Source organism: Miniopterus natalensis, chromosome 4 (genome assembly GCF_054644295.1).
Source record: "Miniopterus natalensis isolate mMinNat1 chromosome 4, mMinNat1.hap1, whole genome shotgun sequence".
Lineage (NCBI taxonomy): Eukaryota > Metazoa > Chordata > Mammalia > Chiroptera > Miniopteridae > Miniopterus > Miniopterus natalensis.
Window position 1 is genome coordinate 93,930,119 of NC_142084.1, and position 69,734 is coordinate 93,999,852.

A 69,734-nucleotide genomic window follows, 5' to 3' on the forward strand; every position below is an offset into this window, starting at 1 on the left:
GTAAGTCCTGCCAGCGGCTCCATCCTTTCTCAACAGAGGCCTCCCGGTCCTGTCTCCGGCCCCTGGAGCTTTAACTTTGGGAGAACAATGAACTGCGAGCCCAGGCCTTTAAGCAAGTCACAAATCCTGAAGTGGTTACGCCGGTTTGGACGCCCGCGAGGCACGAGGGGCGGGAGAGGTGAACGGCACCGCTGTCCCCCGGGCAGCCGGCGAGCCCTGCATTCCTCACGCGCGCGGAGGGCGGCTGTCGCCATCTTGCAGGGTGGGCTGCGCAGACTTCCGGCGCCAGGCCCGCGCGCCCGGGCCCGGCGCGTAGAGCTGGGGAGGGGAGGGGGCGCGCTACCCCGGGAAGCACGCGTGCGCACCAGCGGCGGCGGCGGCGGAGGGGTGGGGCCCGCGTGCGAGTGCGCGCGCTCGCTGGGAGCCAGGGAAGTACCTGGAGGAGGTGGGTGGCGAGGAAGGAAGGAGCGGGACTGAAGGGCGCTTGCGCGGGAGGGCTACTGTGCGGGAAGAGGGGCTCCCGAGCACGCGCGCGGCAACGGGACTTCGGGAACTCTCGCGAGATCTTCAGGTGCTATATATGTACGCAGGGAGCCCGCGTCCTTTCCCTGGTGCGATTCCGTCCTGCGCGTCAGCTCTGCGGAACAGAAGTCGTTTGTCTCCGTCCGCCTTCTCGCTCACCTAAGTGCGTGCTCCCACCCCATGGAAGATTCTATGGACATGGACATGAGCCCCCTGAGGCCCCAGAACTATCTTTTCGGTAACTGCTGGGGGTTTGGAGCGAGGCCGCGCAGGGCCTGGTGGCTTTGAGGTGGGGGGGCGGCGGGAATGCGCCTGAGGCCTGGGTTGTGGAAGAAAGCGAGGCAGGCTGGAGGCCTGAGGCAGCGGGACGCGAGCTGCCGCCGCAGTCTACGGATGGAGAGCCGGGAGGGGAGAGCCGGCGGCACTAAGGGATGGGGAAGGAGGGGCGGCCTGATGCGTGGGGCGTGAGCGGTCGGAGACCCAGAGGCTGAGGTTCCTTGGAACCGACTGGGCTGAGGGTTCGGCGTTGTCTGGGGCACACGCTAGAGCTTCGGGCATTATTTTTTTACGAGGGGGTGTGTGAGTTCGTAGTCATCTGATTATCGGCCAGCGTCTCTGGTACTGGGTCCCGGGTTGGTCTGTGGGCTCGTGGTGTGAGGCATAGGCCTTCTGGAGGAGATGGTGGGTACAGCCTGGCGTTGTACTCCAGGCCTCCGGAGTTACAGGGCCCACACAGCCCCAGTGCCTCGGCGGCTTACAGGGGGAGGGGAGGCGCAGCCGGGCGTGAGGAGGCCGCAAGCGCTGGGAGCACGTGGTTGCCACGTGGTTGGGGGAAGGAGGGGGTGTGGGCGCCACATCCGGGGCTCACTGGTGTCTTGTCACCCCCGAGCCTGGGATTCTGGGGCTTCATTGGGGCTGTTGGGCGGGAAATGTTAGGTGAAGTGGCTGATAGCACCAGGATTGTGGAGGTCTTTGTTTAGGATAACGTCTCTGAAGGCAGTTCTCATTTATGGAGCCCCTTTTCTAGTCTTCACCGAAGGAGGTGGGAATAGCCCACTAGGCACGTGACGATGGTGATGCTTTGAGAACTAAAGTGACCTAACGAATGTTGAGCTGGTAGGTAAATACGGATCAAATCTAAATCATGATCCTTGCCTCCAGAGTTGGTGCATTCTAAATTATTTTTTTGGAGGGAGGGCTCCTTATGCACGGCATCGCACAAACAGCTTTTTATTCTTAAAGATGAGAAGTGTGCTAAGTAAGGTTCTATTTGGGTCAGTAAGACCTGGTACTGTTGTAATACTATACCAAGGTTTTGGGATCCCTACCCACAGGACATACCATACTAAGGAGAGAGCAGATTTGGTTTTTCAGTAAACTTAATTTTGGAAGCCATTTCTTTGTGTCAGTCAGGCTTTAAGTAACTGCATATTCTGCCCAGAATTTATTTTGTTTCTTTATATACAATGCTGAAGTTTGTTAATTGAGCAGTAACATTTAAGCATCTATGTACCAGTAACTATTAGATTGAAATTAAATGGAATCATTTAAATTAATTAAAATTTTACTTTGACATTACTAAACGCAATTTGCTTATTAGTGCAATAGGTAATATGCACAGTACATTAAGGCTTTTCTAGCCATTTTGAATAGCTGGGGTTTCTGATCAATTTATATCAAGATATTTTTGTTAGCCTTTTTTATTGGAAATATTCTTTATGATATGTCTATTCTTGCCTTAAACATAATTTCTGGACATAATTTAATGTACATCATTTCTGTTACTTCAACAACGAAATGTTGACCAGTCACAAGTTTTATTTATTTTACATTTGTAGTTTTTCTTTTGTAAATACAAACTGTTCATGTGGGTGTTTGTGTAATCAATCTCATTTCTAAATTAGTTGCTTTTCTTGGGAGGTTAGGTAGGTAATTCAGCTTTTTTAAATAGTGGGGTTTTATCAACATCGTACATTAGATTTGGTTTAAGATACTAGCTTTGGTTCGTTTATTAAATCTTTGAGTCTGTTCCTGAGAATGGTAATAGTGGTGTAGTTGAGAATGAAGTGGTGTAATGGAAAAGTGGAATTTAAGGCTTGTGTAAAAGTGGAATTTAAGGCTTGCGTGGATGTTATTTGATTGTAGACGTTTGTGTTCAAGAAATCTAGGAAGAGAGGCCTTCTGGTAAAATAGTGAAAAATTAGTTCACAAGTTAATTATCTTTTTGGTTGCCCGTACTGAAGTTTCAGTATTTTTTTTTTTCCCCTGTTACAGTTGCTTTTTTCTTCATTTACAGGTTGTGAACTAAAGGCCGACAAAGATTATCACTTTAAGGTGGATAATGATGAAAATGAGCACCAATTATCTTTACGAACGGTACTTAAACTTTTCAAAATAAACTACTTAACCTTTCTCGATTTCAGCCTTAGTTCCTATTTATGTGGCTTAATACTTAATTTCTATGTGCCTATTTTTAAAACTGAGTATTATATAGATCCGATTTTCTGTACACCTGTGATACAAAACTTGGCATCTTTGCCACTCTTTTGGTAATCATGTAAAAGTCCAGTTACACTACTGTTCAGTGTTTCATATTTATATACTTAAGTTGCTTTATAAAGGGTTAGTGATAAATCTTTTTTGTCCCCTGCAGAGATTGGCCCATCCACTGCTCAACTTGTAGGCAGTCAATAAATGTTAGGTGATCCATCCTGTGGATAGGTGATGACATGTACAACTATAGGGTGTCTCAAAAAATGTATGCACTCTCTTTGAATAATTATAAATGTGGTGTTTATTAAAATACATTTCATTTTCAAAATTGAGCTATCAGCTGTTAAAGTATGTATACATTTTTGAGGGGCACCGTGTGTGCCATCAGATGCATTTGTTCAAATTTACTGAATGTGAGAAATTGATTGTCAAGGTCCCTTAAAACTTGAAGACAACATTTTGCACAAATTAGTTTTCCATCAGTGCTAATAGTGAAGAGTTTATTTTTTAACATAAGAACTTTTGAAGGGATTGTAAAATAGCAGAAACTTAAGTTGTACTATTTTTCGGTTCACAGGTCAGTTTAGGAGCTGGTGCAAAGGATGAACTGCACATTGTTGAAGCAGAGGCAATGAATTATGAAGGCAGTCCAATTAAAGTAACACTGGCCACTTTGAAAATGTCTGTACAGCCAACGGTAAGGGCGCTTACAGTTTGGTTTTTATGTCAAGGTCTAATTATAATGCGGTAAGCTAGGTGTCATTTGGGCCACACCAAGGATTTAGGGGAGTTTGGTTTGGTTCTTGTAGTCACAGATGCATCACCTGTTGCTGCATGGTCGAATGATGAACTCTTGAACATGGTGGTTGCGCTTGTGTATCGGGTGGGAAAACACGTTCATTGGTTCATTTTGTTTATGGATTTGCCTGTCATGCCTGTTAACACAAACATTTTTAAGTTATGACCAGGTTTTATACAATTTAACCTTTTATTTTCTTTACAATATTTAGTGATCTCAAATCTCCTTTTTAGGTTTCCCTGGGTGGCTTTGAAATAACACCACCTGTTGTCTTACGGTTGAAGTGTGGTTCAGGGCCCGTGCATATTAGTGGACAGCACTTAGTAGGTACGTTATTTTTGTTATGCTGTTTGTTGTCTTTTTATGCAGTTGCGTTGTTCCTACTGGACTAGTGGTAATTTGTATTAGTAATTTATAATTGGAGACACCTGGTATTTTGCATTTAAAACCTAGTAGTGAGTGTTAGGCCCTACAGTTCCTTTTTAAAAAAATTTGTTTGCTTTGGGCCTTTTTTTTTTTTTTAACTAGTAGAATCTGTTTTTAAACACTCGTTATTGTGTATTAACTCCCTCCTTCCTGAGTTCTTGCTCCTCAGTGGAGTGTTGCTGTGGCTAATAATGAATTGTGTTGTAGCTGTGGAGGAAGATGCAGAGTCGGAAGACGAGGAGGAGGAGGATGTGAAGCTCCTGAGCATGTCCGGAAAGCGGTCTGCCCCGGGCGGGGGCAGCAAGGTTCCGCAGGTACGGCTGTAACTCGCCACGGTTACCTTGTCTGTCCTCTGGCTTGGGCGCTTGCTCATGAGTCTTTTTGTTCTGTTTTTCTTTTTAAAGAAAAAAGTAAAACTTGCGGATGAAGATGATGAAGATGATGATGAGGATGAGGATGATGATGAAGAGTAAGTATGGACTTAGAAACTTGACATGGTTGTATGGGGGAGTTTTAAGAAAATATTTTCCAAAATCTTCCTGTGGAACTGAGTGATAGCTTTAATTAAATAAAGGGTAAATGGTCAGCGGTTGTCAGTTTGGGTTAAAAGAGCCTGAGTTAAAGAATACTATTGGAACTACGGGCCATTAAAGTGCTGCAGTGCATTGCACATTTTCAGAAGGATTTCCCCAATGTGTTAACTAGGTACCTTTTTTCTGAGGAAGATTGCAGTGGACACATTACCGTACACTAACAAGCCTGGTGTATTGAAGGTGTCTTTAAGTTAGTGAGGTAGGAATGAAAAGTATAGATGTTATTAAGGTTCAGATCAGCAAGTTTTCATGTAAGAAGAAAGGGTAGTCAGATATATGCTTAGGGAGGGGAACAGTTAATCTATACCTTGAGGATAACAAGTCTTAGAAAATTTCACTGGTTAGCGGGCAATGAAAATGTAGAGATATCTCAAGTTCGTTGAAATTGTAAACCATAGTCCCAGAGACTTGGAACCCAAAAAGTGAAAGGGAAATTGATGGGTTCTGTTTTGGGGATGGAAAGGTATAGTGTGGGGTTAGTTGGCTGCTAATAAATAAAACTGCTTATGATAGTGGTTTTAGACAAATCATTATCTTGTTTCTAGTATTGGGAGGCATGGCACATGCAGAGATTGGGTTCTGAAGGTTAAAATTGACAAAATTACTGTTGAAGATTACTTAAAGGACTGAATTTATATGTGGCTTTATGTATACTTGCTCTGTAGTTTACACAGCAAATTGTACTCTTAGAAAAGATGGGTGTTTCTTTGGTTGCACATCAGTGAAATTGCTCCTGTTTTATATTTAGCAACTGTAGTGTGGAAAAGAAACATGTTGGCCAGTATATAATCGGTTTGTGAAGTAATTTAAGCGTGAACCAATTTCACTATTTGCTAATACAGACTTATATGGACTTCTCCAGTGATTGGCATTTTACAGATTTGCCTATTTTGGATATTTCATATAAGTGGAATCCTATAATATGTTCTCTTTTGTAACTAGTTTCTTTCACTTACCATGTTTTTAAGATTCATCAGTGTTGTTGTAGCTTATTAGATAAGAATTGTATGTATTTTCTCCCATTCTGTGGGTTGTCTTTTCCATTCTTGATGGTGTGTCCTGTATTGTTGGTGTCATACCTAAGAAACCATTGCAAATCTAAAAGTTTTATAGGTTTAGCTCTTACATTTAGATCTTTCATCCTACTTCATTCTGTGCACGTGGATATCAAGTTGTCCCAACACCATTTTAGACTTCTTTCCCCTTTGAATGGTCTTGGCACTCTTTTTGAAAATAATTACCATAAATACAGAATGGGGCAAAAGTAGGTTTATAGTTGTGAGTACACAAAACACAGTTTATTCTTGTATTATTACTAATTATTGTGTTATTTTCCATACAAACAACTGTAAACCTGCTTTTTTTTGCCCCACCCTGTGTATGAGTGTATTTCTGGACTCTTCAGTTCCATTCTGTTGATAATGTGTTTATCCTTATGCCAGGAAAACACTGTTGATTTCTGTTGCTTTGTAGTTTAAGTATGAACCTTCCAAATTTGTTCTTTTTCAATATCATTTTTTGGCTGCTTTGGGTTCCTTGAATTTTGATAATGAAATTGAGGAATGATTACAGAGAAGCCAGCTGGCATTCTTTAAGGGATTGCGTTGAATAAGAGTTGCCACCTTAACAATATTGTATCTATGAACGTCTATGGGATGTTTTCTGTTTAAATTTTTTTCAGCTATCTTGTCCCCAAATTATTTTATTCTTATTTTTTTAGTTGTAAAGTATATAACATTTACCATCGTAACCATTTTTTAAGTGCACAATTCAGTACTGTTAACTGTATTCACATTGTTTAACAGATCTCAAACGCTTTCATCTAGTAATACTGAAAATATGCCTATTGAACAAAAACTCCATTTCCACCTCTCCCCAGCCCCTGACAACCCACCAACCTACTTTGGTTTTCCATAAAGAATTTGATTAATTTAGGTAACACCTATAAGTTGAATGGCACAGTATTTGTCTTTTTTTGACTGTCTTGTTTCACTTAGTGTGATGTCCTCAAGTTTCATCCATGTGCAGCATGTGACAGGATTTCCTTTAAAACTGAATATTCCATTATACGTACATGTGACATTTTCTTTATCTAGTTAACCACTGAGGGACATTTGGGTGGTTTTCACCTCTTGGCAGTTGTGAATAGTGGTGCAGTGAACATGAATGTGCATATATCTCTTCAGGATCTGCTTTTGACTCTTGTCAACCCCTCAAGGTCTTAAGCATGATTGACTTAACATAGATTCATCCAATTTCTAGTTAGGTGTTTGTTCTTTTAATGTATGTGAGTGCACAAGTAATAGTTATTTCATTTGTAGTGATGATGATGATGATTTTGATGATGAGGAAGCTGAAGAGAAAGCTCCAGTAAAGAAAGTAAGTAGGATTTACAATGCTATAAGATTGTCAAAAATGGCTAATAGAAAATGATGGAAAATTTTTAGTACTATTCATTGGTTTTGTAGTGCATGAAAGCTAGCTTTAGGAGGAAATGATGATCTCATACTTTAAATTGGTCCTGAGTAGAGCTGTGTTGATGAAAACTTCTCTAATGGTGGGAAATAACTTATTTTCTTTTATTCATGTGGCTTTCTCCCCTCTTAGCCCTTTTGTAACTTTTTGTCAAAATGATTGTTTCATCTTAGCCTGATTGCTACTTTTCTTACATGGTTTGGGGCAATTTTATGCACACTGGTATGTCTTTGATTATGATTACTTTTAATTACAGTCTATACGAGATACTCCAGCCAAAAATGCACAGAAATCAAACCAGAATGGAAAAGACTCAAAACCATCAACACCAAGATCGAAAGTAAGTGGCAACATACAAATACAGGCTTCACTGAACTAGTTAGAAAAGTTGTAAGGGTTCTACTGTGGAAGAATGTAGTCTGTCTGAAAATTGATAGGCCTTTGGAGGACAACTGTAATTGGTGTCTTTAAAGAGCCAAGTGTGTTTGTTGATAATCGTGTGTGTGTGTGTGTGTGTGTGTGTGAGTGAGAAAGAGAGAGAGAGAGAATATGAACCTGCTCGCTTTCTAGTCTGGGAGAAAGCCAATAGGAGTAATTTTATTATTATGATACAAAGTTATCTCCTGTAAGGGATCTTGCTTGTTGAAAGGTAAATTTATTGCATAGTGCAGAGTTTCTTAACCCTGGTTGCATATTAGAATCAAGTAAGGTGCTTAAAAGAACCCCAATACCTGGGTTGAGAGGTTATTTAAATGCTCTGGGATGGGCTCCAGGCATCAAGCTGCATTGACTTTCTTCCTTCATTCTTAGGGGTCTTCTAGTTTCATTTTTGATGGTATCCTTTAAGTGTAGAACTAACCTGGTGTTGAATATAAATGTGGGCTCCGACTATCTGTATTCCTTTTTTTTTTTTTAAGGAATGACTTCAAAATTGTTCAGACATGCATTCATTTGTAATAGCAGTTGTTTACTAGTTTTTACAAGGAAGAATTGTAAGAATGACTTCACTGAGAACATCTAGGTAGGCTGTGTCTTAAGAGCTGTTATCTTAAAACCTTCTTGGAATTTAACTTATTTTCAGGGTCAAGAATCCTTTAAAAAACAGGAAAAAACTCCTAAAACACCGAAAGGACCTAGTTCTGTAGAAGACATTAAAGCAAAAATGCAAGCAAGTATAGAAAAGGTGAGTAAAATTATCTTTAAGAAACTAGATAGGTTTATTTACCACTACCTCAAATTATAGCTTTCTTGGGGGTTTGGAACAGCACTGTTCCTCATTTTTTAATCCTTAAATATACCTGCTCCTTTTGTGGTGTGAAGTTTTTTCAGAAATGGATTACTAGTTACATTCTTTTATAATCTTTGGTGATTTTTTTTTTTGCATGTTTGAGGTTACATGTGCTTTGTTTTTTATTGTAAAAGAAATATACATAGTTGGTTGTAAAATGCATTCTGACCTTAGGTGTTAAAGTAAGATCACTGAGAACACTTCCCTTTGCCTCATCTTCTGGTTGTAAGATGCTACAGAACCAGCAGAGGGCGTGTGAGTCTTATAAAATTGAAACAGCTGGAAAAGTAGAGACAGTCTTTGGCTGCTTGGTGAAAAAAATTCTCATGATTACGTTCCAACAAATTGAGTCATTCTTATTTACCTTTTACACCAAGGTATCACCAGTCAATACATCTGGTTATATCTTGAAGTTTTTAGTGACTATAATAGGATTTTATTTAGTCTCCTTTTGTTTTAAATAGTGGGAACGTGAGAAGAGGATTAGCCCTCATTCTGCTACTTGCTTGACCAGGGGACTAAACTAAACATCCGTGAACTCTGGACTTGGAGTGTATGGAATAATTGATTTAAATACCTTGAAACACCTTTGAGAGAAGCCTTAATTCTATAAATAATATTATTTAGACCCCAATTATTGAGAGTAAATTGGGGTGGTGAGGAAAAGTTGCTGACTCCTTTCCCGTGTTTCCCTGTGCTCCCTAGGTTCTCTGTGGCTTCAGTAAATTTCCTTGTGCAGTGATGAGTCAATTGGGAAAATAACACTTGCAAACGAGAATGTATTTAATTTTGCTTTTGTACGACTGTAAACCTTTTTGCCTTCCTCGTATCGCCGCTTTATTTTTATCCCTTGCATACAGTGCTAAAATGACCTTTTAGATACCCCTCCCCCTCATTTTAATATGGTCCTATCTCCTTGGTTTAATTGCAGGCGCATTGAACAATCCTGGGCACTACTGGTAAATTAAGCCCAAAGATGGGGAAAGAGGAAAAGGAGAGACAAATATAGTCCATACTGAGTATCATCAACAATCCGGCCTGAAGTCTGCTATTTTAATCTCAATGCCCTTTTCTGGTTTACCACTCGCCCATGCCCCCTTCCAGGCTGGAAGCAATCTCTTAGTCTCCTAAAGCACTTTTCTTTTGACTGCTGTGATTCAGTGAACTTTTCTTTCTACTTGTTCATTTATCTTTGACCATGTTTTAAACACTTTTGTATCTCCCTAGCTGCTCAATAAATATCTGAATGAACCAAATAAGAATGTATGTGACAATAATTTAAAAATGGAAATTATAGTGAGGTTTATTTTCTACATGGTAGAGGCAATTAAGTATCATATACTGTACCTGATTTCTAACCTGTTTCATGCTGTGGTCCCTTTGGCATTCCTGAAGCTTTGACCTTTTTGAAATGCATAAAAAGATTCAAGTTACAGGGAAAATAAAAAAATTTAGTTATCAAAATAGGAAATAAAAGTGATATACTAACTAGCACATTAAATAATTCCAAAGTAGTGATAAAAACATTTCATAATCGTAATACTTTGAAAATAATTTGGTGCTAACACAGTTTCTTCCTTATGCGCATAATTTAAGGAAGTGCCAAACTTTAGAGATAAGTGAAATGTAGTAACATTAATTTTTTCCCCTCGTTCATATACTCCCTGAATTGACTCTCAGGTTAGTATTGTACTGGACCTAGGTTCTTGGTACGTATTAAAGTGATCTTTTAACAGTTGTGGTTACTTGTGTATATGGTACTCAAAAGGGGTGTGCGTTTGTTTTGTATTTGCTTCTGGGTGGATGAAGGTGGTGGTAAAACTGACTTGTTAGATAATATAGCAAGCAGTCAAGTTGACACACTAGAGTGCTGAAGAATCTCAAGCATGGCTTATACTTTGTATTTATAAAAAAGGCTGGGGAGAATTTGAATCAGTATGGGAGTGCTGTGAAAGACCTAGGTCCTAATGGTTGCTCAGTTGGTCTTTCTGGGCCTGCAAAAGATGTATTCAGTATTTTTAAAGAACTAGACAAGGAATGAATTGATGACCCATGTAATAATAGCATGCAAATGTGAGGAATTTCATACTAACTCAAAAATAGTGTTCAAATACTTACCCGTAATAATGCTTTTGTCTCAATAGGGTGGTTCTCTTCCCAAAGTGGAGGCCAAGTTCATCAATTATGTGAAGAATTGCTTCCGGATGACTGACCTGGAGGTAACTGAGTTTTCTCAAGACATGACCTAATCCAAACTTTTTTATTGTGATTTATTATGATTCTTTTAGTCTCTTTAAGTGTTGGCTTCTTTTAAAAGGTTCCTAACCACAGACAATACTTCAGGTTAAATACATGGAAACACTTAAGAATTTAGTTGGCAGAGACTGAGAAGATCACTTTTTTAGTATATTTTCCCCAGCTTTTATATAGTTGCTAAATTATCTCTTGGTTACTGGACTCAGTTTTACTTTTGGTACTATGTTGGCTAAGGAAATGAGCTGTGGTTTTCCTTGCTGCTCCATTTGGCTGCTTGGGCAGTCTGGTCTTTTGCTTTCCTGTGAGTTGGCAGAGGAAGACCATATTCTCCATAGATCTTATGGGAAGCACATTTTGCTGAAATGAACCTAAAGTGTAAAATCTGGAAGCAAGAAACCAAATTGTAGTTAATGCTCAGTATTTTAGCTTAAGTCAACATAGATTTTTCTGTTTCTTACATGTAAAGGTATTTTGTTAATGGAAAATTATGCCTTAATTTTTTTTGTCTTATTTACAGTTATTGACTCACAAGTTGTAAAGGAAACCGGAAAAGGAGTTACATAGGGTCACTAGGCATCATGTATATACCAGATATATCCTATGGTTTGTTTCTGTCCCTTAAAAGCCTCTTCGGCCTTTTCCAATAAAGAATTTGTCAGAGCTATTTTTTGCCACAGTATTTAGTTTTTAAATTACATAAATGGCAACACTTTTTCTCAGATTGAAACCCTTTCAGTGGTTCAGCACATTACATTTGATTGTGAGTTCAGCTTTGATTGACTTGGTGGCTATGAGGTAGTCAGGTTCAGTCATTTTTATTCTTTTGGTTGGTGTTCTGTTTTTTTGTGTGTGCGTGTGTATATTTGAACTCCAAAATGCAATTTTAAATTCTGTGAATTTTCCAAATAGTTGACATTTATTAAACATTTTGAAATCGCGTTATGCCGTTGTTAATTCAATGTTGAAAATGGTGGAAAGTCAGATATAAACCAGTATGTAGTAACAGGTAAACGTAAGGGATACGATTTCTTCAACTTGTACCAAGGAAAGTGGCAAACTGAAATTTTTGATTAAGAAAAATTCAGGTGAAGACAAAAGTACTAGACAAGGATGCAAGGGTCTTCCACACAGTGTGACATCAGTGTTCTTGCAGCTGAAATGACTGAACTCACTGCTAAGTCGTATTCTCTGACTCCAACACTGAAAGTATATTTTTAAGGGCCAGGATGAAATTTCTGCAATAGTAAAAAAAAGTAATAGCTTAGTTTACGGCTACAGATATTATCAAAACTAAATGTCTCACGTTTTTATAGCATAGCTACAGATGCAAGTAATCACTATAAAAATTTTCCCATTGCTTATGCAGTTTTTCTTGTGAAAAAGTGTTGCTTATGAGGATTTGGCTAGTAAAATCCCTTCCAGATGGACTTGAGAAATAGCAAGTTTCTGCAGAAACTCTTGAATTAAGAATTGAAAAAAAGTATACTTTTTGTGGAGAGCCTACAGATACAAGTTTTGGTGAATGCGGAGGTGCAAACTTAATTCAAAAACTGAAGCAAAGCATGAAATTATTCTGTAGAACATGTTTGCTGTCCTCATATCCTGCATAAGACTAATCAAGCAGCAGCTGACGTTTCTTCTCACTTTGGAGTGTCGTGAAATGCTGCACACAGCATTTTTAAGATGAGCACACTCATTGAAGGCACTCCATTGCTTTAAAGGACTTACCATGATGCATTTGAGATTGGTTTTTATCACCCGAAGAATTTGATATTTTACATGGATGTTGTGAATACTAGCATGAGAAATAAGTACAGGGTGGGGCAAAAGTAGGTTTATAGTAATTACTAATAATACAAGAATAAATTCTGTGTTTTGTATACTCACAACTGTAAGCCTACGTTTGCCCCGCCCTATAAAATCATCTGTATGTTGAAGGATGTAGAAATTGACTGCGGTACCTTTTTTTTTTTGGTCAGTAATTAGGAGACTTCAAGAATGGAAAAGTAAGTTAGGTCATGGAAGATGTTTAGAGCTTTAACCAGATAAGAGCAAGTTTTGAGTTACGGCAGAACATGCTCAGTATACCAGCTTATAATGCTACTAATGCTGAGCAAGTTCTCATTAATGAATGTTCATTGGACAAAATGAAATGATTTGGATGCGTCCACTGTAAGGCTATGTCACAATGTAAAGAACACAGTAAGGAATTTTATAAGCAAATTCTATTAAAAAAAAAAAAAAGGGGGAACTGTTGAGATCCCACATCCTCAGGGAAATATAAAGAAAAAGATGTAATTTCAGATAAACATTTTTTAGTATTTGTCCCATGTACATATGCATAAACTTAGAAATAAGTTTAACTGTGTGTTCTGTATTTTTATTTGCTAAGTCTGGCAATCCTAAAGTATGTGACATTGAGGCAACATTGGCCCAGCTGGTCTCTTACTCTTGATTTCCTTAACTAAAGATGTCTAAGCTGCTAAATGCATATTGTAACTGACCTTGTTTGCTAAGAATCATGTGAATTTATATCTGAATTGAAATATTTGAAATTACGTCTGTATATAAATTTTTTCAAAATTCTTAATTAGCGTGGACCTTTTTTGGTGGTAGAATGAAAAATAGATATGTTGAACAGTACAAAGAGGACGTGGTTTAATTTATTGGTTGTCTGTGAAGTGCTGTGGTTTTTTTTTTTTAACCACATTTCTTTCTTTTTTTTTCCAGGCTATTCAAGATCTCTGGCAGTGGAGGAAGTCTCTTTAAGAAAATAGTTTAAACAGTTTGTTAAAATTTTCCGTCTTATTTCATTTCTGTAACCGTTGATATCTGGCTGTCCTTTTTATAATGCAGAGTGAGAACTTTCCCTACCGTGTCTGATAAATGTTGTCCAGGTTCCATTGCCAAGAATGTGTTGTCCAAAATGCCTGTTTAGTTTTTAAAAATGGAACTCCACCCTTTGCTTGGTTTTAAGTATGTATGGAATGTTATGATAGGACATAGTAGTAGTAGTGGTCAGACAAATGGGAATGGTGGGGAGACAAAAATATACATGTGAAATAAAACTCAGTATTTTAATAAAGTAGCACTGTTTCTATTATTCTCTTTATACTTTGTCAAAAATAAATGTACATAGTTAAGTGTCAAATAGTATCCTAAAATCTCATGAGAAATAGTCCCTGCTCTACCCATCCAAATAATTATGCTTTTCACAGGTAACTAATCTGTTTCTCATTGTGAGGATTTAGTGCTTATACCTTCTTATCTCCTGATAATAGTTAATTGTAGCCATGTTTCCAAATGTGCCATCAGACCTCCTATCCATTCATTTATCCTAGCCGGTTCACTCCCAAGAGAAAAGCTGGCGTGTTAGAACAGCCTGTAGCTCCCCTTCTCAACCAGAACAGAAAAGGGTTTCTGGAACTGCTTCCTCAGTGCGCTGGCCCCCGCTGCCTCCCCCATCCCTGTGGGAAAGTTGAAGACATTCAGGGCTAACCCTTACCTGTATTTCCATGATTCAGCTCCAGGATGCTTGGGACTTAGGTGCCTGATTGCTCTTGCTTTGCTGCTGTATATTCTCCAGTAGTTTTCTAATAACGGGCGAAGTATTTTCTGAGTCTGCATATCTGAAAAATGCCTTGATTTTTGACATGAAATTCAATGCTCTCGTAGGTTGAATCTTTTTCTCAGAAATTTTCAGCTGTGTGCCGCCTTTTTTGGCGCCTAGTCTTTTGCTATTTTCATATATTTTGTAGATCAGGTTTCTTGTCGGGGTACTTTTTTGTGTGGGGGTGGGTTTTTTGGTGAGCTAATTTAGATTGTTTTGTTGCAAGTTTTGAAATTTTATGTCTTAGAATCTTTTTCTGGCCGTGGCTAGACTGTGGGTCTGTTCTCCAGAGACTGTCTTCCAATCCGGGCCATTTTCTTGGGAGGTTTGAGTCTCCCACTTAACTCCCATTCATTTGTAGGCCTTCTCTTGGATGTTTTTCCTCATTACTTTTTGTTAAAATTCTAGGAGAGAGACTTTATTTTGTCTTCAAATTTGTGTTGCTTTATTTGGTTTTTTAACTTCCAAATGCTCTTTCTTGGTTCTTTGGGGGGATGTCGAACCTAAAGTCTGAAGAAACTCCCCCATCCCATGCACTGGTTGCTCATTTTTCTTTTTCCTCCCTCTCAGCCTGTTTATTTTTTTATATTGATTAGGAGGGTAGCACCTGCTGACCAGGCTATATAATTCCAGGTAAACTTAGATATGGTCTGCGGACATTAGCTTTTTCATCTCTGGGGTGGTTTTCCAGAGTAGCCTTGGTTTAGAGGGTAGGGAAAAGGTTGGTGCTGTATTTTGTCTGATCCCAGTTTCCAGGTGTCAGGTGCCTCTTGTAGTCATTTACCTTAGGTTGTGCTCTTCATTGATTATTCCGTTTCCCCCAGGACAGTATTCTTACAACTTCTCTCTACCATTTATTTTAATGGAGTTTCAGTAGGAGAATGTAAACTGTTTCACTGGAAAATACCTGTATATTTAAAGATGTTTTACGTACTTCAAGTTTAAAAGATCATCTACTTGAAATTGATAGGGCAATCCAAAGTAAAACACTAAACCAACCTGCACATTAATTTAAAAGGTTACTGTGTGAAAGCTGAGTCGTGTCTCACGGTGTGTGATATCAGAGTATGGTAAGTAATTGTATCAGTTACTTAACATTTTCAGTGGAAGTACACTTGACACTTGCAGTATAATGTGTTAACCAAAGTGGAGGTCTGGAATTTTTAGCATTTTAGTTGCTTTGTGTAGAAGGTAAACCTTACCTTTGGTTTAGCTGATGGACATTTTTAAATAGCAGGAAACCCAAAAGGGCTTCACCATTTTGAGGGAAAGCAATAATAAGACCCTCAGTGGATGCCTGAAACCATGGATAGAACCAAACTATATACACTATGTTTTTTCCTGTACGTACATGCCCTTGCCGAAGTCTTTATATACGGTAGTCCCCCCTTAACCTGCGGTTTTGCTTTCTGTGGTCAACTGCAGTCTGAAAATATTAAATGGAAAATTAGGTTGTCCTGTTCATGCTCATTAAAAACTAATCCGATCCATCTTTGAAAAAAGTTCCAGGTAGGGAACTTTGTGTTTTTGGAAAGGCAGAAAACGATTTGCTTGTACCTCAGCAGTCACTGATAGTGCTAGTAAGTATGATGGTGATCTGAAAACTGAACTACTAGGCTTGTGACTTAGAAAATACCTTCTTTAAAAACCGAGTTTCCTTTGCACAGTGCAGTGCAAACTTAACATGACACTGGCCATACTTAGGTCAATATGTGTTTAATTGCTCAAAGCAAATATTAAGGTACCTATTATGGAAAACCCTAAACATTTTGTTTTTAATCAGCATTTTTGAAGTTTTCTGAGACCAATAAGGAAAAAGCCAATTTCCTTTGTTCCTCGTATTAATCTTGATTAATAGTGGAGGAAGCTATAAGAGAAGATGGGTTATTTTCAGATTTGGGAGTTTATAGTACATTCACCAGGAATACTATTTGGTTTAGGTGGGTCTGCAGTTTGCCTTTTTTTAGTACTCGCTGATTGAATCAACTACATTTCTCTTAAGAATGGTATTTAGACACTACAGTCTGGGTGAGAGTGGTGCTTGATATTGTTTAGCTAACTTTATGGGTAATCAGATGAGACCCTTCGGGGGAAAGCAAGGGGAAAAGTGTAAGCACTTGGGCACAGGGGTGTACTCGGCTGGCTGCGGGAAGCTTCATTTGATGTCAATCATGTCAGGTTAGTTCACGGGTGAGAACTCTACAGAGCTGTTGCCTTCAGCCTCAACCAGAGAACAAAATAGGTTAATAAGGCCATTTGGGGAGAGTAGATGGGGCATCTGTTGAAACTGGATCATGCAAATGAAGACTAGTGATGGAATGAGGTTTATAGTGGTGTCACAGCTTGCAGAAGCTATACACATTCTCCAGGGTGTGGGGTTTTAGTTCAAGAAAAGTCTGAGGGTCACAAGTACATACTGAGCCTACTAGTCAAAGAAAGTGTTCTGGGCTGTGGAGATAATAGGGTTAAAGTTATTTCAGAAAATTAAGGCTACCCTCCAGCCAGTTCTCACCAAAGAGCCAGTTACTCCCTGACTCATAAACTTGGCAGTAGAGGTCCTGTTTTAATGCTGTGAAAGTTTCAAGAGCTGGTTTTGAGAAAATTTTAGAGCCTCATCTGCTAAGAGTGTACTTTTCTTATTAAACTGCTTGATCCTGTTAAGACTTGAAGGCTGTGTTTGTCTTATGTTCTTAGGCTGGTGTGGCTAAGTGGTTGAGTGTTGACCCATGAACCTGGAGGCTGCGGTTGGATTACTGGTCAGGGCATGTGCCTGGGTTGTGGGCTCGATCCCTGGTGGGTGGCATGCAGGGGACAGCTGATCGATGATTCTCATCATTGACGTTTCGATCTCCCTCGCTCTGAAATCAATAAAAATATATTAAAATAAAAAAGTTTGTATTCTGCAGATGACTTGACACTTAGACAAGAGTGGAGAGAGGTGGAAAATGAGTCCGATTGAGGTGCTGTTTCCTTTCACTTGAAAACAAGATAGGAAGAACCTAACCATTTGGGCATATACTGTATTCTAAGTGCTTAGGATTAGTCAGTAAGCAAAACACGTAACTGCCCCGCGGTGCTGACATTCACTGGGGCAGCGGTCAACATACCTTCCCAATTCCCCTTGAGGCCCAGGGCTTCACAGATGGGAATCTCCTCAGAAACAGTTCACTAGCCTGGAGCTGGGGGTGAAGTGCAGGCCTGACAGGCTCCAGCACGAACTAGCGCGGCCGCCTAGTCCCAACTGTTGACCTCCCACTCACCTTGCTGCACTGTCCAGTTCACCTGCAGTTTTTTAAAAACTGGGTTTTGACCTTCAGTTTCAAAGCCTTAGATAGGTAAATTGCCAAACAAATTGGTATAGCCACACTGTTCAGTTCTGCTTGGCAATAAAAAGCAGCAGCTATGGACAAAAGCAACAGACGATGAAGCTCAGAAACATGCTGAGCAAAAGGAGCTGGACACAGGAGCACATACTGTATGGTTCCATATATGTGAATTTAGAGTCTAGAGCCAATAGATCAATGGTAATGTGACCAGCAATGGGTGTGGGGAGGTTGCTCGAGAAAGGTGTTTGCATAGCTACACATTTGTCAAACTCCAAGAACACTTAAAACCTGCATTTAAAAACTATAAGTAGTACCTTTTAGAAAAAAGGCCTTTGCCAGCTACCTGTTGGTCTGTGAGGGTCTACCAAGGATGATGAAGCATGCCTGTTCTCACCCTCATCTGCCACTTTTCCCCCTGGCCAACCTGCCTGCCACCCAGCCTTTTTCTACTTGCAGGCACGTGACATCTTTTGCCTGGAATATTTCTTTGCATGGTCAGCTCTCTGCTTATTGGCCATCTTTCCTGGAAGAAGTGAAGTGTATTTTAGAGCCGTCTTCACCCAGGGCCTGCCACACAGGATCTCAATAAACAGTGATTGAATTGATGAGAAATGACAAAGAGTGGCGCATGTTAGGTGCTATACGGACATGTCAAATTCAGATGGAAACAACATTTAAGATTCATGTGTATGTTAAATAGTTATGTGAAAACTAGGTTTGGGGGTGTGAATGATGGGAAAAAATATAAAATGACTGGATTTGGAGTCAAGACAATTCTGGTTAAACACCAACTAAATCGAGAATGACCTCACCTCCCTACTTCATGAAATGAAGACAATAATGTGAAAATAACCTGAAAACTATAATAAGCATTATTAATAATAGCTAAAAACCTTTGGAACCTTCACTGTGTGCCTAACCCCGCTCTCAGTAAACTCTCAAGTGAGTTGTTACTGTTCTTGGCCATGGTTTGTAGATGGGAAGCACAGCCTCAGACTTGCTGGAGTGTTAGAGGCAACACTCAAATCTAGGACCTCTGCCGAGCTTACACCCTTATTCAGAACTGTTCTCTCGACTGGACTTCTTGGTCAGTCACAGTTGAGTGATAGTCTTATTTGTGAGATGGACAAATGCGCTTTATCGGAGCAATGAAAAAAATTGCAAGCATTTTAGATAGAACATAGTTATATACCTACTCCATCCAAAAGTAATGGAGAACAGGAGAGAAAACGAAGTAAGATTCTTAGCAAGGAGATACTTCAAACGCCCCACTTGGCCAAAACCACCTCCTGACTGGTCTGTCAGAGTTCTTCATATAAAAGCAAGACCAGGGATGGTGGTGATGACTCAGGACCCAGCAGGGCATTTCTGTCCCTCTGTGTGGCACCTGGTCATTGCACCTATCTTGGGATACGTTCATTTTCTCCAGGACTTGGGACTTACCAGTAACTGCAAGTCCAGTCCTAGCATTGAGGATGTCTGAGTAAATTCAGCCCAGCACTTCACACAAGAACTTTCCCCATCGCTTGGCAGCTGGTTTTGAAAAGGTTTTCTGCACTTGTGTCCAATGTGTAAGATAGCCTCAGCTTCTAAAGGGAATTTGAAACAGCTTGCAGAGAGGCCTGGGACTGTGGACAATTGTTGCTATTTCGTATTCCATGCCTAGGAAATAGCAGTGTTCAGTAGCACCTACCTCAGTTTACACTCCATGTGGGAGCATCAACCCCAGCCAATGACACAAGGAGGTTTGTAAACCCGGTAATCTGGATTCCTGGGTTGTGCTTTTTGAGCTTGTTCTCCAGTTTCTTTTCTACTATGACCTTTCCCTGTTAGTGTCAAAGGCAGAGCCTGGCTTGTCACAGGCAGTTGCATGTAACAAGAACGCACATCATTTTGAGGTTGGAAGGTAAGAGTGATGCCTCTGAAGGGGCAGAGGCGGTGAGAAGAGATGTCCTCGGAGGGGTCCTGGAGGAGTCCTCGGAGGAGTCAGGCTGTTGAGCCTGCAAAGGGAAGCAAGTCTCAGCCAGGCGCCCGGAAGAGGGCCTAGTGTGGTCGCTGACCAGAGTCCTGCTGGCTCCCCCCGTCGGTAGCCCGCTCGGGCTGGGGTTGCAGTGAAGCCTCGGGGCCGCTAGGTGGCAGCCGTGCGTTTCCAAAGCTGGCTCGCCTACCTGAGCCCAGCTGAGAGCCCCAGTCCCCAGCCCCGAGCCCCGCCGGGGGAGTAGGAGACACCCTGGAGACCCCTCCCCCTCAGCCTCGCAAGGTTGTCTGCACTTGTATCCAATGCAGAGAAGGAGAGCTTGAGAGGGGATCACTTAGTGGGGCCAGCTGCACGAGAGGGCAGCTGGGACACTCCACGATCCTGCGTGGATTCACAGGCGGATAAAAGCGACCCCCTTTAAGTGGAGCCGCCCGGGGGGCTGGGCCTGACCCGCCCCCTCCTCACTCCCCCACTCAAGCACTGGTGGGTGTGCGTGTGAGGAGCGAATGTGGGCGAGGGAGGACGTTCCGAAGCTAACTGCGCTCTTGGGGACCACCGCCTGTCCAATTCGGGCAGCGTTTGCGCCGCGGCGCGGGTCATTGCTCCCTGGCGCAGAGCTCCGACGGCTTCCAAAGCTCACCAGCTCCAGCCTCGGGGGCTCTGCCCCTTCGGAGCTGCCGGTCCCGTCGCCGAGAGTCTGAGCGCCTCCCTCCAACCGGAGCCGCCAGGAGAAGGAGGAGGCAGTGGAGAGGCCGCGGCAGGCAGGCAAGCAGGCAGGGCCGCCTTTGATGTGGGCGCGGCGCACCCAAGCGAGCTGAGCGCCCGTCCGGCCGCGCCCCGAGGGGGGAGCCCCCGGGCCCCGCATCCTCATTGTGCCGGCTCGGGCCCGGGCCCGCCCCCGGCCCCCCGCCCCCTCGCCGCCCGCGCGTAGAAAACGCCCCGGCCGCCGCCAGTGGTGGGAGGCGGCGATGCGCACGGCCGGAGAGACGCGGAGGAGGAGACATGAGCCGGCGGGCGCCCAGACGGAGCGGCCGTGACGCGTTCGTGCTACAGCCGCGCGCTCCAGCCCCGGAGCGCTGACCCCTGGCCCCGCGCAGCCTCCGGACCCCGGCCAGAGAGCGCGCCCCAGGTTCCAGCCCCGCCACGCATGCTGCCCCCGGCGTGAGCTGGGCAGCGAGCATCCCGCGGACGCCCGGACGGCCGGACGGCCGGCGGTGACCAAGCTTCCCCGCACCGGCTGGGAGCCTCCTGCACAGCGGCGGCCGCCCCGCAGCCCCCGCGCCAGCCCGGAGGGCGCAGCGCTCGGGAGGAGCCGCGCGGGGCGCTGATGCCGCAGGGCGCGCCGCGGAGCGCCCCGGAGCAGCAGAGTCTGCAGCAGCAGCAACCGGCGAGGAGGGAGCAGCAGCAGCGGCGGCGGCGGCGGCGGCGGCGGCGGAGGCGCCCGGTCCCGGCCGCGCGGAGCGGACATGTGCAGGCTGGGCTAGGAGCCGCCGCCTCCTCCCCGCCCAGCGATGTATTCAGCGCCCTCCGCCTGCACTTGCCTGTAAGCACTCTCGCGCGGGGCTGCCCACCCTCTCTGACCGTCTGTCCGCGTGCCCGTGGCTCTGTCTGCCCGCCCGTCTGACTTTCCCGCTTGGTATCCGTCCGTCCGCGCGCCCCCCTTTTGACGTCCCCCTGACCACCTCTCCGTTTCTCTCCCGCAGGTGTTTACACTTCCTGCTGCTGTGCTTCCAGGTTCAGGTACGTGGGCTCCCGACTCTGACCTTCCCCCGCCCCGTCTCCGGGTACGCGCCGCGCCCCCTCCCTGCGCCCCACCCCTCCTGGGCGCCGGGCCCAGTGCACCTGTTCCCAGGGCGCGGAAGGGCGGCTCCGCGAGCGCCCAGCGCCGGCGGGGGGCCGGCCAAGGGCAAGGGTCTCGGCTCCGGGGCTGGTGCTGGCGCGCGGCCCCTGCCGGCCTCTCCTGGGAGGAGATCCCGGAGCCCGCGGGCTCGGCCGCCGCGGGGTGCGGGCTGCAGGCCCCCCGCCCGCAGCCGGTGAGCAGTTGGGACCGAGGGGTTTTCTCCGCCAGCCGTCCCTGAACATCCCCGAGCGCTCTCCGAACAAAAAGGCTCCTTTCAGCCGAGTGCCTTTCGAGTTCAGGGAGAACTAGCTTCAGTTGTAAATTACTCTGTGGTTTCAAAGGCGTTTGCTGCGTTGTGAGAGACAGACAGACAGACAGGCAGACAGAGAGACTCGGTCCTGGGGGGAGACTGGGCCGGGAGGAAGCAGAGCCGGGCGCCCGGCGGAGGCCCGTCTCCCGCGAGGCCGCTCCGGCCGCCGCGCGCCGCACGCCCGCGCCCAAGGTGGTGCAGCCTCGGCTGGGTCCCCGCCTCGCTCGCTCGCTCGCTCGCTCGCTCTCCGTGAATCAGAAGAGGGCTTGGCGCTCCGCCTGGAAAGCACTTGCTAAAATCTGATCTGTTACTTCAGCAGCTTTCAGACTCGGGAAGGTCTTGGCACGCAGACAGTTGGAACACTCCGGCTTCCAAAGCCGTGGAAATGAAGGGGGGGGGGTGGAGAGAAGAGGGAAAGAGGGAGCCGACTTCAGCCCCGATTAGAACCAGACCAGGGCTGCCTCAGTGTAGTGGTGGGTGGTGGTGGGTGGGTGCAGAGGGAAAGGGAATAGGAAGTGCCAGCTGCCCTAGCCCCCACCCATCTAGAGCTGCAAGGGAGGGGCCCTAGCAGGAGCTGGACTGGGGCCAAAAGAGATTGTCTGCCCTGTTCCCCTCCGGGCTGAAGGCAGGTGTCCTCACAAGGTTAGAGGGGATGTTTAGGCTTTAGACTTCTGGGTTCCAGAGGTGCCTGAGAGGGCCTTGATCTGGGGGGGACTGGTGGTTCTCCCAGTTTTCCAGCACGAGGAGGGCTGTGTGTGTTGAGTGTTGTTGACACTCAGCAGCCTCTTGCACAGTGTTTGATGGTGGTGGGTCTGCTTATCTCCCCTCCCATTTCTGGGAGGGGATTGTTACCATCAGGATGGGCTTTGAGCTGGGGACAGCTTGCTGGGGCTGGGGGCTGGAGGGACGGAAGGATGCATGGATAGATGGATGGATGGATGGACAGACTGATGGGCTCTTTCCTCCTGTTGGCCAGGCTGGGGTCCCCAGTGACTCCTTGAATCAATACAACTGGAGTCAGTAACTTAAGACTGGCTGTTTGCCAAAGCAGATGTGACCCTGTGTGGTGGCGGGGGTGGGGGGAATGGCTGGTGTCAGAGAGAGAGGCCAGTGCCAGGCATGGCCTGCCTGGTTTGCAGCTGAGTCCCTAAACAGAGGGCAGGCCATGGGGTCACTCCAGAGGATCGGCTTGTCTGACCTGGGCAAGAGCTCTTCTCCTGAGTGCTGGGCATGCAGATAGAGAGATGGCTGCGGACTTTGTTGCCCAAGCTCCTTCATGCTTGCTGCCTCTTGGTCCTTGAAGTGGGGCCCAGGAGGGGTTGCTGTGTGGTCTTTGTGTTCTCCGGGGGAGTGTGAGGGAGGGAACCTGGCCTCTGCATCCCACCTCCACCTCCTTGGCCAGAGCTAGAGCCAGCCTCTCGGGAAAGAGCTGGGTGGTCTGTCTGGGTTACGTCCATCTGGGTTAGGACTTCAAGCAGGTGAGGGAGGGAGCTCCCTCTCCTACCTCCCCCTTCCTTTGCAGCCTTTCCCCATTCAAACTGCCATAGGACTGAGGTTTTTAACCCATGCACCCTTAGAGTATCTAAGGATGGGGGAGGAGAGTCCCTGGAACATTGCACCCAAATGGTGTCCAAATGTGCTTGTGTCGGGGAGAGGGTTCCCAGCTCCCCACAGATTTTCAGAAGCACCCAGGATTCCTAAAAGATAAAGAAACACTACCACAGGCAAGGTTGGTAGGCTCATGTCCCCATTTATGCTCTAGGGACAAAGGTGGAGTGGCCATGAGAGGTAGAGATGAGGGGTGGGACCCATGTGTTAGCTGCGGGAGTCTGAAGTCTGCTCCCTACAGAGGTGATGTTGGGCAGACAGTAAAGAGCAGCTACTTCCCGGCAGGGTGAGCTTCGAGGGTGGTAGTGAGAGATCCCCTGGTGAGCAGGGCTGGGAGGCCCCCCCCACCCTGGAAAGGCTCAGGGCTGTGCAATCCAGAGGACTGAGCCTGAGCCCCAGCTTCCCCTGTCCCTGTCTATAGACCCCTGTGAGTCTCAGCTTCATCATTTGTGAAGTGCGTGGCCCTGACGCTAAAGTGGTACCTGACAGGTCTGCAAGTTTCACAGAGCCTCATCCTCCCAGGAGGGCACGTTGTTGCCCTGGGGACTGAGTACCCTATGCCCTTCCCTCCCCCACCTCCAGGTTTTGGGGGACTGGTCCATTCTGAGCCTGGGAGCTCCTCCCCTCTTCCCATCCGTCAGTCCCCAGGTCCAGGATGGGCCCCCACCCCAGCCCCCAGCCACATTTCCCTGAGCACAGTCAATGCCAGACTCTGCCCTCCCCACCCCCATGTGGCGAGCCCCGCCTCACCGCCAGCCACCCCGGGGAGCGGGAAGCTGGGAATTTAATAAAATCCCTTCTCCGCACGACCTGGGACACCGCGGATAGCTCAAATCGGAAGAATTTTAAAAATTTCCAAGGGGAGCAAGCGGCGTGACCAGTAAATTGCTTTTCTGCACTTGGCTGAGCGCTGACAATGACACCGGGCTGGGCCTTTCACGCAGCTCGGCCGGCACCTGCCCGACATTGTTCCAGCCGCCAGGCTCAGCTAGGTCCCCGCTCCCGAGACAGGCCAGGCTGAGGCAGGCAGGAAGGGGGGCCTCTGCTGTCCCAGGGTCCCTCCCGCAGCGCTGCTTCCTCTCCCACTGCCCCTGTGTTCAAGTTCGGAAGTTCCCCTCCACGCCCCTCGCCCTACCACTCTCCCACCCTCGCCTGGCCTCCCCAGTGAGGCTCAGACCCTTCTCCAAGCTGCTAGTTGGGGACATGGGGACGTCCTCTGTGACATGAAGAGGATGGGAAGCTGCCCTGTTGGATAGCACTTTTATTTTATTTTTAATTTAGTGTTGACGGTATTACAGATGTCCCCCATTTCCCCCTCCTTTGCTCCCCTCCACCCAGCCCCACCCCACCCTAGACCCTCCCCACACCATTGTCTGTGTCCATGGGCTATGCCTATATGCATGTATGTCCCTTAAAGCAGCGACATCATCTGTCCATCCATCCAGTCAGATATTCATTCAACAAATACCTGCTGGGAGCCTGCTTCCTGCTGACCCTGCAAACAGGACTGGTCCGTTGCTGGCCTCCAGGGCTCCGGGTCTACAGGGGCAGAGTGCTGGATAAACAGGAGCTCCTTTGGCCTGCGCCCCCCCTTTTCCCCTCGCTTCCACGCTGTGAAGTGTAAAGGGGCAGGCCTGGCCCCTGTCCAGCTCCAGTGGGAGAAGCCACCTGCCTCAGGTCAGAGCGCTGCTTGTGAGGATTTCAGAGTGGCTCTTGCATCCGAAGACGTTTCATTCTTCCTCCTGAACTAAGAGGGGGTAACATTCCTACTTAACAGGTGGAGAAACTGAGGCATAGAGCAGGGAAGGGATTTGTTCAACCCATGGTGACTCAAGACTTCGGATTCAAGACCTTGTATTTTTTCCCACCACACCAGTCAGACGTTTTCAGAAAGAATAAGGGAATTTTCAGAAAGAACACTGGTAGGGAAACCGATTCCCACAAGGTGTGCTAGGGTCCCCAGTGAGAGCTCTGGGTGAACCCCTCTGGTGGGGGATGGTCAGAGCCCAGGGAGGTGTCTGTGGTGGAGGGCACCTGCCTCGGAGTCTGAAGGCTCAGAACTTCCTGGAATGTTCTGGTAGAAAGGGTCTCAGAACCAGTGGTGGGTATTTTGGGGGGAGGTGGGGCCTGGGGGATTCAGCACTCCCCTCCCAGCTTCTTTCCCAGCATGGAGGGGAGGGGGCACCCTGCCAGCATTCCTGCAGCTGGGGAGTGTCACCTGCCCAGAGATAAGGAGGTGGATTTTTAAAATTTCTTGTGGTTGGCACGGCCAGTGTCCGCAGGCTTGGGGCTGCGTGTCAGGGCCACAGCTCTGCCTCCACCCTGCCTGGGGCATGTCGGGTCCCCAAAGGGAGATGGAGGGGGCAGGGAGGAGCCTTCCTGTCCTTAGCAGGACCTTTTGGTCCTGACCTTGCCCTCTAGCAGAATGTGGTGAGTATGGGAATCAGAGTGCTGGCACTCAGGCTAACAGTGACACGGGTAGCCGCCACCAGGTATTGTGTCCTTACTATGTGACAGGCAGGCGCTTTCTCACACCTCCTGGGATATACGTCACAACCAGCTGGAGCTGGGGATTCTACAGATGAAGACTGAGGCTCAGAGGCTTGAAATGAGCTGCCTTTGGTCACACAGCAGGAGGAAGCAGAGCTGGCTTCAACTCTGAGTTGTGCGGCTCTAGGACCCCGGCTTCTTAAATAGCAGTATCTGGGTTCTGCCAGTCTGGCTCAAATTGTTGCTCTGCCTTGTCTTTGCTGTGTATCCTTGGACAAGTTACTTAACCTCTCTGGGTCTCAGCTTCTGCACATGTAAGATGGGGAGAAAACAACCAACAAAACAGCCCTTCCTTCCTGAGGGTGTAGAGCAGGGGCAGCTGGAGCCCAGCGCTCTGACCTCTCATCCACATTTCCCTCGCCACCAGCCCCCTGTCAGTGTAGTGAGCTTCCCTTGCCCAGGGCACTGCCACCTCCTGGTAACAGGGAGAAGGGAGGTATTGGTTGTTTCCTCTCTGAGGGCAGGGGCTGGCTGATGAACCTCTGTGTGCTCTATATTTTTTGCTAGGTGGGGTCTGTACCCCACTGGCAAGGACCAGGGGCAAGGGCAGTGCCAGGGCCCTGCCAGCGTGGCTCAGGCTGGGGGAGAGCCCTCAGGCCTCAGAAAGGGTGAGGCCCACTGTCCACACTTTGGGCCTGAGTATGGGCATTTGTTCTGGATGGAACATCAGTGAGTGAGCGGGCCCCTCTGGCTTTAGTCAGGCTAGGAGGGGCTGGGAGGTGTTTGGGTATCATTTTTGGGGGACATGGAAATAGCATAAGGTCTCAGGCCCATTTAAAATGCTGCTTTGCCATGGATGAGCCAAGGATAAGCCTCCTGTGGGCCACAGAGCAGAAAAATTCTCAGGGTCCCAGGGATTCTAGCTTATTGGATGACCTCCCTCTCTGTGCCTCAGTTTACCCACCTGGGTATTAGCGAGGTGAGCTAGGTGACTCAGTTTACCCACCTGGGTATTAGCGAGGTGAGCTAGGTGACTCAGCTTACCCACCTGGGTATTAGCGAGGTGAGCTAGGTGACTTCTGCGGTGCTTGCATGCACGGGCTTTGGCATAAGAGAGACCTAGATTTGAATCGTGTCTGTGTTGCTGAGCAGCTCTGCAGCAAAGATCTTAACCTTCAGCCCTCTGCACCTTGGTTTCCCCATCTGTAAAATGGGGTCATGAGAGGTACCTATTTTTAAGGGTTACTGTGGGGGCTGAATGCGATAACGCACAGGAGTAGCTAGCTCCATGGCTGACACTCAGTAATTGAGCAATCGTGATGGCTCAGTCGATTGAAAGTTAGGTATGTAATATGCTGAATGCAGGTGCTGGAGAGAGCTGGGAAGGACATGCTCCTTGTATCGGCGACATCAGGGCTCCAGTCTGAGGCTTTGGGTTTGGTCCTCACTGCACCACTTGCAGGCTGTGTGGCAAGATGCTTGACCTCTCCGAGCTTCTGCCTCCTCGCGTGGGAAATGGGTGGAGGACTGCCACTGTGGCCCATCGGGAGGAGTCACTGAAGCCCTGTCTTGCACCAGCTGAGCAGTAGGCACTCAGTTGTGATACTTCTCCGCATGAGCCCCCAGCAGACATCGGCGGGATGCCCGCTGCACAGCTGGCCCTGGCCTGGGTTTCATGGGGATAAAGAAGACATCCAAGGCTTCAGCTTTGTCCTCAAAGTGTTCCTGGGAGGGGATGGCTGACACCGTGGGCAGCTTTATTCACCACCCTTCCCCAGCCCTTCCCTCCCATCCCACCTCTCCCTTGGTTCCTATGACCCATTGTGCTCTCTGTTGGGGCTCACAAGGGTGCATAGGAGCTCTTCACACCTGCTTGGCCCTCGATAACTGGTAGCCGCAGATTGTTTGAGCAGATTGCTTGGGCTCTGTGCGGCTCATCTTTCATGAGGGCATCCAGAGAGAACCTCCCTCTTGGGGTTGCTGTGAGGGTCGGTTGTGGTCACCTGGGGATGGCTTGGCATGGCGCCTGGCTCATTATGAGTGTTAAGTAAATGTGAGCTGCAGCTACTCATGGGACTCTAGTGTTTTTGGAGGCTGCTTATCCGCCAGCTCCTGGTTCCTGGAAGTCAGGGGAGGCCTGCCACAGCATCCCGCAGGCCCTAGGCACCTGGCACGCAGGAGAAATGTCAGTGCTGAGGAAGGGGAGCAGCTTCTCTGGGGGCTGGGCACCTGGATTGAGCACCTCCTACCCCCCAGGGTGTGTGGCATAGGGGATTCAGGACCTGTCCCTGCCCCTGCCCCTGGGGACTTGAGAGTAATTGGAGGGATCTGTGCAGGGGGACAAGGGGTGTTGTGTACTCTGATGAAGGACCCTGAAACCAGATGCTGGGGCCAGAGGATCGGGCTAGGGATGGTGCCCATCTGAATCTTGAAATAGAAGCAAGCCGGGTGGAGTGAGCGTGTGTGCATATGTGTGTGCGTAACAGCCATCGCAGGCACACGGAACATCTGTACACAGAGCAGGGAATGTCCTAATGTGCTCAGGGCACTCTGAGCTGGTTAGGGCATCTGGAGCATCAAGTTCAGGGGTGAGGATGATATAAAAAGCCATGGTGGGCATTGAATGCCAAAATAAAGGGCTTGTTTATTACCTTGTAGCTGTGCATGTCTGCTGTCCTCAACCAAGAGCTTTAAGGGAGAGGGAGTTGAAATGGGGGTGGGGAGAAGAGAGAAGGGAGCATGGGTTTTAGGTATCTTGCTCCCTCCCCCAGGCTGGTTCCAGAGTTGACCGCCAGTGGCACCCATATTGACGATCTGTACGGAGAAGGCTGATGTATGGGGAGAGGGAGCTCTGGTCAGCCGCCTTGGGTGGCAGCACCCCCCACCCCCATGCTGATGGCTCAGCCCTGCCAATCAATACATTGATAGCCCTGGGAGCTTAATGGACAGGCTGGGGGTGGGGAAAGGCCCTGTGCAGCGTCACTCTGTCCTGGCTGGATTGGGTGTGGGGAGCGTAATAGGAGAGAAGGGAGAAGCCTGGGCTGCACAGTGGGTGGGGGTGTTGATCTGAGTCAAGCTCAGATTCAGGGGTGAGCCTGGCCACCCTCCTCTTCTCTCCATCTAGGGGGTGTGCCACCGGGGGGTAATTCAGGGGCTCTAGAGCCAGAGATGGGTTCAGATCTTGGCTCTGTCACCTTCTGTATGGCTTGGGCAAGTCCCTTGGCCTGTCTGTCTCTCTTTGTCTCAGGGATGGTAATCATCAGACCTGCCCAGGTCATGCAAGGAGGAAGGAGACGGTGCCTGGAAAATGCTTAGCTCGGGCCTGGCACTGAGCAAGCGCCCACTAAGTGGGAGCCAGCGTCAGTCTCGCTCTCGGCGATGATAATAATAATCCGCAGAGCCCTGGGGCTGGCAACAGCGCCGGGCCTGCGTCCAGGCTGCCTGCTCTCGAGGAAGAGTTTGGGGAGCTGCATTTTGGGGTGGAGAGCAGGGCTGACTCTACCAGGGACCCCTCCTGGAGTATGGGATGCAGGTCTCAGGTTCGAATCTAGAATTTGGAGGAGGCCTTGGCGTGGCTGGCTGATGCTGCTGCTGCTGGAGTAGGCTGGCAGGGGTGGAATGTGGCCGGAAGTCTGTGGGCTGCCCCTCCTGGGACCAGGGGGACCCTCCCTTTCTGGGCAGGCTGCCTGGAGACAGGGGCACTGCTTGTAGGAGGCCTCACGGATGGGGACCTGAGCGGGAGGGGGCAGTCTGACCCCATCCTGCTCTCTTGGGCGGGGGAGTGAGCATGAGGCCTTCAGCCACAGTCCCTGCCCCAGCGATGGCTTGTGGCCAGAACCAGCTGCTGTCCTGAGCAGGGGAAAGGAGCTGGGCGAGGGAGAGAAGGCGATGGGAGCCGGTGAGGGGGAAGTGGTGGAGAGCTCAGTTTCTAGACTCGTCGGAGGGGGAGCTGGACTTGAACCTTGATTCCTTTGCTCAACAGTTCTGACTTTGGACAGTGATGTAACCTCTGCGAGCCTCAGTTACCTCATCTGGAAAATGGGAATAACAGTGATACCAACCTATAGGGGCACTCTGGGGATGACGTAGGGTCATTTACCTAACGTGGTTCTTAGCACAGAGGACTTGCTCAATGAGTAGTGGCTGTTTAGAAAACCAAACAAAAGAAAACCGAAAAGGAAAAAGATTATGGCTGTTGCTATTAGTATAATCCTTTTCAGAGATAAATATTATAAACAGTTCCCATTCTGCCGATGAGAAAACTGAGGGTTACAGGAATCAGAGAAGTCGGTGATTTGGGGCAGGGACAGGAAGCGCCCGAGGTCAGTGCTGGTTATTGGGTCGTTGAAGCGTGCGGTGTGTGTGTGTGTGTAGCGTGTGCACAGAGGTGATGTGTGTTGTGGCAGACCTCGGTGGGAGGTGGGACTGTGGCCCGGGAGGAAACAGGAAGCCCCTGAACATGCCATCAGAGCTGTGAGTGGGTGGGTGAGACTGAGATCTTTGGGGGGCTAGGAGGGCTGTGGTGGCTGTTGCCCTGGTGGGAGGGGAGCCTGGGTTGATGTCTGGAAGCTGGCACTGGACTGGGGGCTCACCCCAACCTCTTTCACCCCATAGTAGGTTCCCACCAAGGAGCCTCAGAGAGAGGCTTGGGAGGTAGGCAGGGGCTAGATGGCAAAGATCGTTCCCACCTGGAGAGTCTGGAGCGGGGAAGCAGCCTTAGAGAGCTGGGCTGATGCGGTTGAGACTGCAGGTGGAGGGGTGGCCCAGCCCCACTCAGCACCATGCCCCTGTGGGCCTGGGGGGCAGAGCTGTGGGGAGAGTTGAACCTGTGGGGCTCTTGTTGCCCCTGGGCAGTTCCTAGAGCTGACTGTCCTAAGAGGGCCCTGAAGACAGGCCACCTCGTAGGCAGCGAGGCCAAGGGACCTGCCACCCAGCTAGCAGGAGAGGAAGAAGGAGAATGTTCCTGAGTTGGCTGCTTTGTGTGAGCCCTGCGAGCTCTGTAGCCTCGAGAGCTGCCTCAGAGGTCTGATCTGTGCAATGGGCTCTCACTGGTGCCCACCTCCATGGGTGGTTGAGGGAATTAGATGAGGTACCATGTCTAAAGGCTTCTTAGCAGAGGGCCTCGAACAGAGGGAAGCTTAGCAATTGGTGGCTTTAGAAACACCCCTCGTCTCCCCGTGTTGGGCCCTCTGCTTGCCTGGGTGGTGAGCAGTGGGGCGGATTTTGGCTGCCAGGTTTCCCTTGTCCCAGCCACAGTTGTTGAGCAAACATTTGCGGGGTGCCACCTGGGGACAGAGGCAAAATCCAGGATGAACCAGACCAGCTGGACACTGGGGACAATAAGCCATTACAGTCATGTTCAGAGGCCCTAAACCGGCCTGGGGTGGGGCAGGGCAGGGCAGGGCAGGACAGGCTTCCAGAAGAGGTGCCTGAGAACAGGTGTCAGGTGTCCAGCGGGGACAGGGTGCCCTGGGCAGAGGACCTGGCCCAGGCAAAGGCCTGGAGCCCCCAGAAGTCTTCCCCGGGAAGCCCAGGGGCCCCCTGCCTTTTCAGAAGGACAGACTGTTTCCGTGTCAGAGGCTACTGCTGCTGCCTCCCTAGGGACTGATGTGGCCACAGAATGTGGCTTGAATGGTGGAAGCTGGGCAAGATGGATTATCCCTCCCACATCCTGGGGAAGGGCCACCGGATAGCCCCTGCTGACCCTGGGTCACCGTGCCGCCTCCGTCCAGTGCGCCGGGGAGAAGATCATTAATGGGCGGCTGGCTTCTGGGCAGGGCAGCTGCCCTCAGGGGCCTGGGGTGAGGAGATTGGTTTGACCTCTGGTCGATAAGGTCTCCTGTGAGCAGGAGGAGACTTGGAGGACAGGGAGGGAGGCCGGAGGCTGGCCCCTGGGGGAGGGGACAGGGCCAGCGCATCTCTGGAAGTCATTCCAGGGAGCTTGAGGGCCATGGCTGGGAGTCTTCAGGACACATGCCCACCAGGAGTGGGCCTCGGGGGCACTGGGGTTCCTCCCTCGCTGAGCATCAGGGTCCTGGCTGCGAATGATGACAGGGGTGGGGCTGAGAGGGGGAGAAGCGGCTCTGAGGGCAGCGGAGTGAGAGGTGTCACACTGGATGGCCTAGCCACGTCACCAGACTGTGTGACTCGGATCAATTGACTTACCTTTTCTGAGCCTCAGTTTCTGCCTCTGTTAAATGGATATGCTAAGCCTTCCCATGTCACAGGGTTGTCTGGACAATCCAAAGCAGTAACATCTTTCGAATTGTAATCTGTGCCTCAGAATTGCCTTGTCTTGGGGACAGGGACTGTGATCTGCTTGTGTCCCCAAGAGGCTTTGGCTTGCGGCTTCCCTGAGAGCCTGTTCAAGGGCTGCTTGACATTCTCAGTAGGTGCCCACTGAGCGCTTGCTCTGCCCCAGGCACTGTGCTAGGGCTTCATATGTTTAATCCCAGCACCCACGAGGCAGGTGCCATTCGCATCAGCCTTGATTTACAGGTGAGGAAACTGAGGCCCAGCGAGGTTAGTAACTTGCCTAGGGTCCCTTAGCTAGGGAGTGGCACGCCGTGGGTTTTGAACCTTGGTCCTGGTGGGGCAGGTGGGGCCCAGCAAGAGGGACTGAAAGCTGGGCTTTGGGGCCACGAGGTCTGGGCTGCCATTGCCTGCTTCTGAGACCTCGTCAGTTCAGCTTCGGAGCCTCAGTTTCCTCACCTGTAATGTGGGTTAACGCTTCCACCCTGAGTATGGTAGTGAAAGATTATGTGCTGGGGTGGGGGGATTATGTCCAGGTCAGTTCTGGGACAGAGATCCTGAGTGGCGTGGGGTGTGGAACCCTGGCTGCTCACAGATGAGGGCTGACACAGATGCAGCCCGGGTCCCAAGAGCTCTGCCATGGGCTGGGTGGGCTCTGCTTTTGTGGGATTGAGGTCCTATGTGCCTAAACTGAACAAACCTGTCTGGGCTTCAAGAATTGTTCAGCTTTATGGTTAAGATAAGTTGGGACAGGCATATAATTAGGGTATAGAAAACCTAATATAATGTTAAATGGAATGACAGGACTCCAGATCTTTTTAACCAACCTCCCTCCCTCCCTCCCTCCCTCCCTCCCTCCCTCCCTCCCTCCCTCCCTCCCTCCCTCCCTCCCTCCCTCCCTCCTTTCTTCCTTCCACAAATTCAGTTTCTACTGTGCTATGTGCTGGCGATATAGCAGCAAATGACAAAGAGAGCTCCAGGTTTCATGGTGCTGCCAGTCTAGTCGGGGGGAAAGGGGGGCAGACAAAAACCAGACAAATAGATGTTACGTCAGGTTGATAAATGTTAGAAAGAAAAGCAAAGTGTGGTTGAGAGATGGATAGTGACAGAGGTGGGGCCTGCCTCAGAAAAGCAGTCTGGATGTGACATTTGAGCAGAGACCCAAATGAAGTAAAGGAGTCAGAATGTAAAAATCTAGGAAAGAGCATGGAAGCAGCGGGAGGAGCAGGTGCAAAGGCCCCGAGGCAGGTGTGCATTCTGTGTTTGAAACGCTCAGAGGGGTGATAAGGCAGCCAGTGTAACTGGTGGGGAGGGAGTGATAGGAGATGAAGGGGGAAAGCTGTCCGGGTGGGGACTTTATCTCAGTGGGATGGGAAGCCCTGAGAGTGTGGGGGAGGCTCTAAGGAGGCGATCCGGTTTGCTGGAGGACAGCCGACCAGCGGGCAAGGGTGGAAGCAGGAGCCTGGGGAGGAGGTGGGCCAGGCTGTGCAGGTGAGAGGCCGTGCTCACGAAGGGAAACTGCAGAGTAAGTGTTGGGGCGGCAAGAGGCGGCTTCCCGGAGGATGTGGTCAGACATGAACTACGGCTTTAGGGGTACAGGACATTTGGATGGGGCTGCAGAGCAAAGGCTTCTCCAACAGCAGACGGGATGCGGGCAGATGCGTCGTGGCCTGGGTGAGCACGAGGACCCTCAGGGCACGGGAGGGGACCCCCTTCACATCAGGTCCAGGGGAGAAGGGACAGTGAACAGAGGCTTCTTTCCCTGGATGAGACTTGCCAGGCCTCCCTTGTCCCCTCCTCGGACCCAAGCAGCTGTTACATGCTTGCTCCCCATCGCTCTCCCATCTCTATATCGATCTGGGGACTTTTCTGCCCACTTGCTCCCTTCATCCTCACAGCCACCCTGGGACGTGGCCAGAGCAGGGGCTCTGCTCTACCGTGTCACCAGGAAGGAATCTGAGACAGAACAAACTGGGCACCCAAAGTGCCAAGAGAAGCCTCCGCTGCACACTTCTTGCTCTAATGGGGGGCCGTGGTGGAAAGAGAGCAAGCTTGGTTTCAAACACACCCACCCTGTCCTTACCTTTGCCGCTCCCTGGCTCGGCCACCTGGGGCAACTTGCCTCACCTCGCTGGGCCTCAGTTGCCTCATCTGTGAAATGGAGGTGGTAACGGGGCAGTTTTGAGCGTGTGCTGAGGCCTGGCCCAGAGTGGCGTAGGAGAGGCCCTGGCATCTGGGGGACCCAGGGTTCCAGGCCGCTCACCGTCGCTCCTGTCCCTGCGCAGGTGCTGGCGGCCGAGGAGAACGTGGACTTCCGGATCCACGTGGAGAACCAGACGCGGGCTCGGGACGATGTGAGCCGTAAGCAGCTGCGGCTGTACCAGCTCTACAGCCGGACCAGCGGGAAGCACATCCAGGTCCTGGGCCGCAGGATCAGTGCCCGTGGCGAGGACGGGGACAAGTATGGTAGGTGCCAAACCCCTCCTGCCCCACTGGGCACACACTTCCCGGCTTCAGGGACCTCAGGTTCAAATCCCAGCTCTGCCAGGTCCTGGCTGTGATCTTGCACCTGATATTGAGCCTTGCTGGGCCTCAGTTTCCTCATCTGTGAAATGGGGATACAGTGGTGCATCCCTGAGAGCCTCGTTGGGAGAACTAACTGAAGAGGTGAATAAAAGGTGCTTTTGTTGGCAGACACCCCATAAATGGCAGTTGTCTGGCTCTCGGTGGCTGCCTGGGGATGGCCTAAGGCAGGTGGCTGCTTCTCATGGAATCGCTTCACCAGCCCCAGGTTCAGAGGCTTGGAGGGGTGGGGGGCCTCTGGGTATCGCTTTTTGGGTGTTGCTGGTAGTGGTGAGAATCAGCCTGGTGTACCAGTGTGTTTATGTGTGTGCATGTGTGAGCTTGAGCTTGTGTACCTGTGAGCCATGGGGACAGCACCTTGGGCCACCGTCCTCTTAACCTTGATGCTGGAATTGGGTGTTTGGGAACCATCACCTGCCTTTGCGGTGGGGCCGGGAGGAGTGAGACACCCTGACCCCCTTCTCTGCCCAAACCCCCAGCCCACAGAGACCCTCAGCAGTGAGTGAAACAGACAGGCTCCGCCTTCCGAGAACTTGGAAGGGATTTGGGGATAGATGCTGAGCAAATACTGGCCATGCCCCTGCCGTTTCTGTCTTCTCAGGCCAGGGTCTGGGAGCTATTAGGTTGGGAAGGCGGCTGGGACTCTAGGTCGCCGAGGCGTGGGGCTCAGACTGAGGCCGGGCTGGGGCTGGGGCCGCGGCTGCGCTGGGTCCCGTGTGTGCGCCGGGGGCCTGCCAGCCCTGGCTTTTTTCTGGGATGATGCCCCGCCGGCCTCTGCCCGTTGCAGTCAAGACGTGACAACAAGACAAATAATTTCTTGGACCTTTTATCTTGGACACCATTTATTTTCCCTCAGCCCCAGGGCAGGACTGACCTCATGGTAGGCCCAAGTGTGGCAGCTGCACTGTCACTGGGGGCTGGGCCGGGCCAGGCTGGTAGCTGGGCCACCCCGGCTCCGCTCCTGCAGCCAGCTGCCCCCCTCCCTGCTCCCTGCCCCGTCGCTGCCGCCCGCCTCCCCTTCCGCCCTCTCTCTCCTTCCTCTCTCGTCCGCGGGCCTCTGTCTAGGCCCTTCTCCCTCCTTCCTGATCCCAACCCCTTTGTTTCTGGTCCTCTCTCTGTCTGCCCCCGCCCCACCATTTCTGTGCTTTCTGCCTCCTTCCCTGGTCCCCACCTCTCCCAGGCCCTCTGCTGGCTGCCTCTCTGGGGCCTGTCCCTCCGTGCCCCCCTCCCGGACGTCTGGCTGTGCTGGGCAGACCCAGGTGGTGCTTTTCCCTGGGATCTGCTGTCCAGTTGCTGCCAGGGAAGGGGCAGCTGGCTGGCCCGGGCGGGAGGGGAGGTGCCCTCCTGGGGAGTCCCCGGAGCTCTTGCTGGCCCCTCCAGGCTGGGAGAGTACAGGGGGGTCAGACTCTGGTCTGAACCATCTGTCCACGCCCTGAGACAGGAGGCAGGAACTCGGGAGGGAGAAGCGCCTGGGCAAATGGCGGGCCCCTCACTCCAGAAGCCACTTGCCCTCGAGTTTCCTCTGCCCGAACTAGAGACTCGGGGGAGCTCACCTGCTGTGTGACCTCAGGCAAGCCCTTTGCCTTCTCTGGGCCTCAGTTTCCCTCTGGACAACACAAGGGTGGCTAGAGCAGTGCCTCTTACATAGTAACCTGCATGGGAATCGCCGAGGGCTCTGCTTAAAGTGCTGACGTTGGTTCATAGGGTCTGGTGGGGCCTGAGCTCCACATTTCTGACCACGCTCAGGTGGTCCTGCTCCTGCACTTTGAGGATCTGGGGACCAGCCCATCTTGGCTTCTCCTCCAGCCCCACCAGCTCTAGCTTTGATAATTCTCTCTCAAGTGAAAAAATACTCTTCTACCCCCCACCCCCCTCCAGCACCCAGGGCAGCATGGGGCCTTACTGGCACTGATGCTGCTCCATTCAAATGTTGCATTAGAAACGCAGATGGGGGGACTGGACCCCATCTGTGAACCCTGGGAGAGGAGGTGAGACAATGGAGCCAATTGAGGCTTCCAATCTAGATAATCAATACAAATATTATTGGGATGGTGATTTATGTGGCCAAGCCTCCTGTTAGGGGCCAGGCCTGCCCTGCCTGTGGGGGAGGGCCAGCCAGTAGTCCCTGGTCAGGGGACCCGGGATGGTCCAAGAACTCGCTCCCTCCTTTTTGAGGCTCAGTCCAGGTGAGCAATGCTGCCATCTGAGACTTATATTCATGCACGGCTGGAGTGCAGCCTGGGAATTTCAGTAAACACCAAGGATAAACAGAATCCCTATTAACGCCTGGAATCTGGAGTCCCCACGAGCACTCAGAATCTTAGAGTCCACAGCATCCTGAGGCATTGGACTTTGTGGGCAGGCATGAGGCGCAGGCTTACTTTGGGGTGCCCTGCCCAGAAGCTCTGGGCCTGCTTTAGGTCTCAGAGTCTGCGGGGCTTCCACACATGCTATTCTGCAGGAGGGTCTCCTCACTGCCCCTAAACTTCCCTGAGTACTCTGAGGACCTGAGTGTGGGCTGCTCCAGGGACCAGGGGCTGCCCAGCTTTGGGTTGGGCTCTGGAGGGAGAAGTATGCTGGTCAGGGGCCTGGAGGCTTAGGTAGTGGGACACCTGGCAGGCTGGCCCTCCCCCTGCCCCCCCTTGGGATGATTTTATCAACCCCTCCCTTCCAGTCCTTGTTCCCAGTCACCCCTGTCCTGCAGGCAGTTGCCACCTCAAAGAAACAGCACAGGACCAGGAAGCAGTTGCTGCTCTGCCTGAGCAGCCCAAGGAGCTGGGGAAAGCATGCCTGCCTCTGGGTTTCTTCATCTGTCCAGCAAAGATGAGGAGGCCCCCCACCTGTCCCCAAGGTCCCTGCCCTTAGGCCTGGGACTGGGAGGTGGCAGCAGTGCTGCGGCTACAGGAAGCAGGGCTGCCGGTAACAGGACTTGTCTTAGAGGGGCAGAGCCTGGGGCCAGCTGAGCCTGTGCTCCGGGAGGTGTAGGGGCCCTGGCTTTGGGGACGATGGTGTGGCGGGTGGGAGGCAACTTCACTTTCATAAGTCTTCTGATTGGGCATTCCTGCCTGCTTTCAGTTGAAAAAAGGGCTTTTCTACTTGATTAAAAAAAAAAAAAATTCTTTTTAGGTGCCCAGGTTTTGTAATCAGCCAGTTTCCTAGGACTGGCCGTGACCCGGTGGCCTAGACATCCAAGCTGAGACCTGGGATCTGGGTTAGCCTCCTGATCCGCTGGCTCTTCTGTAAAGTGGGTAATTGAAGTGAGAGAATATCTTAAGGCCAAAGATTCTGTCATTATTCAAACAAGAATATTAATAACCGCCACCTGGACTCATCACTTTCATACAGGGCAGAGGGGTGCTGTCCTGTGCTCAGGCGAAGGTCCCCCTCTCAGGAGCTGGTTCCTGGGGCTTCCAGAAGGGACCCTGCCTCTGTCTCCTAAGTGGGCCCTGGCATGTCTTGGGCCAGATGAGGGTCTTTGGACTCTGTCATTGGGTATGGTCTGGCCTCCTCCCAGGTTACCCTGGGGTCCCTCACTCACTCAGCACAGGGTTCCTGAGCGTTGGGGTTATAGTGCTGAGTAAGACACACCTGGTCCCAGCCCTCAAGAAGCTCCCCGGCCAGAGCCCCTGACTCCTTCCTCGGAGCTGACTCTGAGCAGGAAGAGCCTCGGTCCCTAAGTTCCTATGTGACCCTGGGCCCTTCCCATTCTCTCCCTGCACCTGGTTTCTTCCCCATTAACGGGTCTGGGTGCAGGGTGCAGGGCATGCAGTTGGTACTCCCAGCTTCCTGGAGGTCATCACCCATTAGTCGGTGCTTCCAGCTGTGTCTCCACTCCTCGGGGTCACGTGGAGTCAGCCTGCCCCGCTGGGCAGCCTTCCTGAGCCCCTGCTCAGCCTGTCTTCCAAGGATGTGAACTCCTTGAAAGCAGTGACCTCTGTGCATGTCCCCATGTTCGGTACAAGGACCACCCCTTAAGGGTTGCTGGATGAATGAAAATAATTATGGGGCAACTCAAAGCACAATCTGGGCTGGCTGTGTGGCTCCACAGGGAGGTATGTGGGTGTGCCCGGGCTTTTGCTGAGCTGGTGACGGGAGTGGCAGGGGTGCTCTATCCCTGTCACCCTTGTTCTGGCACCTGCGGGAGGGCAGTTTGAGTGAGGAGCAAGGTCCTTGGGGCTGGCTGATGCGGCTGCGCAGCAGAGACCCTGCTCTCTGAGCCTGACCCCCAGAGTCCATTCTCCACATAGCAGTCCAAATGTGAGACTGTCACTGCTCCCACAGGCTCGCCTCTCGCTTTGAATGAAACCCAATTCCCAGTGGCCTGGCTCCTGGCAGCCGCTCCAGCCCCGGGCTCTCTGCCCCGTCCACAGTCTCTCTGCTCTGGCCCAGCGGCCTTCCTGCTGCCCCTCGGACACGCCACGCGTGCTCCCGGCTAAGGGCCTTCGCGTTGGCTGTCCCCTCGACTTGAGAATGCTCTTGGCTCAGATATCCTCACGGCTTCTGTTCAGCTGTCCCCTTATCAGAGAGTTCCCGCCTCTGTCCCCGGGTGGGTAAATTTATTGTCCCAGCCCTTATCGCTACCTGACGTTCTGTTATATGTTTAGTTTTTTACTCCCTGTCTTTCCTGTTATAATGCAGACTCTTTGAGGGTAGGACTTTTGTCTGTTTTGTTCACAGCTGTGTCCCAGGGCACAAAGCCAGCCATAAACAGGTGCCCAATATATTGTTGAGCCAGCAAGGGCATGGATGGCCCCCCAGTGCTTCTGGGTGCCCAGGCCATCGCTCCCCCTGGAGGCAAGTGCTCAGCACACAGTAGGTCCTCCCTTCACCCTCCTGGCCTGTAAGCTTCATATTATGCAATATACCCAGTTTCTCCCAGGGGCTTTCCCTGCTGTAGGGGACACTTAAGTCTCAGTCTAAACCCCTGCCCTCTGAGCTCATGTCCCACAGATTCTGTCCCCAGAGAGGAGTGGCCAACCACACCTCTCTGACTCTGCAGCTGAAATGGCCACTCTAGAGCCACAGCGAGGATTAAATTTAGCTCCGGATCAATCCTATTGATTCTTTCCCTCTTCCTTTCTGGCGAGCCCACGTGGCCTGCCAGCCTCCTCGGGGACTTTAGGAGGAGAGCCATGGGCAGCACTGGAGAAAGGCCATAGTGTGTGCGCGCCCGCATGCGCACAGCCGGGGACGCTGAAACATCTCCACCCCCTCCCTCCCCCTCGCCCTGGTCCACCTGCAGATGGAGGAAGGGAGTCCCGATTCCTATAACCTCCCAGTGTCTTTGTGGCAAGGATAGTTCCTCGCTGGAGAGTGGCCAGCAGCACTGTCCCCATTGGAATGGTAGCTGCCAGTGCCAGCTACCCTGCGCTGTGCCCACATGCCTCTCACTGGCTCCTGGCTCCCTCAGTGTGCTCATAGGTCTTGGGGGTTTGCCCCGAGGCTCGGCGGGTGGGAGTGGGAAGAAACCCATTCTCCAGCTTTGTGTTCTGGGCTCCCTCTCTCTGGGTCCTGTTTCGTATGTCTTTCTTTGTACGTGTCCCTCTGGTTCCCTGATTGCTTCTGTGTCTTTCCCTGCTGTTTCCTACCCTTCAAACCAAAGCCTTTGAAGTTAGGCCCTGCTAAGGGAATCACACTGGAATCAGCCAACCAACCAATCAATCAATCAGTGTCACTTCTGTTTTGTGCCATCACAGACCTGACACATCACAGACCTGACACAAGTCTGTCTCGCTCTGCCTACCTTGGACTCTGCCTGTCTCAGACTGCCTCTGGAATTACTCTGCCTGTGTTCAAATCCTGGCCCTACTGTGTGCCCTCTGGCAAACAATTTTACTGCTTAGTGCCTCAGTTTCTTCATTTGTGAAATGGGCATAACAGTGCCCATCTCATAGGGTGGTAGTGAGGAGCTAGGGCGACATTCCACACTCAGGCTCCAAGCACAGTGCCCAGCAGAGCGTAGATGCTCAAATAAGTATTAGCTGTTATTTTAAAAATTATCATTGTTACTCCATCCATTTAAGAGAAACGGGGCAGGGTGGGGGGAGACAGCATGTATTTATAGAAAGGGCTTTCTTGCCAGCTCCTTTTTCCTCCATTCTCTTTTCTCTTTTCTGCTTTCCTCTCTGGATGCTGCAGAAAGGACTAGGTCCTTCCGGTTCCTGGACCCCAGCCATAGGCAGGTCTGGGCTCCTGCTCTGTGCTGAGCCTGGTGAGGCCCTCTCTGTGGACTTTCTTTCAGGGGTCTGGGTTGTGGGACCCCCCATCCTGTACTCACTCGCTTTGACCAGATCTGAAACCATTTCTACCTCTCTGGCTGTGGTTTGAGCCTTGGGTGCCCCTGAGGGCTCCCCCTCTTCCTCGTATCAGCTCAAAGGTGACCCTAGGGAGGACCCCTCTTCCCTCAAGGGCATTTGGAAGTGGAGCTGGGAAGGATGGGCCCAGACCTTTGCTCTGTGGGCTTCTCTGCCCATAGAACTCTGCCCTAAGGCAGTGAGGCCAAAGCAGAGGCCTTCTCTGCCCACCTCCGGTGCTCACTCACTCATTCCCCCAGGGAAGGGACTGGTGTGGCAGAGAAGGGAGGGGCATAGACTGGCTGAAACTGAGTCTGCCTTGGTTTGACTCCTGCCTGGGCTTTAACTCCAACACTGTGTGACCTTGGGACTCAGTTTTCTGGCCTGTAAAATAGGAATGCTAATAATAGTTCTACCCTCAGGGGATGGTTATAAGGATGAAGTGAAATCATGCATGTTAGGCAGTTAGAACAGTGCCCAGCCCATCATAAGCCCTAATAAACATGAGTTACTGATACTTCCTAGAGGAAGAGATCTGAACGAGGCCTTGCAGATCACCTGCCCCTGGCCCAGAGAGGGACAGGGTTTTTCCCTTTGTTACCCAGCCAGTAAGAATATGTGATGGTAACGCTGAGGCTGGGGATGGGTGGGTGGGAGCTCAGAGTCTGGGGAGTGGCAGGAGTGACACCACTGGGGTGGGGGTGGGGGTGGGGGGAGCAGAGTGACTAAGGGCAGTGACTGTGGAATCAGAGACTGGGGTCAAACCTCTGCTCTGCTTTGACCAGCTATGTGCCTTTGGGCAAGTCTCTTCACATCCCTGAATCTTGTTTTCTTCATGTTACTCATACCTTCCTCACAAGGTCATTTATGCATTTAGTAAAATTTACTGATTGGTCATTTACCGTGAGCAAGGGATGGGCTAGTGCTGGAGATCACCGTGGTGAGTAAGGCAGGTCAGACCCTGCCCTCATGGGGCTTACCTTCCGGTGAAGAGAGAAAGACAATAAAAAAGGTGGCAAATAAGACAATTTGGAAAAGAGCTGAGGACAGTGGAGCAGGCTTGGGTAGTGCTGAATGTGGGAGGCAAGTATGACATTGGACAGCATGGCTAAGGAGGGCTTCTCTGAGGAGGTGACATTTGAGTGGCAACCTAAGAGATGAGATTAGGGTAAGCACTGAGCAAAGCGATCTCCAGTGAGAGGGAACAGCAAGTGCAAAGGCACTGAGGCACGAGTGTGCTGGGTGTGTTAGAGGAACAGCAAGGAGGCTGGTTGGCTGGAGGCCTGTGGGCGGGTTAGGAGATGGGGATGGTAGGCAGGCACCAGGTCACGTGCCCCTTGTGGGTCCCTGTAAGAAGAGGCTGGATTGTCAGTGTGTCGGAGATTCCCTGGGAGGCTTTCAGCAAGGATTTCTCTGGCTGATGCATAGAGGGGAGACTGGTGAGGGGCAGGAATGGCAGAGGGAGGAGGCTGTTGAATTGTGAAGACTGGAGGGGCTGCCAGGGTGGTGAGGAGGCCTGATGAGGAGCGGAGTGAGATAATGTCATCACCTCCTCCCGCCTGGCCTGGCACAGACCTGAGAACACAACTGAGAGAGGAGGCATCTGGGCTTAGCTGTATCTTGGGGGCTTGGGGCTTGGATCACGGAGGGAGGGGGCAGTGTGAGGCTGAAGACCAGGCAGGCTCTGGGGAAAACTTGTCCTGGGTGGGTGGGGTCTCTCTCTTTCTCCCTCTCTCTCTCCCTCTCTCTCTCTTTCTGAGAACTGCTGCTGCTATTACTCCCCAAAGACTTTACATAATTCTGGCCCAGCTCCCCCATTATGTCATGCGCTGAGTGGAGTCTGGGTCACTCCATGGCTTGCTGCGGCTGGGGGAGAGCAGACTGCGGGCTCCCCTGGCACAGCGGCCAGCACAGACCCTTCCCTCCCTGGGGTGGGGGTGGCTAGGCTTGCGGGGGTGGAGGTGTAGTCCAGCCCCAGCCCCAGGCCCTCTGGATGCCCGGGCAAAGGCCAGGGCTTCCTGTGGTGGCTGTGGCTGGTGAGTGGGGGAGGGTTGTGCTTTGAGCTACGTCTTGTCTCCCGGAGCTGGGGGTCCTCCCCTGGAGCTCAGGCCCCAGCAGGAAGAGGCAGCAGACCTGATGTCACCCCCTCCCTGCTGGCTTACTTCTGTGATCCTTGGTTTCCTACACTGTAAAATGGGGACAAAGATACTCAAGCTTGTGGGGATGTGTGACTTCAGTGGGCTCACGTGGGAGCTAGATCAGGCAGTAGTAGGCGCTGTCTCCCCCTGAGAGTCACTCAGGGTTACCTGGTCCCCAGCCCTGTGGCCTCCTCGCCTTCTTAGTGTCCTGTCCCTACCCCTGCCCTAGATCCTGTCCCCAATCTCAGAGAATCAGAATAGGCTCGAGCCCCCGCCTTGCACAGGGAAGGAAACAGGCTCACAGGGAGGTGTGGAGGCCATGCAGCCCAGGATGGCAGCCCAGAAATGGAATCAGACCCCGTAAGTCCCAGCTCAAGGCCTTTTCTGAGGGTGCCGAGGAAGCTCAGGTCGGAGGGCACCTCTGCCTCGGAGGCAAGTTGTCCTCCACCTCCGCCCTTTTGTGCACACATCTGACTGTTTCCGCTTTGTATATTTTTTCTTTTGGGAAAACAGTTTTGTTTTGCAGTTATTGGGAAACCTGAACAACAGGTACCGTGTTTCCCCTGCCTTGCCCCTGAGTACAGGCACTAGGCTCTTTCCAGCATCATTCTGTGTAGTCCTCATTGTAACTATTGAAGATCATGGGCAATTTTCCCCATTTTACAGGTGAGGAAACTGAGGCCCAAGGCCATACAGTTGGGCCAGGGATTCAGACCCAGATCTGTGTGCTCCAAAGCTCTCACCTTTCCTAAAACATGCTGCCTCCTCCAGAAGCTCCTGGGATCCCAGCCCCTCCTGACCCCACAGCCCCATCCCGAGGGGGCCTGAGGCAGAGAGCAAGTCCCAGAGCTGCTGGGATGTTTGGCCTGGGTTCCAGGGACTGAGCTACCGGGAGAGTTATAGGGTGTTTGAATTAAGGGGAACAGGGGGGATGGAGGGCCTGTAACCCCTATGTCAGTGTCGGTGAATGTTCTGGACTCAGTGTTTACTAGGGATGGGGGAGGGCGGAGAGAAGCATGTGCCCTCCCCCTTGTTTCTAGAATTACTAAATTCTTGTTAGATCTTTAAATTTTATGTAAATTCTTCTTTTTTTCCGTGGAAAGGTGGGGTATCATATTTTAATTAGTAGTGGTGTCAAAGGAGGGCTAGATTAATTATTGGAAATCCTGCATTCCAGATGGTTTTAATTTTCACAGCAGGGCACCAGGGTATATATTTTTAATTTTTTTTAATTAAAATCATACCTAGTGTATTTTAGGGCCACTGAGGTCCGCTCTTTGTGGCTCCAAGGATACTGTATTTAGGGCTATGATTTTTGTTATGGAGAAGCAAGTCCCCTGTCACTGAAATTAAAATTTTGTGGGTGAGGGAGGGGCAGGTGCTAGGAAGCAAAGGGTCAGAGATGGGAGGGTGAGAAAGGGAGGGTCACAGGCAAAAAAGGCAAGGGGGAGATTGGGGGGGGGGAATGAGGTGTGGGGATTCAAGACAGAGAGGAGAGAGCGCTCAGAGAGTGTGCATGGCCTACCAAAGTCACATAGGACCCTACTGGGGAGAAAGTGTGGACTGGCAGAGGGACAGGGAAGGGTCTGGACACAGCATGTCTAACAAGGGACAGTTACCCTTTGGCCGTTTGCTGTTCAGTCAGGGCTTTTGGGGGTCAACTCTGGACACCCCAACCCGAGTAGCATGGATGGTTTAGGGTGCAGTCTCCTACCCAGGACCAGGGGATACTGGGTGGTCTTGATGGGGACTTCTGGGCTCAGGGAGTTAGTTACCTTTCAGCCTTGGTGATGACCTTGATGGAGAAAATGAAATTCTGAAGATAGCCTCCCCTCCCCTGGGCCTTCCCCACTTAGAGGCAGCAGGGACACTAGCACGTCTTCAAGATGTTCGCCTGGAGGAAGGAGCCTCTGACGCCGCCCAAGGCAGGGTGTGAGTGAACACGAGTGTGTGCCTGAGCCTGTGCCCGCGAGAACTCACATGCATTTGTGCCTCTATTCCAGAGACTGCCACTGCCCCGGGGTATCTGAATGGCTCTCTGCCCTGCTTTGGGGAATGGAGCTAAGGGGCTGGGGGGGGGGGGGCGGGGATGATGGGAGAAGACATCCTGGTATTTAGCCACAAGGGGCAGAACTCCCCTCTGGCTGGAGCCATCTGGGTCCCAGGTGCTGTAAAGAGAGGCTGGGGGGTGGGGAACAGGTGGGGACAGCTTCCCTCTCACTGCCTGAAGGGCAGGGTGCTCTAATGGACCCGGCAGAGGCCTCTCCCAGCCCTGATTTGGGTGAAATGGGGGGGTCCAGGACCAGGTCAGGGGTCATGTTGCTGAGTTTTTAGGCCAAGCCTTTGCCCTGGTAAAAAAGCATATCTTTTTCTGCTTGTGCCTTTCGAAGCCCAGCTCCTAGTGGAGACAGACACCTTCGGTAGTCAAGTCCGGATCAAGGGCAAGGAGACGGAATTCTACCTGTGCATGAACCGGAAAGGCAAGCTCGTGGGGAAGGTGAGTGATGGTCTGGAATTCGGGGAAACGGGGGCGGGCCCCCTCTGGCACCTCTGGGGAGCTGGAACAGTGTGCCCAGGGCCATGGCAGCCCCAAACGGCAAGTGGGCCCGGTGAGTGTGTGTGAGACTCCCACTGCAATGCCCCCCTTGCTCCCTTCCCTGGCCGCTCCTGCAGCCCGCCAGGCCCAGTGATCGTGGCCGTGACTGTGGGAAGCACGCAGGGCCCTGATCGCTCCTGGTGGATGTGGACTCTGGCTGGCTCGGGAGGGGTGACCCCCTCGGGGGGGGGCTCTGGGGCTCCCCGCCTGTGTGTACCTGATGTCTGGGAACCGGGAAGCAGCCGGCCGAGGGCTGGGCTGCCGCGTTGTTTTAACAATCGCCAGGCTCCGGAACCCAGCCGCCTCGTCAGCGCTGGGCCTCACGGTTCTAGCATTTCAGGAAGATTTTATTACTTTGGAACGGGCAAGGGAGCTGCATGTTACAAATTAGGGCAGGGGTGGGGGTGTGGTTCGGTGGACCCACGTGCCAGGGGCTGAGCCTCCACCGCTGCTGCTGCTCAGTGTCCCCCCCTTTTCTGGGTGTGCTTGTCTGTGACGCTCACACACTCGCTCCCTTTGAGTGTCCCAGCGGAAGGTGTTACTGGCAGTACCTCTGTGTTGGATCATGCCTACGTCTCCTTCTTTTTGCAGGGACCCTCCTCACCCCCATGTCCAACTTGGATAATGGGGGGAGCTTCTGCTGGACAGGTGGAGTGGGGGTGGGGTACAGAGTAGACCCAGATTCTAAGGACATGGCATCTCCTGCTTGGGGGGGGCAAGGCCCTGGCTGATTATTTACATTTATTAGACCCTGTTGGGGGAGGGGTTACACCGATCTTGTTTAAGCCGTGTTTCCGATTCCCTGAATCTCCCAATTGATCCCTCTTTCTGTCCCCATACTGGAGTGGCTGGGGACAGTGTAACAGGCCAGCGACATGAGCCCGGATAGTGTCACTTATTGTTAATAATAACAGCGCCGCTAGCCACCGTTAATTGAGCACCTACTTTCAGCCAGACACTGAGCAAAAAAAACAAAACAAAACAAAACCCGCTCCTGAATAAGCCCAGGAAGTGAGCACCACTGCCACCCCCGCTTCGCAGATGCCACAGCCGCTCGGCCCGTGTCCCCGCGGTTTGCACGGCGGCTATCCGGCCACACGGCCGCTCCGACGGCAGCTTCCCGGGGAGCAAACAGAATCGTAGGAATCGTGTGGCGGCTCTGGGAGGACCGTGGTTTCAATGCGTGAATCACTCCCCGAGTCCCGGGGTGGGCGGCCGCGAGGGGCAGGGTCTGGGTCCCTCCCGGCCGGCCGTGCGTTCCCGCGGCCGCCCCGCGTCAGGAGCTTTGTTCTGCTGCTCGCCCGGGCCGGGCCCCCTCTCTCCCCGCTGGAAGGCTGGCAGCGGCCGTGCCCAGCGCCCCGCGCGCCCCTCCCTGCCCGGGTTCCCGGCATCCTGACCCCAGGAGGGCCGCCGTGGGGTCAAAAGAGCAGCCGGGTCCCCTCGGGCGGCCCCGCGCCGCCGGCTGGCCGCTGAGTCACCGCTTCCACAGGAGCCGGCTCCGATTTCCTGCCCCTCGCCCTCGCGCCGTCATTCACATTGGGGACGGTTCAGCTGGAGGCGCGGCCAGGCGAGGCTCAGCGCCGTCCAGGGAGGGCCGCCCCTCGCCAAGGCACCCCCCCCCAGGCTCCTGTCTTCTGGGCTGGCCGGGGCCTCCGAGGGGGCCCCCAGGCCCACCCGTCTGGCTTTGCCAGGTGCAGGCCCACCTTTTGGGCTCTGCCCAGCCCAGCGCCCTCACTCCCTCTGGCTCCTGCAGGGGAAGCCTGGGCCCTGGGGCTGCTGTTTTGCTGTTTTGCTGTGGCAGACTCCCTGGCCAGCCAGGCTGGGGCCCTGGATTCCCCTCCTTCCCTAACCCCAGCCTCTGGCCTGGCCTCACACCTTCACAGGGATTGTTGCCTCAGCTGTCCCCTGGGTTCCCAGCCTCAGGCAGCAGCTCCAGGCCTGTCCCCACTACCCACACTCACCTTTCTAAAGCACAAGGATCAGTTCTCCCCTGCCCTCCACCCCCAGCCCAGCTCCCCAGCTCAGAACCTGTCCCTGTGTCCTGACCACCTATGGGAGAAAGGCTGCACTCCTTAGGGGAGGGTCCCTGGCCTCAGACACGTGGCACTGCCCGCCTCCACTCCTGGAGGCTTTGTACATGCTGTTTCCTCTGCTGGGGCTGCCCTTCCCTGGTCCCTCTGCCCTGTGTCCTGGCTCATCCCTCAGCAGTGTCTAGCTTCCCTGACCCCTCAGTCGCCCACCCACCTGGGAGCCCACAGCCCCTCACACAGCCCTCTGTTGCCGGTCTGCTCACCTGGGTCCTCCCTGGTGGACCTGCATTCCCCACTAGCCTGGGAGCTCATCGAGGGCCGATTTTGGATCCTTCCCTGTGTTCGTTTACCTGCCCAAAAGTCTGCAAGTGCACCAGAGAAATGGAAATAGGGTTCTTGCTTTCTGATGATTGACTCTTAACATATAGCCAGAATTATCCACATAAGGCCAGGGAGTCAGAGTGCCCTGACCATGCTGAGCCTCAGTGTCCTCACCTGTAAAATGGGAACAATAATGCTGGCACTTAGAGACACTTACTTGTTAAATGTTAATTCCCTTCCCCTTTGAAACCAGATCACCAAGTGACTCCTTCACCTGCAGGCACCCTTGGCCTCAGCTTAGGCTCTGGCTCCTTTGGAATGGCTTAGTAGGACAGCTTTCTTGGGTGATCTTGACTCTGGATGTGAACCTGGCCACAGCTGGGCACATCACTGAGCCCCCAACAGAGCCTTTTCAGGTACTCCCGGCCCTGGGTTGTAGCTGCTCTCTGCCGCCTCATACCAGCCGTGAGCCAAAGCCCTGCCCTGAGCCCCTGCCTGCTCAGGCAGCCCCTCTCCCCCTCTCCCCTCTCCTTCTCTCCTCCTCGCCTCCTCTCTGGACCCCACATCCATCTGGCCCAGGAGGTACTGCTTCCTTTCATTCCATAAATAGTTGTTGAGTGTGGTGCACTATGTACTAGGCATTTTTTCCCATCTCTGGAGACCCAACCCAGATGTTTTTCCCCCCCATCCGTCCCCTCCTGTGCGGTCAGTGGCGAGTCCTCTTTGGAGCAGCAGAGGGCCCCAGACCATTTCAGGGAGGGGGGCTGGCCACCATCATATCTCTATGAAGACTGCTTTGGTTGTAAGTGACTGAAACCCAACGCAAAATGCCTTAAGCGAAAAAGGAAAATTTTGCCTGTGGAACTAAAAACGTCCAGAGGGTTGTTCTAGTTTCAAGTAAGACTGGATCTGGGGGCCAAATGATGTCATCAGGATTCAGTCTTCACATCAAAGGGAAGGAATAAGACTCCAGTTTGGATGGAAGGAGGTTGGAGGTGGTAGTGGGGGAGATGCTCAGATTCCAGATCACTGAGGTTCTGAGATGAGATAGTCACTTCCTCTCTGGGTCTTGCTGATCTGCCTGGCCTGAGCCAACTGAGTCAGCATTGCTGGGGTGAGCCCCGGCCACAGGTGTCTCTAAGTCTCAGGAGGTGATGGCAAGGTCACAGAGGTCAAGCCCAGATGCAGCCTGTGTTGGTGTCCTATCCTCTGTATCTGAGTTCCTGGGGGGAAATTTGTGACCACCATGGCTCCTCCCGGGGGCTCCTGAACTCTGGGGTGTTGAGAATTTCAGTCCAAAGCCCAGCTCCCCAACCCTCTAAGTAACCCTAGCTGTGCATGAGCACATGTACCAAGCACTGTGCTGGGCCTTGCACATCCAAGAGCCTGCTTCATGCCCATGTGGTTGTGTGGCTGAGGAGGTGAGGCGTTTTGATAGACATACCCTTCCTCCTTGTGGATGTGTCTGGAACTGGACAGAGGAGAAGCGAGCTGCAGTGGCAAACGCAGGTTCAAATCCTGGCTCTCCCTTGACCTTGGATAAGCCCTTTGCCTCTTTGAATTTGGTTTTCTTCAACCAGGTGGAGTCTAACCTGGAGGATTAAATGAAATAATGATGTGGAGATGTCTGGCCTATGGTTGGCAATTAATAAGTGCTGGATGAATGAATAGAGAGACCAGGCGGGCCAGGCACAGAGCTCTGGCCCTCTGCTGGCTCTGTCTTCTCAGTACATCTGCAGGAGGGGCCTCTTCTTGCCCATGACTGTCTGGAGATATTAGTAAGGGATCCAGGAGGCAGAGTCTCTTTTCTTTTACAGGAAAGCCCTTTTCTTGCTCGCCCCCACCATTTCTGCCCCAGCAGAACTCACATCCATTCAACCATGAATGCTCTGGGTACCCCTGTCTTGGGTTAAGGCCTGTGCTGAGCCATGAGAACAACTGAGAAGCAGTCCCAACCTCCTGACGTTCTTGGGCTTATGAGAAGCCAGGCAGATGTGGAATTGCTCTGTTGGGGGGGGGGGGTGGTGAGAGGAGAAATGGGGGCCAAGGGACCTAGAAGATGGGGTATGTGAATCTAATAAAGCTTGATGCTTGAATGGAATCTTGAAGGAACAGGTGGAAATACCCAGGGAGATAGATGGCAGTCAGGGAAGGCTTCCCAGAGGAGGCAGTTACTGAACTGAGCCCTAAAGGATGAAAGCAGTTTTCCAGGCAGGTATTCTAGGGTGGGGAAACAGCGTGGTGCGGCCTTTGTTCATTTGCTCTGACTGTTCCATCGAGACCAGCCAAGGGACCTGGACTCAAGTTGGATAGGCAGCTTCCAGAATTATTCATGGGGGACTCAGAGCCCAGAGACCACTCCCATCTACCCCTCGCCCCCCTTGCACATATGCTCTGGCTTCCCTCACTGCTCATCCCGCCCATTCTGTCTCCTGGGCCCTGCATATGTCTCCCAGCCCCTCCCCTTGCCTGCTCTGCAGCCTCCTCGAAAGATCTCGTCCTCCAGAGAATGTTTTCTTGCCCTGCCTGTCCCTTTCTGCAAAGTTCAGCACTTTGCAGAGCCCAAGCTTGCCCTCCGCTCAAAGGTGAACGTTCCTGGAAGCTCCAAGCCGTTTTCCACTTCAAACAAAAGGCTGGAACTCGCACCTCAGTCTCCACGCACAGCCAGACCGCTGGGCTTCCAACTTGGCCGGGCATCCGTCCGTAACGAGGAGTGGGCCCAGCCTAAATCTGGAGATGTTAGCTGGAAACTCCAGTGCTGCTAATTCAGGCCTTCCAACTTTGTGTGTTTCCCACTCTTCCACATCGAGCAACTCGGCTGTCTCAGGAGGAGACTCAGAGCCTGCCGCCCACCACCTTTTGTCCAGATCAGGCCCAAGGAGGGGAGCCAGACCATCCCAACCACCTGGTCTTCAGCAATAACTCAGCAGGTCCCTACTGTGCGCCAGGCTCATGTGAGCGTCATTTCTCACGTTTCTGTGGCACAGGGGTCATTGTCCCTGTTTGGTAAGGCAAGGAATTCGAGGTTTAGAGAATGGAATGAACTAACCTTAAGGTCACACAAGGAAGCCTTAGAGTTGACTCAGCTCCTGAGTCTGAATCTAGTGCTGCTTGTCTAGCACAGTGTCCCAGGGAGTTCATGCATCTGCTCAGGAGCCTGTCTCTGAGGCAAGGGTACAGGCTCCGGAGTTTGGCCTAGAGCTAAAACTCTTATTTTGGGAGGCTCCCACCCTCTTCACACCAAACATGAAAATGCACCGCATCCCACGCTGAATGTAACTTACCTTTAACTATCTACCGGTGGAGTTGAGCGGCAGTTGAGTAGCTGACTTCATGTCAGGTCCTGTGCACATCTGCAGGCATTCCTTTCTGTGGCAAGTGCTAGAACACAATCTCACGTGGTTCAAAGGACCTGAGATATTATTGGCTCACATAACAGTCAGGTAACTGGAGCTTCACATGCAGCTCGATCCCGAAGCTCAAGGATGTGACCAGGCCTTGGTTTCTCTTCCTCTCTTCCTCTTGACTTTGCTTCCTCCATGCTGCTTTGTTGTAAGACAGGATTTCCCCTCACGGTGGTAAAACGGCTCTCTTCGCTTCAGCCTTATATGTTCCCCAAGATTATGTCGGCCTATGTTTTTTAGGCATTGCTTTTACAAGGGTCTCGAGGAACACCGGTTGGGTGGCTCAGACCACATGTCCAGCCCTGCACTGGTCACAGGAAATCATGTTTTGATTGGCTGGGCCTGGGTTTCTTGTTCTAACAGAGTGGAAGTGGGAGCTCCTGCCTGTGGGGTGGAGAGCGGGGAAGGGGTGGATTCCCGAATGATCACGGGAGTCTGTTACCTAATTGGCAGGCGGGGAAGGGTACAGGGGCCAGTTCAAGGCGGTGGCTTCACAGCTCCGGGAAGTGAAATTGCTGAGGCCAGAGCCTGGGCTAGGCCCCCTCTGCGGCGCTGCCCCTCGCCCACCCTGCCACTCTCACCTCCTCTCCTCTCTCCTGCAGCCCGACGGCACCAGTAAGGAGTGTGTGTTCATCGAGAAGGTTCTGGAGAACAATTACACGGCCCTGATGTCAGCCAAGTACTCCGGCTGGTACGTGGGCTTCACCAAGAAGGGGCGGCCGAGGAAGGGCCCCAAGACCCGGGAGAACCAGCAGGACGTGCACTTCATGAAGCGCTACCCCAAGGGGCAGGCGGAGCTGCAGAAGCCCTTCAAGTACACCACAGTGACCAAGCGGTCCCGGCGGATCCGCCCCACGCACCCCGGCTAGGGCCCCCGCCCACGTCCACACTCCCAGAGAACTGCATCAGAGGAATATTTTTACATGAAAAATAAGGAAGAAGCTCTATTTTTGTACATTGTGTTTCAAAGAAGACAAAAACTGAACCAAAACTCTTGGGGGAGGGGGACGATAAGGATTTTATTGTTGACTTGAAACCCCCCCCATGACAAAGACTCGCGCAAAGGGACTGTTGTCGACGCACAGGTGCTTGTCTCTCTCAGAACAGACAACTCTAAACTCGTCCCCAGAAGAGGACTCGAATGAGGAAAACGACACTCTGAGAAACCAAAGTCCTTTTTCCCAAAGGTTCTGAAAGCAAAAGAAAAAAAGTAAAAAAAAAAAAAAAAGTAGTACCCCCCCCCCCAGGAACTCCCCCTCTTTCCCTATCTCCTGCCCCTGCCCCAAACTCCAACAAAAATCGCTCTCTGGTTTGCAGTCATTTATTTATTGTCCGCTGCAAGCTGTCCCGAGACACCGCGCAGGGAAGGCGTGCCCCTCGGAATTCTCGGCGCCTCGACCTCCGACGACAGACGGCCTCGCCCGATCACGGCGACCCTGCCTCGCTCGCAGCCTGCAGGATGCTGCTATCGACCTTCCGTGACTCACGTGACCTAGCACACCAATGATAAGGGAATATTTTAAAACCAGCTATATTATATATATTATATATATATAAGCTATTTATTTCACCTCTCTGTATATTGCAGTTTCATGAACCAAGTATTACTGCCTCAACCATTAAAAACAATCGACAAATTATTTAAAAAACCACGAGGCATTGAGTGGTGGCCGGGGGCGGGGCATCCCTTTTGTGTTTCATTCTTCTTGGTCTGTGGTCGTTGCACTGAGTGCTGGGGCCTTGCCCATCCATCCATCCATCCATCCATCCATCCATCCATCCATCCATCCATCCATCATCTATCCATCCACTGATTCACTGAATACCTGCTCTGCTCCAGGCACTGAGAATGCAGCCTTAAACATAGCTGCTGGCGATCCTGGCTTCAGAGAGATTACATTCTAATGAGTCATTGCTTTGATGATTGGTTCAGTTGTACGGTCACATACGTGTACTCGCACACACAGTTGCTCGGCATCGCTCATGTGCCAAGGCTCTACTCGAGGCACTGGGGATGTACCAAAGAACACAAGAGAGAAACATCGCAGGCCGCAGGGAACTTCACTCGTAGTAATTCATTGCTTCAGTGCTTCATTCATTGATGTATGGATTCACTTATTCAAATATATCTCTTAAGCCCTCACTAGGTGCCAGGCACTCTTTTAGGTACTGAGAATTCATCAAAGAACCAAACAGACAAAAAACTCCTGCCTCATGAAGCTTGCAGTCTAAGGATTACCCAGCCAGTGATTTGTGGCGTCCACTCTGGCTGAACGAGGCCGTGGTGGTCCCCACGCTCCTCCACCTGATGGTGGAGGAATCAGAAGGCCAGGTCAGGTGGGGACCTGGCGTTTCCCTCCTCAGACCTCACAGGCCAGAGCACAAGGAGTCTGTCTGACCGCGTTGGCTCCCAGAGCCTGTTCTTCTAGGTCTGTCCCAGGCTGCGCCAGGGTGTTAGGGAGAGGCGGCTGAGCAGACTGGGCAGGAGGCTGGCTGAGGGGGAAGGAGCCTCCTCTGAGGTCCTGCTGTTATCATCTGCCTCCTTTGAAAATCCCCTTGCCAGGACTGGCCAGGAGAGGTCCACCGTGAAGCCCTGCGGAGAGAGGAGGGGCAGGGGCGCAGGTCCCTTCTCCGTGGAGGGTGTCTGGCTGTGGAGGGCTTGGCTGCTCCTGAGCTGTGTTTCCTCCGCAGCCCACCTGGGATCGCAGGCCAAGCGTAACTGTTGGCTCTGTCCTAACTCCGCATTGAGAGTTTCTCTCTCCATCCCCGGGTCCTGTGCCACGTGTCGGTGGCTCATTCTTCTGCCTATCACATCACATCTCTGTATGGCTTCAGGTACACAATCTTGCGTGATCTCCAGACAACCTGTGAGGAAGGTACTGTCATTCTCCGGATTTCGCAGATGGGACTGACGCTCAAAAATATTAAGATGCTTTTCCAAGGTCACAGAATAAGAAAGTGATGGGGCTGGTATCCAAGTCCTAGACTTCCCAGGACTCTAGTAGCTACCACTTGGTCAGTGCCTACTGTGTGTCAGCCCCCTGCTAGGTGCTTTACATGCACGGCCCAGGCATCCACCAAACATCCCTGTGTGGGACACAGGGACTCCTGACTTCGAAGCCTGGCAGATAGACACACTGGCTCAGAGAGATCATTGCAGTGCCCAAGGCCTCAGTGAGCAGGTGACTGAGCCTGAGACCCTTGGTGATAATCATTGTGGTGGTTTATTAAGCACCTATTATGTGTTAGTTTTGCTCACACTATTCATTTTAAACAATAGCCCTAGGAGATGGGCGTGTGCTCTGTTGGGCACTGGAAGTTTCAGTGAAGTGACCTGCACAAAACAACTCAAGTTAGAAAACTGTGGACCCAGAATTCCATCAATTGCTCATTCATTCATCCAATAAATGTGTTATGTTTACTCTGTGCCAGATGCTATTCCGAGGGCTGAAGACCCAGCAGTGACCTGAGCAGAGCCCCTGCCTTCATGGTTGTGCATTCCCCTGGGGAAGAGCAATAATAAACCAAGTAGTTATAAAATATAATGTTGAATAGCAGTAAATCGTAAGGAAAAATAAAATAGGGTGAGGAGATAGAGGGTAATGGGGCTCTTATTTTAGCTAGGGTGGTCAGACAAGGCTCTGGAGGGGGGACCCATGCAAACACTGGGGGGAAGAGCATTACAGGCAGAGGGAACAGAGAGTGCTAAGCCTGGTGGTCTGTTATGGAATGAGGGGCCAGTGGGGCTATTGCAGAGTGAATGGGGGTGGGGGCAGAGTTTTGGAGAGGGCCAGAGCATGACTGGAGCTTTTATTCAGAGTGAGATGGGGTGCCACATGTGATACTCCTTAAAGGGACAGCTCTGGCTACTGTGTGGAGAAGGGTGGGCAGAGACCAGTCTGGGCTCTCACCAGAACCCTGCCGCCTGGCCCCTCCTTGTGCACATCCTCGGGATTCCATTCTCTGCCCACAAGCTGCCTGGGTCTCCCATACCCAACACCTTGCCTGTGCTCCATCCAGGGGCCAGGGGCCAGGGGCCAGGGGCCAGGGGCCAGTGTATTTCCCTTTCCTGCCCTTCGAGAGAATCCCTGACTTTGGAAGACGTGAGACCAGCTTCTGTTTACTTCAGACTGAGCTTTCTGGACATTTCCCGAGCTACAAGGAACATGTTAATGATAAGCACAGTGGACTGGTGGGAAGATTTCCCAGCCACAGATGATGTTGTCTTAGGACACTTGCTTGAGGGAGGAACCAAGTGAGCATTTCCACAATCCAGCTGAGGAGGGACCCCAGTAATAACCCGCCACCTTTGGAACACCTACTATGTACCAAGCATGATCTTATCAAATCCTCCCAACCAGCCTTTGGGGTAGGCATTTTTATCCTCACTTTATAGAGCAGGCTCAGAGCAGTGGAGTCTCTTGCCTGAAGTCACACAGCTAGTAAAGAGAGGATCTGGGATTTGAACCTAGGTCTGTCTGTCCCTAGAGCTGTGGCTTGACCTAAGCCTGGATAATTGAGCTCTCGGCATCTTGTCCAGGGCTTTACTGTTTCCCCTCAGTCCCCCTGATCCTGCCTCAGCATCCATTGTCTTCCAACCAACCAGAGGGAGGAGGCAGGTGTGCCCCATTCCCAGGGGCCTAATGACAGCCCTTTCCCCCTCTGGGTCCTCCCCAGGACATCACTGTCACAGAGGGTATGGTGATCTGGGACTTAAGGCAGCTGAGTTTGCTTTCGGCTTGGCCACTTTGCCAGCTGTGTGACCTTGGACATAGCATATCTTTCCTGTGAGCCGTGTTTCTCATGAATCCAATTGTTCTTGCCTCGTGGGGCCAATGCTGTTTAAGAGAGACAGCAGAGCAAATAACTGGGGATTATTCCTGCCCAGGAGGAGCTGGAAGGAACTCTCGCAGCGTTTCATCTTCTCAGTCACCCCCCTTCACCCTCAACCCTCTAGAGGCATAGCAACCGAGGCCCAGATGGGAGAAGTGACTCGCTCCAGGGCACCTGTGAATGAACAACAGAGCCCATTAGATGACCAACGACTAGTGATGACAGTGATAATGACCATGAGGGAATGTGGCAAAAGAAGGTGAGTCAGGCTCTTCCAGGGAGTTCCAGGGTCAGGGAGCTACTTCAGTGACCAGCCAGGTCCCTCTTAGCACCCTTCCCAAATTTCCTTCTCTGACCCAAAGAAGCAGAGGGCAGGGAGGAGAGGCCTGAGGTCTCATGGTTCCAGACCTTCACCCTCTGTCCCCCGCCCCCACAGTGACACCATGAAATGAGTCAAGAGGGGCTCTTGCCCTAGCATTTCAAGGGGCCAGCAGGCAAGAACGGGGTGGGGGGGGTACCAACCCCCACATCAGGGAGAGATTTGGGTTGGGTGGGTGGGGAGGGCGTAACAACGAGGAGAGGCTGTGTCTGGGGTGTTCCTGCCAACCAGGTGAGCTGCGGGGAGAGGGGACAAAGCCAGGGCTGTGCACAGGAAGCGAGGGAGGTGCCCTCCTGGCTGCCTGCCCAGCTGGAGCCTAACAAGACTGGCCTGGGATGCCCGGGGCTTGAAAGCCCCATAAACGGGCAGAACCCTCCCTCTGCAGCCAGCCGCAGGACTGGGCTTCCAAAGAAACAATAGTGAATTAGGTGTTAAAGATGTGAAGGCTGCTCCCCGACCATGCAATTAGGTAGCAGGTCTGTTACAAACATTAGGCGGGGAGTTGGGGACCAGATGGCGGCGAGGCTCACCCTCGCAGTCCAGTCCCGGAACCGCCTGGCTTCCTGGCTGAGGTTTCCAGCTCTGGCGAGGAGGGAAAGCGGCAGGTAGGCCCGGTGTGTGGCCCCCTGCAGAGCAGGCCCGTAATTAATCAGGCATTCCTCCCCTCCCTCGGGTGGCTTCCCGACCTAATTAGCACTTGCTAGAATTTCTGCCCAGCTCCTCTGCTTGCGGAGGGAGCAACTCTAGCAATGTTGCCGCCTCCCAGGCTGACCACTGCAGCTGCCGGCCCCGTGTCACCCTCTGGGGCCAGTCAGACGTGCGGGCTGATTTTTAAGAGTGTCACAGATTTAAGTCTCACTTGCCTGGCCCATGCGGGACTAAATGTCATCTGTTGAGTGCTGGCTTTGTGTGGGCATTTTACCCAATTCTCTTATATAAGTCTCGCCATAATCCTCTGCAATACTTATTTTTATCTGTCCTGCCAATGAGGAAACTGAGGCTCAGAAAAGGGAGGCCTCTCGCACAAGTTCATCTGTCTGACTCCCCAAATCCTGCACATGACTCTTACACCTTAAAGCAGCCCCCAGGGAGGTGGTGCAGTGACAGAAGATGAAAGTGGGAGGGGACAGCGGTGAGGGGGTGGAGGCTGTGGCTTTCACAGGCCCCCATTTTGCACGGCAGTCCCGCACTGTGCATGTTCGTTCACGTTCACACGCACCCTGCCCTGCGCACGCACGAACAGTCACATCCGACGCTCAGCCGAGTGCATACACCAGCGCTGTGATGGCACAGGTCGTGCCTCCCTTCCCCCCCTTCCTCCTGCTTGCAACATTTGCTGAGCGCCTACTCCATACGGGGCTCCTTGGGGATAAAGCTATGAACCTGGCAGTCTCTGTGCCCGCGAATCTTACCGAGAAAACAGACAGTTAATAATCATACTGTGACAAGGGGCACAATGGGCAAGGGGAGTACACAGGGGCAGTCAGAGAGGGCTTCCTGGAGGAAGAGTCATGGAAGCCGAGACCTGAGAATGAGGAAGCGGGAACAGCAAGAGGTGGGAAGGGGTGAAGCATAGTAGGTCGGCACAGCAGCAGACGCAAAGACCCAGCTAGGAGAGCGCATAGCCTCCAGGAAAATACAGACGCCGACGGGCCAGTGGGTGATTTCTGATTTCAGAAGAGGAGTGACAGCTTGGTTGGCAGAAATGGGGCGGGGATATTACTCGGGGTTTCCGTTTTGCTGGAGAGGCTGGGGCTGCTTTCGAGTCGGGCATAGTTCCGTCCCCACCAGCCTTCACCTCGTGGTTTCAGCAGCCTTCGAGGATCATGGCCTGCCTCAGTGGTTCCCAACCAGGGTGATTTTTTCCCCAGGGACACTTGGCAGTGTGTGGAGATACTTCCGGTTGTCGCAACTGGGGTTCCGCTATGGCTCCTAGTGGGTAGATCCAGGGATGCTGCCAGACCACTTATCATGTACAGGACAGCCCCCCACACCAAAGAGTCACCTGGTCCAAAACGTTAACTGCTGAGGTTTAAAAACCTTGGCCTTGATCCATCCTTTCAAGAAGATGGCAAAATGCTGTTTCTAATTCTTTCATTTCTTCTATGTTTACTGACTGAGACTCTTCTTCAAACAAGTATTCAGTTACCCCAGGAGACGATTCATACAGGATCCATACAAAAAAGAAAAGTGCCTGATTTTTATTTATTTTTTTAATATATCTTTATTGATTTCAGAGAGAGGAAAGGAGAGGGAGAGAGAGAGATGGAAACATCAATGATGAGAGTCATTGATCGGCTGCCTCCTGCATTGATCGGCTGCCTCCTCCACTGGGGATCCAGCCCGCAATCCAGGCATGTGCCCTGACAGGGAATCGAACCCCCATCGCCTGGATCCTAGGTTGACGCTTGACAGCTGAGCCACACCCAACCGGGCAAAAGTGCCTCATTCTTTATTTACCTGTTTTCAGAATAATTAGTTAAGCTGCATCCTTCTAAGACCAATTCATTTTTTTTTTTTTTAGTATAATCATGGGAATTTTAAAAAACTTATCTAATGTCTTTCAGTCCATGGCAGCAATTATTCTTTTGAAGGTCAAGTCCTTTCATCTTTGGCCAGTGAGGACTTCTTCTGGTGGCCTTGCCATCCCAGTGTTCTGATGGCTTCTTTGCTTTCTGCTGTGACAAAGATGTCTCTGCTTCTTTTTGTACCTTTCCCACCCCCAACCTGGGACCAACTCTTTTTCCCAGAGCCCAGTTCATGTTAGTGAAGAATGTCAGGGCCGACTGAGGGTCAAGAGATGATTCCTGCCCAGCGCCTAGCACGGTGCCTGGGACATAGTAAGTGCTCACTGAATGCTGCGGTGATTTTTGAGGACAGAAATGAACTCCTCCAAGTTGCTCTCCCCAGCCTCCCAGGCATTTGGGCTCCTGCTCTGTCCTCCAGGTGCTCGGGGGGTGGGGCCTGGGTGAATGAGCGTTCAGGTCGGCGGGGGTGGGGGTGGGGGGGGGCTGGGTTGGGGGGGTTGGGGGGGGTTAGGGGGGGGCTGTGTCTAGCAGCTTTGTTGGGCAGACGGACTTGCCAGCCAAGAGAGTGCAAGCCCATTAGAAAGAAGCCAGGTTAAGCTTCCCCACAGAAGAGAGGAGCAATTAGCTAATTCAGGAGTCAAGGCCTTGCTTTTGTTTTCATGCCCGTTTTAATCCTTCGATCACCTTTGACCTAAGCCTTGGGGCAATTAGTGCCTGCTGGGGAAGTGGTGGTGGGTTTGAACTTCTGCCTTCCTCCCAGGGCTGAGCCAATACCTTTGTATTCTATTACAGGTAATTGAGGTAAAAGGGTTTATTTAAGCTAACAGTGATTATTTCCCACAATAGAGCCCCCAACCCAGGTAGTGAATTGGCTCTTCCAGGCATCCTATGTTTTGTCTGCAACCAAAGCCTTGTTCTATTGACTGCTTTGTCCGCTTCTCTCCTTCCTCTTTGCTTCTGTCTCCTCCTACCCCTCCCCTTGGCCCTCACGATTCAATTCAGTCATTTCAGTGCAACTGGCTCTCACAGGGCACCCCTTAGGTGGCCAGGCCCCTTAGATCCCGGTATATTCTGGCCCATCGAAGAAGGATCTCAGAGCCTAATGACAAAAGCAGACTCATAGATAAATTATAAATTATCCTGTGATGTGATAAGGGCAAAGCAATTTAAGGGCATGGAGTGGTCTTTGTGCAGAAGAGTCTAGAAGGGGACCAGTGACTAGAGACATTTGAACCATTAGACATGAGGCTTTCATGGACCAAAGCGAGGGGCTTTATCCATGTGGCCTGAAGGATAGTTATTTTAAAAAGTGTGACAGATTTCTCACTACAGAACACAGATTTGGTTCAGGTTCCCTGCTTCCCTGTGGGGTCATGTACTTTAGAGAAGCCTTATGTCATCCACATCCTGGTGAGTGGATGGTGAGTCCTGATTCTTCAATGCCAGTCATGCTAATTGCATTCCCCTTGCCAGTGATTAGCTTAAGAAGAGGCATGTAACTATGTTCTGGCCAATGAGCTATAAGGGGAAGTCTGTGGGTGATGGTGGTTGATGGACATGTTTCTAGGGATGTTTTATTTTTTAAAATTTATCTTTATTGTTGAAGGTATTACAAAGGTCCCCTTTTCCCCCAATGATCACCTCCACCTTGTACCCCTCCCCCCAGGCTTTCACCGCATTATTGTCTGTGTCCATGAGCTATGCATATATGCATATAAATTCTTCAGTTATTCTCCCCTCACACACACACCACCCCTGCCTTCCCTCTGAGATCCCTCAGTCTGTTACATGCTTCTATGTCTCTGGATCTATTTTGGTTATCAGTTTATTTTGTTCATTAGATTCCACATATGAGTGAGATCATGTGATACTTGTCTTTCTCTGATTGGCTTATTTTACTTAGCATAATTCTCTCCAGATTCCACCATGCTGTCTCAAAGGGTAAGGGATCCTTCTTTTTCACAGCTGTAGAGTATTCCATGGTGTAAATATCTGAGAAGATACTTGATATGATTTCAAGCTCCTTGAACTTGTAGAGACTTGTTTTGTGTCCTAACATGTGGTCTATCTTTGAGAATGTACCATGTGCACTTGAGAATATATATTCTGCAGCTTTGGGGTGAAATGTTCTGCAAATGTCAATTAAATCCATCTCCTCTTGTGCATCATTTAGAGTCACTGTTTCCTTGTTGATTTTTTTGTCTGGAAGATCTATCCAGAAAAGTCAGTGGGGTGTTAAAGTCCCCTACTATGACTGTATTGCTGTCGATCTCTCCTTTAAAGTCCTCCAGAAGTTAGTTTGTTTTTTTAGCCTGTGTGAGTCTTTTGTTCTGAGGTGGGACTCTTGTAGACAGCATGAATTTGGGTCATGTTTTCTTACCCATTCAGCTACCCTATGTCTTTTAATTGGAGTATTTAATCCATTTATATTTAAGGTTATTATTGCTAGGAACTTATCTATTGCCATTTTATTTCTTTATGCTTATGTTTCTCTTTCTCTCTATTTCATTGTCTTATTACAGCAGTCCCTTTAACATTTCTTGCAATGCTGGTTTGGTGGTGATAAACTCCTTTAGCCCTTTTTTGTTTCTGGAGCTCTTTATTTCACCATCTATTTTGAATGTTAGCCTTGCTGGATAGAGTAGTCTTGGTTTCAGATCCTTGCTTTTCATTTCGTTGAATACTTCATGCCATTCTGTTCTGGCCTGTAGTTTCTGATGAGAAATCAGCTGGCAGCCTTATGGGAGCTCCTTTGTAGGTAACAGATTGCTCTTCTCTTACTGCCTTTAAGATTCTCTCTTTGTCTTGAATTTCTGGCATTTTCATTATGATGTGTCTGGGTGTGGGCCTCTTTGGGTTCTTCTTGCTTGGGACTCTTGGTGCCTCCTGCATTTGTGTGACTTTTTCCTTGACCAGGTTAGAAAAGTTTTCTGCCATTATTTTTCAAACAGGTTCTCTAACCCTTGCTTACTTTCTACATATTCTGGTTCTACTATGATGTGAATATTGCTACATTTTATGTTGTCCCACAGCTCCCTTAAACTGTCCTATTTTTAAATTATTTTTTCTTTATGGTTCTCTGATTGAGTGATTTTTTCTACCTTGTCTTCTAATTCATTGATCTGATCCTCAGCTTCCTTTAATTTGTTGTTTATTTCTTCCAATGTATTTTTTATTTTTACTATGTCATTCTTAATTTCCTTCATAGTTTCCATATCTTTTTCCATACTGATGAGAATCCTTATGATCAGTATTCTGAACTCTGTATCTGATAGATTGCTTATCTCCATTTCATTTAGCTCTTCTTCTGGATATTTTTTTTGTTCTTTCACTTGGTGCTTGTTTTCTGTCTCCCCATTTTGACTGCCTGTTTGAATTTGTTTCTATGTATTAGATAGATCTGCTAAGACTCCCAGTCTTTTGGATGGTCTCTGGTGCAGGCAAATGTCAGATGCTGTTTGTGACTGGCCTTGAGTACCCTATTTGAAGCTTTCTGCACTTCACAACTTGTGGTTCCCTCTGCTTGGGCTGGGTGCATTTGGAAACGACCAAAATGCCACCAAGTTCTGCTTTTCCAAGCCCTGAGTCCAGAGGCAAATCAGGCAAAGACTCAAAGCACCCAGAGGCTGATTGTTATCCAGTCTCTTAATAAGCCTCAGGCTGTGGAAACTCCACAGGGTGGGGTGAGAGGTTTTCCAGCAGGGTGGGGCAATTTCTTCCCCCCAGGTAAAAGCTGCTTTGGATGCTAAATGTCTGCCTGAGAAAGATGTCCTCTGCCCAATGGGGGAATGACTCAGCACAGGAATCCAGATAGCTGCCCTCTGAACTCTATCCCCCAAGCCAGCACCTCTGGATTCTCCTCACAGAGCTCTGGTCCACTCTGTTCTCCCTCTACCCAAACCAAAGGTGAGTGGCTGCATATGGAACTTTGTGTATTGACCCTTTAAGAGGATGCCTGCATTTCTAGCTGTCTCTTCCTGGTAGACAGAAACCCTTCTGCTTTTCACAGCCAGATGTTATGTGGGGACCTTTCTTAGTTCTGGGCTGGGAAACCTAGGTTGGGGTTTAGGCCCCAGGGTTCTCAGTAGGACCCCCCCCCCCCCAAGCTGAGATTATCCCTCCAGACCTTCAGCTGCTGCCTGTGGGAGCCTGGCCACCCCTCTCATTCCTCTGCACTTTCCACCAGTCTCTATGTGGTCTCCACTTAATGTCCTTGGTTATGAGGGTGCTCTCCAGCTAGTCTTCAGTTGATTATTCAGGATGGTTTTTCTATATTTTAGTTGAAATTCCAGTTTGTTCCTGGGAGAGTGTCAGTGTAGCTTCCACTCAATCTGCCGCCACCTTGGAATCCTCTAGGGAAATTTTTTTGCTCTTAAAAACAGACACAAGAAAGTCATGATCTCTTTTCTGAGTCTGGAATTTGGTGAGGATGTGATGCCTGGAGCTGTTGTAGACCTCTTGCAACCACAAGGAGAACTAGCTGCTACATCGAGGATGGCAGAGCAAAGAAATAGAAGGGACCTGGGTCCTTGTGCCATTGTTCAGCTGCTGAATTAAGCCACATGGGGGCCTTCCTAACTTGAGACTTCTCATTGTCTGAAATAACAAAAATTTCTTGTATTTATGTCTCTTTCATTTGCATTTTCTGTTATGTGTTGCTGAAAACTTTCTACTTCTTTCCCAGAAGAAGAGGTAGAAATTAACAAATAAGTCATGAAGAGAAGGGATACAGCCCAGACAAAGGAGCTGAGAAATGTGCATGGGGTGGAGAGGACAGTCAGTGTATGGATGGTCTAGTTCTGAGTGGTGAGGTCAGGTAGGGCTCTGCCTAACACCCATTTACCCCTTCCTTTGTCTGCCTCCTCTGTCCCTCCGTTCCCTGGAGGAGCTTCTTCAACCAGTCTCTTCTCCAACTATGCCTGTCAGGGAGATGCAATCTTAGCCTAGAAGTAAAATGTTTATTGAATATTCACTTTGTGCCAAGTCCTGTGCTGGGCTGAAATGAACAAGATATGGTACCCTCTGAACAGAGCTCCCAGTCCAGGAACAGAGACAAAAACATAAACCTATGTTTCTAAACATGTGATCAGTCTCAGGTGGGAGGATTTTACATGGTTCAGAAGCAAATATTTATTTTTTTATTTTAATAGTTATAAGTTTATTTTGATGACCAATTTCTATATATGGCAGAAGTATAAAATTTCCTTTTCAATATATTTAAGCAAAGGAAAAAAGTGAATTTAAGGAAAACTAGTTGGCAATATCATAGATGTGTGTGTATGCGTGTGTGTGTGTGTGTGATATGTTTGTGCTCAGTCTTTTTTTACAATCATATGAAAACAGACTTCTATTTTTTTAAGAGTTACTTTTTCTGAATTTTATGTGGTTATATGTATATACATGATCTTCCCTACTCCCACCATAGTCAATTGGTCCAGGATTTTCCCCGAGGATTGTTTAAACCATGAAAAGCCCCTGTCTAGTGGCAGACACTATGAGACATGAGGCTTGAGAGCCATCATCTTGTTCTTTCCTCTACCAAGGTCACTGATTTGAAGTGAGGGAGACAAGGAAAGAGAAGGAGAAATAGGGGATACAGTGGGTCCTCGTTATTGATGGTTATGATGTTCTATAAAGTGGTCACAGACTAATTTATGACTACTAAAACACTATTCTTAGGGGAAATACAGGATTAGGTTCCTGTGAGCCCCTGGCCACAACATTTTCACCAACCAGTCAACACATAATCTTGTTTTTATCTGTGTTTCTGTTTAAAGATGGCTTATTTAATTAATAGCTGATTATTAACATTGAACTCACAGCCAGCAACACTATATCTCAGGCATGAATGAAGCTCATCTAACACATGTATTTTCTCCATTAAGGCCCAGCCCAGCCCCTCTGAGCTTGGGAACAAGAGACAGCACTTCAGCACTACACTTGGGGACCATTTCAACAGTGAAACCACCAACACAAAACACCAAAATGAGAAAAACGTGGCAGTAAATATATTACAAAGAGGACACTTGTTTGCCTTTTTGCTGTAACAGAACGCCGCCCGATTCGACCTCAGCTGGGAGCATGTGAGTAGGGTGACTCAAAATTTTCACCACTCTGTGCGTGTCCACGGACAACTGTGAGAATCCCACAAATACTGATTTGGGGTTGCAAATAAGTTTTAGCAAGTAGGCAAGTTCACAAATACAGAATCCATGAAAAATGAGAATCAACTGTAGATAAATTAGATTAGAGGAAGACAGCAAATGCTAGCTTAGCTCTGGTGGGGTTTGAATCACTGGCTCTAGTTGCTTCCCTGCCCTTCTTGTGGTTTGAGTGTTCAGTGTTTGATTATACGACATATTTCAAGGTCATTTCTATCTCCCACTCCTTTTGTTTTACCCTAAGCTGATTCCATTGGAGTTCTGCTTGCAACCAAATGAGTTCCGACTCTCTCTCTCTCTCTCTCTCTATATATATATATAGAGAGAGAGAGAGAGAGCCTTTTACACACAGTAGGTCCTCAATGAATGAGGGTCCCTTCCTTTCTTCATGGAATGCAGGGTTGGCTAAAGGTAATGACAGAATGTATGTCATAGGGAGAGGCGGAGGTGAGGAGAAGGCAGGTTTTGTAAAAAAATAAAATAAAAAATAGGGAGCAACATATTTTCAACTCTTCCTTTTACCCTTAGCAGCAGTAACAATTTCTTGCCATGTTCCAGTACAGATGGAAAAGTCACTGAATTACAAACCCAGTTGCGAGCTATTTTTGGTGGAGTTGTGGTGTGTGTGTGTGTAATGTACGCAGTGGGATTCTTGGCCACCGCCTCTGTTTGTATCAGCTGTCAGCAAATCAGAGGCGCTATACACGTTTGTTATAATTCATTACATTAATTAACCACGTTCGAGCGCTGGGCACAGGCCAGAGGGGATGCGGGGGAGGGAGGCCTCCACATTGTTGTGTCTGAACCTCCCGGGTCAGAATTTCCACGGTTTGATGGGCTGCCATCGTCTGCACATGTGTCCCCTGACACGCGGACCTTGATGAAATCATCATGTTTACATCTTTGAATATTCTCTGAAGATGATGCCCATGGCGGGACGCCAGAGGCAGAGAGCATCCCAGAACTTGGCTCTGGAGGCCCATCTCTGTACCCAAAAGAGTTTGGAATTACCCTGACGTCCGATACCAAACTGGGCATCCTTCTCTAGCCCATCCCTCTCTGGCCGGCTCCCTGGGCAGGCTGCCTGGCCTAGGCCTCTGCAGGACAAATGGCGCCGCCTGCACCCCCCTACTCAAGGGCCAGCAGGGTGGAACCTTCCTCTCCCCCCATTTCAGTGAATGCTGCCATTGGCCCCCCAACTGTGGGAAATTCTTGACTCCCTCGTCACGTCCAGTCTGTCTCCACATCCTGTCGATTTCTCTTGAGTACCATTTCTCAGGTCCTTGCACAGTGGCACCTCGGTTTTCGAATGCAATCCGTTCTGGAGGACCTTTTGAGCTCTGAAACTTTCGAAAACCGAGGGACCCACGGCCAACAGCTGGGCCTCAGGATCTTGCCCTCAGAGGAAGCCGCGTGGCATGTTCGACTTCCGAGGTGTGTTCGGAAACCGAAGCATTTCCTTCTGGGTTTACGGCGTTCGTAAGCCGAAATGTTCATCAACGGAGATGTTCGAAAACCGAGGCACCACTGTACTTCTTCAGCTCCACGTCCATCTTCCAAGAGGGATTCAATGAATCACGAACTGCTTTGGGACAAAGGCAATGCCTGCTTTATCCGGACCCTAATTATCTGCTAGGCTGAGCTTTTTATTTGCATTATCCAGATCTATTACCAACCTTTTCCTACCTATCTTGGTGATGAGAGTAATTACCTTCTGCATATCACTTACAGGTTACAAAGCACTTTTATATCCATTATCTCATTTAAACCTGTCAATAATCCTGGGAGGTGTGTGTAACTGTACCTATTTTACAGATAAGATAAAAGAGGGTCAGCGAGGGTAACAGGCTTGCCCAAGGTCACATGGCTAATGAGAAGCAAGGCTAGTGTTCAAATCCTGTCCTCTGACTCAGAACTTGTGCATTTTCTTATATCTGTGTATTCACAAAACTCACAGAGATTATGTGCAGAGATCTTGCTAGACTTTGGAAATACATCAGTAAATAAGACAGAGTCCCTGTCCTTAAGGAACTTACTGGCTAGCAGGAGACACAGACCATGGCAGTGATCTGTGATGGGATCACGGCTTCATTCTGAGCCTGAGAAGCTGGTCAGCAGGCCACCACCGGAGGGGACAAGCTTCCACTATTTCCAGTCTTTTTATCTCCCTGCATCTGACTCAAATTCCAGGCTTGGGTGGGGTGGGGAGGGTTAGAACAGATGTAGTAGCCTGTGTGAATGGGGAACATGGACACCATTAGGAAAGGGAAGTAGGAAAACTTTAAGTGTCTACATAACTCAGGCCACTTGGGTTACTTACTGGATTCTAGGGTTATTGTGTTGAGTGATGGGCAGGAGTTACAGTTGCTACACTCTAGCTTTTATTAAGTAATTTCACAATTTTGAACATTAGGTTTTTGTTCCCTTGAGTCCTTTTGGTTTATTTTGGAACCATCTTCTAGGAACAAGAATGTTGCTAAACCTTTTAGGGGGGAGCAGGTAGAGGCTGGTGAGGAAGGCCAATGCATTTTTTAAATTTTCTTTTGCAGTAATATAAATGCATACTCTAGATTCTCTAGCCGCTACCCATGGTAGACATGACTAATCAATTCTGGAATTCTTTCCCTATGAGCACAAATAAAGCCCCAGAAATCTTATTATAGTCCTTCAGGCAATCACAACCAATAGACCAGAGCACAGGAGGTGAAATCTATTTGCCAGTCCTGCTTCTGGGACTGTGGGGCTTTGGGAAAATTCCTTCCTTTCTCTGAGCCTAAGTTTCCCTATCTGTTAAATATGGCCCAGATGAGCTGTAAGGTTCATTCCAGTTCTGATTCGGGAATGGAAGATCTTGGAGTCACCAGGTGGGTGTGGGCGTGGGGGCTGGGAGGGTCACCTTGTGGGGCAGGCTGTCAGGCTCTAGATGGAGTGCCACCCTCCTCCCTCCTCCTGGGGCCTTAAGGACCAGGAAGTGGGTGGGAATCAGGTCATGTGCTGGGACATAGTCTAAATATTTCCCTCACAATCTGTGCAGGTAACACTGTTGGAGGACACCTGAGCCTCGAGGTGTGGATTCAAGGAGAAACATCGATTGGTTGCAACCCAGGTTTGTGCCCTGACCCTGACCTGGAATTGAACCGGCAACCTTGTGGTGCACAGGGCAATGCTCAACCAATTGAGCCACTCCTGCTGGGCTCAAGTTAATGTTCTTATATATAATTTACAGATGAGGCCGCTGACCTCAGAGGGTCACCACATGCTCACCTAGTGGCAGAATCAGGATAAGAGCTCGGGTTCTGAGTCCATAGCTTTCCCCCCAATTCCACCTGCCTCCTGGTACAGAGGCCCTGGGGAAAGGCTTTGTTACTTACAAGGATTTGCCAAACCCCAGCCTCACCCCAGGTCCTCCTCCCCTGGGGTGCCACTCTGTCTCTGTCCCCAACACTGTCACACTATTGTTGCTCTACCCAGATTGCCCAGTTCCCTTTTCCTGTCTGTCTGAGCCCCTCCCTTGGCTTCTATGTTCTTTGTGCCCATCAGCCTGAGCCCATACCCTCTTCAAGGGTTGCCCAGGACTGGCGACGCTCCACCCAGATGTCAGGAGATAGTCAAGCCTGAGACCTTATGTTTTCCTCTCACCCAGCACCAGGGCTCCCTTGGCTCAGGGCCTGGCTGGACCAGAGCAGGAAAGCCCAGTGCCCATGTCTCCGTCTGTACAAACTCCAGTGGTAACATCGGCCTGGAGTCTCCCTGCGGGTTCTGGCTGAGGCTGGGCCCTCTCTTGGCTTCTCTCCCTTCCCTGCTGTCCATCTCCCACTATCTCACAGAAAGCAGGTCCTTAGTAAACCACTTGCCCTTAAATACTCAGCTGAGTGGTTTCTGGGCAATCTGACCTAACTTACCTTCTCCTTCCCTCTATTTCTTAGGAAATTAATCATAATAACACATTTACAGAGTTGCACAGCATTTTTGGATGGATGATTTTACACAGTCCTTTGCACAAGTAGTTCTGTCTGCCTGGGGTGCCCTCCCACGGCCCCTTCACCGCTGGACCCGGTTCCATTTCCACTTCCCAGGAAACTTCTGGGCTCAAGCAGATGGGATTAGTTACTTTCTCTTTTATCTTCCCCACTGTGGCAGAGACCTGCTAAGATACTCAGCCTGGATCCTCACTTCCCAGCCTCCCAGGCAGTTAGTGGGCA

General features: G+C 50.4%; 2 protein-coding genes across 3 annotated transcripts; both read left to right on the forward strand.

Moving 5' to 3' along the window:
• The first annotated feature begins 596 nt into the window (after positions 1-596).
• NPM1 (nucleophosmin 1) lies at positions 597-13,940 on the forward strand. Of its 2 annotated transcripts, XM_016217089.2 has the most exons (11): positions 599-760; positions 2,819-2,898; positions 3,593-3,712; positions 4,048-4,141; positions 4,448-4,554; positions 4,645-4,709; positions 7,155-7,212; positions 7,565-7,648; positions 8,390-8,491; positions 10,741-10,815; positions 13,583-13,940. In XM_016217089.2, exons 1-11 carry the CDS (start codon positions 703-705, stop codon positions 13,619-13,621), a joined length of 882 nt encoding a protein of 293 aa, XP_016072575.1. In that variant the 5' UTR covers positions 599-702; the 3' UTR covers positions 13,622-13,940. The 2 variants fall into 2 exon arrangements, with proteins under 2 accessions (XP_016072576.1, XP_016072575.1); XM_016217090.2 differs by lacking the exon at positions 13,583-13,940 and having other exon boundaries at positions 597-760; positions 9,528-10,798.
• Positions 13,941-21,215: 7,275 nt separating this feature from the next.
• Positions 21,216-52,870, forward strand: FGF18 (fibroblast growth factor 18). The gene is made up of 5 exons (XM_016217091.2): positions 21,216-21,309; positions 21,470-21,506; positions 34,552-34,732; positions 45,671-45,777; positions 52,234-52,870. Exons 1-5 carry the CDS (start codon positions 21,278-21,280, stop codon positions 52,498-52,500), a joined length of 624 nt encoding a protein of 207 aa, XP_016072577.1. The 5' UTR covers positions 21,216-21,277; the 3' UTR covers positions 52,501-52,870.
• The last annotated feature ends 16,864 nt before the right edge of the window (positions 52,871-69,734 follow it).

Bases quoted from the DNA above. Each gene is read 5' to 3' on its own strand.
- NPM1 (XM_016217089.2), top strand. From the start codon at position 703: ATGGAAGATTCTATGGACATGGACATGAGCCCCCTGAGGCCCCAGAAC. The intron at 8,492-10,740 runs GTGAGTAAAATT...TTGTCTCAATAG, and splicing joins TGCAAGCAAGTATAGAAAAG to GGTGGTTCTCTTCCCAAAGT. The intron at 10,816-13,582 runs GTAACTGAGTTT...TTTTTTTTCCAG, and splicing joins TCCGGATGACTGACCTGGAG to GCTATTCAAGATCTCTGGCA.
- FGF18 (XM_016217091.2), top strand. From the start codon at position 21,278: ATGTATTCAGCGCCCTCCGCCTGCACTTGCCT. The intron at 21,310-21,469 runs GTAAGCACTCTC...TCTCTCCCGCAG, and splicing joins CCCTCCGCCTGCACTTGCCT to GTGTTTACACTTCCTGCTGC. The intron at 21,507-34,551 runs GTACGTGGGCTC...GTCCCTGCGCAG, and splicing joins TGCTGTGCTTCCAGGTTCAG to GTGCTGGCGGCCGAGGAGAA.